The 69,298-nt window shown below is 47.0% G+C and overlaps 2 protein-coding genes across 6 annotated transcripts; both read left to right on the top strand.

The window, feature by feature from the left end:
• The first annotated feature begins 9,841 nt into the window (after positions 1–9,841).
• On the top strand, positions 9,842–57,092 carry TRPM8 (transient receptor potential cation channel subfamily M member 8). Of its 5 annotated transcripts, XM_053947903.1 has the most exons (25): positions 9,842–10,067; positions 26,183–26,287; positions 27,413–27,486; positions 28,911–29,067; positions 32,009–32,186; positions 32,514–32,686; positions 33,312–33,486; positions 34,424–34,491; positions 37,716–37,913; positions 38,707–38,809; positions 39,339–39,457; positions 40,114–40,404; positions 40,731–40,826; positions 41,409–41,538; positions 42,551–42,696; positions 43,181–43,293; positions 43,879–44,095; positions 46,548–46,639; positions 47,371–47,509; positions 48,258–48,429; positions 48,607–48,784; positions 51,150–51,340; positions 53,052–53,151; positions 54,326–54,359; positions 55,646–56,846. In XM_053947903.1, exons 1-25 carry the CDS (start codon positions 9,960–9,962, stop codon positions 55,694–55,696), a joined length of 3,408 nt encoding a protein of 1,135 aa, XP_053803878.1. In that variant the 5' UTR covers positions 9,842–9,959; the 3' UTR covers positions 55,697–56,846. The 5 variants fall into 5 exon arrangements, with proteins under 5 accessions (XP_053803878.1, XP_053803874.1, XP_053803875.1 ...); XM_053947899.1 differs by lacking the exons at positions 9,842–10,067; positions 26,183–26,287; positions 27,413–27,486; ... (5 more) ...; positions 37,716–37,913; positions 38,707–38,809 and adding an exon at positions 57,063–57,092 and having other exon boundaries at positions 39,375–39,457; positions 55,646–55,732; XM_053947900.1 differs by lacking the exons at positions 9,842–10,067; positions 26,183–26,287; positions 27,413–27,486; ... (5 more) ...; positions 37,716–37,913; positions 38,707–38,809 and having other exon boundaries at positions 39,375–39,457; positions 43,879–44,086.
• Positions 57,093–60,685: 3,593 nt separating this feature from the next.
• LOC128790962 (maestro heat-like repeat-containing protein family member 6) lies at positions 60,686–66,279 on the top strand. Its single transcript, XM_053948189.1, has 15 exons — positions 60,686–61,298; positions 61,586–61,650; positions 61,760–61,909; positions 62,093–62,241; positions 62,479–62,626; positions 62,872–63,059; positions 63,137–63,274; positions 63,537–63,651; positions 63,800–63,940; positions 64,136–64,312; positions 64,446–64,601; positions 64,761–64,862; positions 65,224–65,326; positions 65,600–65,656; positions 65,947–66,279. The coding sequence occupies exons 1-15, from the start codon at positions 61,121–61,123 to the stop codon at positions 66,144–66,146; spliced, it is 2,067 nt and encodes a 688-aa protein (XP_053804164.1). The 5' UTR covers positions 60,686–61,120; the 3' UTR covers positions 66,147–66,279.
• The last annotated feature ends 3,019 nt before the right edge of the window (positions 66,280–69,298 follow it).

Genomic DNA, 69,298 nt, shown 5'->3' with positions numbered 1-69,298 from the left:
ACCTGCTGCACATCCCTTCAGCTGTGCTAATAAACATCTCCCTGAGCCTGACCTCGGGTGCAAGCTACATTCTTCTGTGAGAATGTTTGCTGTAAACAATGTACTTGTTATCAGGGAAGTTAAAAGAGGCTTGTTGGATACCGAAGGGAACGAGCACTTGCCAAAAAATAAACACCCAGCCGTGCCTGCTTCCCATTCCGAGGCTGAGGGAAAATCTCTGCAGCACCAAACATCAGCAACATTGACAGGAACGTGGGAATTACTTGAGATGTAGGGGCTGTGTGTGGTTCTTCCTCTAGCTTTTTTCAGGCTTGGTTGGTATGCTGTCCACAGCAATCCAGAATTCCAAATCCTCAGTTAAATGCAGCTGCACTCTATGAGAACTTCCTTTTTCTGGCAGTTAAAAAAAAAAGGAAGGGTAGAGGAAAAGAGAAGAGATGGTCAAAAAAAGCAGCAAAGATAGAAAGGATTCTGATAAAAGGGAATGGCTTATTAAAGGCATTCAGGAGGAAGGAGAGTAAGAAGAGATTGTCTCATGGGAGATTTTGTATGGAGTAGCTGGGGGAGAGAACTGCCCCAGGGCTGGGAGGTTGAATCTGTTAGGTTTTTTCTTTAATTTGGGGAAACATGAATTGCTACAGTGCCTGGATCAGTGTTAGACACTGGACAGTAGCAGAGAGACCTGTGTGGGCAGAAAATGACAGGATATCTGTCTGTAGCCCACTCTATAAGAAATGACACATCTCAGTCTCAAAGATGAATGCTGGACCACAGTCATGGTCTCATACCACAGGAGGATAGACTGCCCCTTTCAGTGCAAAGGAATAACCTGGTGTCTGTTGGTTTTTACTTTTTAGATTTTTTAGTGGATAGTTTCATCATTTCAGGTTTTGCTCAAGGCAGGAACTCAAGATTCTTCCACCAGCGGCATGTGTGGGGTTCTGCCTCTTGCTTACTAATGTCTGCTTAAATTTTTTTCACTTGCATGAAAAAGCAGCCTAGCAAATTAGAAGCACTTTGTAGGCATTATGCTGCTGTTAATTATGTAGGAGCCCAGACACTATTCACAACAGTAATAGGAAAACTACCAAAGCAAATGCAGCAGTCTGAAATGCCAAATTAAGGTCTCAGCTCTTGAATGCAGCTAAATTTGCAAGTGGAGGCTGTACACAGTAAGTGTGGGGGTCCGTGCTTCCCTGAGTGGTTCCCAAGCTTTATCCAGTGCATGCATCCCAGGGTTAGAGCTGGGTTTGCAGGTGGGTTCATAGGTGAGCTGGGAGCCAGGGGAATCCCCAGGGTCTGCGTTGAGTTGAGGTTTGGTGGAACACTTCTGTTCTCCCCCTGCTGCACCAGGCCTGCACAGAAGTGGGTGACACTGCTGTCAGCATGACTCTGGTGGTGTCAATTATCCATCTCATGGCTTCAACCTGTTCCAGGCTCCTGGGATAGCTCAGGGGCAGCCTGTTCCTGCAGCTTACTGCAGGAGGGGAGTGCCAACAGTCTGCTCCTGAATTCTGGCTCTCAGACCCCAGAGTTAAGGAGAAAGCAATTACTGCACAACACCTCTGCAGCAGCCTCTTGGAGCACATCCTCTCCAGGTCATGCACTGTTGTTCTGTAACACCTGCATTGGTACCTTCTGTGTGTTCCTTAAAGCCCAGCAGGTGTTGCAGCTTTTAATTCTAGGTGAGGTCTCAGTGAGTGCTTGCTGTTTTCTGTCAAGGATTATTTAAGGGAGCCACTTTTACAATTCTCCCTGCACACAGTCATGGCACTGGTCAGTTTTATTTTCTTTGCTGTTGTAGGCTCTGTTTTCATTTCATGGCTGAGGTCCACAGCAGAGAGAATTGCCTGGACACAGTCCTGGGATAAATTCATCTTCATTACAGAAGATGGGAATTCTTAACATGAGAGCTCTGTAGTGATATTTACATTAGATTTAGATTTATATTAGGAAGAAATTATTGACTGTGAGGGTGGGTAGGCTCTGGCACAGGTTGCCCAGAGAAGCTGTGACTGCCCCATCCCTGGAAGAGTTCAAGAATGTTTGTTCTAGCTGGATTGACACAAAACTCTGGTACCTTGTTGTCTGCGATTGAGGAATTGCTTTCCTTGTTTGCCACCTGGTAGTTTTCCTGCTGGCAGCCTGGATTAGAGGTGGGAAATTCAGCCAGCAGTGCCAGGATCTTGTTTGAGTACAGGTACTTTAGGTAACCATGCCAGTGCCAAAGTCAATTGCAAATTCAGCAGGTCCTGACTGAGTTTTGTCATTCTTGTACTGGACAGCCCCCAGACAGGATCAGTCATCCAGCATCTGACTAGGCAGACATTCCAAGAGCAAACTCCTTTCTGTATTAAGTCTGCTTTGACCTTTTTATTTTTATCCTGTAGCTTCTGAGCTTGAAAAACATACATTCTAATAATATTATCCTTAGATATCCTGTTATAATGTGATACCTTTATAGATAACTATATATTCATCTTCACAGAAGTAATACAAGTAAGATGCACTGGGATGAGGGGGGGGAAACACCCCTCTAATTTCAATTCTGATCAGACTTACTGGATCTTTTCTAGTAAAGATTCTTCAGGAATTAGGAAAATATTCCCACTCTTCTTCTAGGACTGAATGTGCCACAGGACAAAAATAACTGTCATTAATATTGTATGCATATTTTGCCAGAGGATGGCAGTGTGGAAGGGTTTGAATTGCTCTGGGAATGCCTTTGTATCAGCTGGGGAAGGAAAATGCCATCTGCTTTCACAGGCGAGTCAGCTCATGCACCCAGACAGCTCCACCTTCAGCCAAATCAGAAAAATATAGCTGGGGGCTGGTGGGTTAGATGGATTTAGGCTTAAAGATTGACAAACCAGTGACCTGCCCTGACAGTGCTATCTTTAAAGGGAGAATAATCCATTGAAGAAATCAGTTATTTGTTAAAATATAAAGTTTGGGGGGAACAGAGAGTTAAATATATGTAAACCAGAACTGGGACCATAGCACTTGAGTAACACTATTCCAATGAAGTTCAGCTAGCAATCTGTGGGCCTCTTGGGCTAATTCATAAAGAAGTAATAATGCAAAGTATGTGGGTTTTTCCCTATTTGTGTGTTCCATCAGCTTGTGTTGGTACAACCTTTAGAATATTTGTCAAAATATTCACTGCCTGCTTCTCCTTTCAGCTTGCAGAGGTGGCATATATCTAGGCAAGAGACTGAAATATGTACTTGATCTCCTTATTACCAAACCAGTGGGTTTATTCTGTCTGCAAGGCATTGATCTAGTGCTTACAAACAATCCCCTGTGCAGTTCAGACAAATCCAGTTTCCAAGGAGCTGTCCTGCAGCCTGATGTTGGCGCTCCAGATGTTGGCCTGTCCCCTGTCACCTGCTCTTACATGGTCACGGGGGGAATTTGGATCCACAGGGTGTTCCCAGAGTTGGGATTGTGTCCAGCTGCCCCAGTTCCATTGGCTTTGGGACAGCTAATACCGAGTGACCTTGAGACCACGAGCCAGGGTGTTTGCAGGGGCAGTGGTTGGTGACACCTGCACAGGAATGTTTGGGTGCTGGGCAGTGAAAGGGTTTGCATCTCAGCAGGAAGCTGCTGCCCTCACCTGCATGGTGCCTGTAGAAGCTGGCAGGGGTGTGTGTGGGGGAAATGTGGCCAAATCCTGCATCCAGCTGAATCCCAGTGAGAGGAACGCTGTGGCTCTCCAAAGAGCCAGGAGTATCAGGAAAAGGAGGCAGGGGGAAACGAAAAGCTGCTAGAGGGATTGTACAATAAAATTAAAACTTGAGAGGCTCAGAAGTGCTTAACAGGGGCTTCCTAGTGCTGATAGCCAAATGAAACCTCTTTCCTGTCCTTTGGAAGCCTAACTTCCTTGAAGGCTGTCTCCAGTGGTGGTGTGCCTGTGAACTGTCTGTGAAACCTCTGAGCGCTCGAGGCACTTCAGGCTGGTAAATAGAGCTGCCAGTGTCCCTTGCAATCCATCCACTGGGACAGCAACAAAATGCCTCCAACACCACCAGAACCACAGCCAGGGCTGGGCTTTGCCATTTGAAACCTTTCCCTCATGGGGAAACCTTTCCCTGCATGGGGATGCAGCAACAGAGCTGGATGCTGGTAGAAGGGTCTATGGAAAGCCCCAGCCCAAGGGAGGGGATGGACCAGGATCCATCCAGGGCTCCAGACAGGAGCAGCAGGAACTGGGGCTGTAGGCAAGGTTGCAGATGGGCCCAAGGGGTCACCTGCCTTCCAGATCAGGTCAGGACTGGGTGCCAGGCATGGAGCTGAACAGGACCCTCTGGACAGTGATACCTTGGGTTTTAAGTTTTTCTGTTCTCTTTTCTTGTGCAGCTTTTAGCTTTATATTAAGTGTCACTAGGATATTTTCACAGAGTGGTGAAGACAAAACAATCGTATTCTAGCTGGAGACTCAAGGACAATCTCTTCAAACTTCAGGCCCGAAGCATAAACAACATGAGAAGAGGAGGGTGGGCAAGTGAGCAAGGGGGATGAAATTTCATCCTTTGAAGCTATTAATTGGACAGCTAACCCCTGTATGCAAATGGACTAAAACTTACAAAAATGAGAGATCTCATGACCAAGCCCTCTTTTGCTTCCATCTTGGAGCCATCCAGGCAGAGCCACGACTGTGGCTCCGGTACTGCCAGGGTGTGGCCTTGGAAGGCACGTCAATAGTCAATAAATATCCACTTTATTCCTCTTGGCTCCATCTGGCCTCTGTTCCAGCTCCTTAAGCATCAGCAGGACTGCAGGTAGAGGCTGCTCAGGGCAGTTAGGGACTACTGGTGCCATCAGGGTGCTGATTCTTGTGGCTCTGCACTCAGCCTCCTGCTTCCAGCTCCATCTTCACGGACTTCTCCACGTGCTGATACTATTGGAACGTTTGCTGTTCCTCACACTTGTGAGAATGGGGAATGTTTCACAGGTAAACATTGAACAGGCAATGAATCTGTGTTTCTGCCTTTCCACAGTCAAGCAGTGTTCCCAGCACCACTTGGAAAAGCAAGGACAAATTCAAGAGCAGATTTTCTGTGGCTTACATAGGTCAGCACCCCAATTTAATGAAGCAGGAGATGGATCTGAGCTTGGCTGTGTTCTGACAGTCCTGAGGGCAAAACTCCTGAGCTGAAGATGCTGTCGAATTGTTTATTTGCAATGGCTGAAGAGAAGTGCTGCAGAAATAAATCCAGGTTTACCAAGGGAATTGTACTGTGTAACTTGGCATCTGTCAGCTGAGTCCTGGGCCAAAGTAACTTCCTTGGCTTCCTTCTCATCTAATCCTTAGCTGGTCACTTCTTGTAATTGGATTAAGCAGCTAGAATACACAAAGTAGAGCTGGGACCAAATTCCAGCTTGACAATGGATGACAGGAGCCTCTTCTCACACACTGGCCATTCCCTGTGCATCTTCTGCCATGTTTGTTGTGCTGGGGACTTGTGACACTTTCCATGTGATGCACTGCACAGCTCCATGCCTGGAGAGGAGACACCTCAAAAGCAGCAATAAGGTTTCTCGGAACTCAGCTGGGCTTTGTACTCATGAATAAAACATCTCCTTGTTTGGTTTACTTAGGGGTTTTGTGTGCTGAGGCATGAGTGGTGACAGGAAATCAGGAAACTGTTCTGTGAAAGAAAAATGGGGTTTATTTATGTGGCTGTCAAATGTTTGGTGTCCACACTGGGCTGAAATGATCCACCCCTTGTAGCAGAAAATCTCGGTTGCACACGGGGCTATGCCAGCTATGGGATGAAATCCTGTTGCCTTATAAAAGTCAAGCTTCAGGAGTTGAATTTTGTGCTGTCTCTGGAGTTCTTTTCTGTCTTTTCTTGCCTCTGTTTTCCTCCTGGAAAACACACAAAAGCCCCTGGGATATTATAGCCAGGCAGGGGTGAGAAGCTTCTTGCACAGCTGGGGATATTGCCACTCCCCACTAAGGAAAGCACCTTCACTGTAGGCAGAATTGAGTTTAATTGTGTGGCAGCTCTCCATGATGCAGTTTCTCAGTGGTGGATGAAGGAGTGTCTACCTCAACTTTACTGAAGCCTTTGATGCTGTCTCCCACACCATCCTTACAGAGGGGCTGATAAAGGGCAGCTCATGGAAGTGGCCAGTGAAAACTGAAAGCTGGCCAAATGACCAGAGGGTGCTGAACAGTGGCACAAAGTCCAGCTGCAGAGTAGGTGCTGCTAAGGTACCCTGTAGATTGATTATACTGATTGTCATTAATTACCTGGCTGGTGGGACACAGCATATCCTCCTTTTTCAATGATAGTTTACAGTTCTTGCTCTGATGTTTATTTTAATGCTGAAATAAACACCGACAAAAACTGTTCCCATGGGGTATAGCTTCACTATAATGCTTCCCTTCAAGAATTTTATTATATTTAGAAGTTAGAGAACTAAAGCACAGAAACAACCTGAATATGGGATTAACATCTAACATTATACCATCAAAATTGCTGTTAAATTAATACATCGATCCAGCAAGAGTCCTTTGTTGTATTTACAAATTTGAGAAGGCTTTCACTGAGTTGAATAATACATTAAGAGTTTACAGCAGCTCAAATGAAAATAAATCCAAATTACAGTTAGCTTACAGTGCTCCCATCTGGATTCTTCCATTACTTGTGGGACATCTAGTGGCAGAAAGGAGATTGGATCTTGGCAGACAAAATTATATTTAAAAATGTGATTCTTGCTTTTAAAGAGGACACTGAAACCTTTTTCTTCACTATAGTTGGAGGCTGAAAGAATTCTGTGGGTTTTTAGTATTGATACTTAAAAACAGGTTTGGCTTTCAGTCACAAAAGTAGTTTGTGTGGGAGCAGCAGGGACAAACTGCAACTTGCTTTCCTTAGTGCTGCTCTGTTGAGAAATATTCAACAAATATTTGCTCTATTCAACAAAAGTTTTCCCTGATCAAGACTGATCCCTGTTCCAGCTCACCTTTCTCTGTTTCAGCTTCCCTGAGTCTCATTTATGACACCCAACTGCTCCTTCCAGAAGCTGTTAATACATTTTATTTCCCCTTGATGCTTTCTCTGTCTGGTATATCCTACTGTTGTGCCTAAGCTGCTCAGGCCAGGTGTGGGGTTCTCCAGCAGACAGAACAGAACTCAGCCTGGCTATCTGAATTTGGAAATGCAGGTGAGTAGTGAGGTGGGGGGCAGGAGAAAAGAAGTGTTGTGCTCAAACCTTGCTACACCTGCAGGATATTCAATGTATTATGCTAGAAATATTTTGGAGGAAGAAGCTCAGGCTTTTAATGGGCATGGCCTGGAATGGGACAGCTCCCTTTTCCCTTCTGTGTTCCTCCTTCCAGGCCAGGGAGAGGTGCAGCACAGTCCAAATAATGGATGCAAGAGGAGCTTTCTAAAAGGCAGCAGCCCTGGGCTCAGGGTGGCAGTGAGCTTGCACAACAAGCATTTTCCTGGGTGTTGTTCTGCTGTCCCAGTCCACTGGCTCTGTAAGAATAATTGTGCAAACAGTGGAATGTTCTTCCTTTTTCTCTTTTATTTTTTCTCTGAACTTTCCACTCTTCTTGGCAAAGCCCATGCAAACATTCCTTCTTGATGGAGCTGGAAGAACTAATGTGAATTTCTGTAACAGCTTTGGGTATTTCACAGCAGAATCAGATCAGGTAGAATATGTACCTGCCTTTAAATCTCTGCTTTAATGGTGTGGGGTTTATCACCTTTCCAGTACTTGGCCCGTTTGAGGGCTTTTTTTGTTTTTTCTCATTATGATCTGTAGTCTTAAGGGCACAGAATCCACTCAGAAAGCAAATTGATACTCCTCTGACCCTCAGTTTTGGGAGTTTGTGTAGCGGGGCTCTAATGGAAAGATTAGCTGAAATTTCTGAGCTCTCTCATTACATTTCTGCACTTGAGAGTCTGAAGAAGGTCATGGCTCAGCTCTTGCAATCAGCCAGGTAACACTTGGGCTCTGAGATACTGGGTGACATCTTCAGAGAGGGTGGGACACCTGGGAACCCAGTGATGCTCTCTTGTGACACAACCCCACAGGGACCCACACTCGCTCCCTGTCCCCCTCAGCAGAATGGGGAACTAAATAAAGACCCCAAAGATTCCTTTTCTTTTTCTTGCCTGAGCATGGTGCTACATGGTGTGGGCTATCCCTTTGGTCAGCTCTGCTGGCTCTGAGGTGATCCAGGTGGAGGTGGTCAAGGTCCACTACTAGCCCTGGTTGCTAAAGTATGCAGTAACAAGGTGGGAGGGTCTGGAGCTGTGCCCATGTGAGAAGCCATCTCCACTGATATTCAAGGCTATTTGCCACCCAAAAAGAAGCTGGAGCAGCAATTAGGTCTATTCTTGCTTCTGGCTCTCTTCCTTGGGAAAAGCAATTGCAGGATATGAGCAGAGGTTGTCTGAGGTGGAACAGAGGGAACAGCACTTGGAAAAGAAATGTGCCTGGAGGCAGCAGGCTTACATGGAGCTTCCTTCCCATGGGGCAGGAAGGTTCAGGAGTGAAGTCCAGTGGCTTTAAAGGCACCCAGCTAGGCCTCCAACACTACAAGACATTTTGGAGAGACTCAGAATGCTGTGGAATCTTTAGGAATGCTGGGGTTGGGGAGGTGGTACCCTCCACTGCGGGCCAGGAGAGAGACTTCCCTGCAAACTCTCTATTCCCATTTTCCCTGCCTCCCTCATTGATCAGGTAGCACTTGCAGATCACACTTTGATAACATCTAATTTTTCTCATTTAAAATCTCTCTGAATGTTTTGGATTAATCCCAGTTTTAAACCAAAGAACAATGTAGGCAGCCCCACCATGGATCTCTAACTTAACTCTTCCACATCCAAAGTTATGGCCCCTGACCTGACCCAGGTTCAGCCACGTTGTCACAGGTTTTACATAGCTGAGCATTCTTGGGCTCCAATCTTTACTGTTGTGCCCCTCTGAGCAATCCTTCTGTTGCCCAATGTCCTGATAGTCAGGAGCACCTGTAAATCTGCAAGTTGAGCTTTGAAATAATCCAAACCATGGTTGTAGAGCCTTGTTTGAAAATGAGCTTCTTAAATTTGTGTGTGTTTAGGGGAGAGTATATGAGTGGCATAAACAGAGAGAGAAATATTGAAATTACAGAAGTTTATTCCATACCTGGAATCCAGGGCGAATCAGGTAAGTTGTTGTTACACAACTCTAGCAACTGGTGGAGACAAAAGGAAAGGCTGAGAGAATTGGGATTGTTCAGCCTGGAGAAGAGAAGGCTCCAGGGTAATATTACTGACCCTTCGAGGTCCTGAAGGGAACCTACAGGAAAGATGGAGAGAGACTATTTACAAGGGGTTGTTGGAGTGACAGGACGTGGGAATGGCTTCCCACTGCCACAGGGCAGGGTTAGATGGAATATGGGGAAGAAATTCTTCCCTGTGAGGGTGGGGAGGCTCTGGCACAGCTGTGGCTGCCCCTGGATCCCTGGAAATGTCCAAGGCCAGGTTGATGGGATTTGGAGCAATCTGGTCTGGTGTAAGATGTCCTTGACCATGGCAGAAGGGATTGGGATGAGATGAGCTTTAAGAACCCTCCCAACCCAAACGGTTCTGGGATTTTGTGATCTACTCCGAGGCTGATGCATGCACCAGCCTGCTGAGCTCAAGGAATCTCTGGGATAGAGAATAGCAGGATTTACTGCAATAGTATTTGTTTATTTATTTATTTTGGCTGTGACACCGGTGCTGTTGGGAGTCTGGTCAGTCTTACAGGTCTCATCATGGGACAAGTCCGTGAGCAGCCTTTGGGCTTGGGGAGGGTCATGTCTGGTCCTCTGGCCCTGGAAATCCAAACTGCTATGAAGGGAACTGCCTGCCTCTCCTTTTCTGTTGGGATGTTTCTTTTCACAGAATCACTCAGGTTGGAAAAACCTCTGAGATGGAGTCCATTTCCTGCATTCCTGCCAATTGAGCCTCATGCATGGGTACACTTGCTCCTGGTTTTCCTCTTTTATTCCTGAAGTTGTGACAACTGGACACATTAGAACAGGAATTTCCAGGTCTGGCAGTGGGGAAGGCATTAAGGTGAGTAAGGGGATGTTGAGCTGACTGCCGGGAAGGGAGCAGAGTGGGGAGTACTGCGTGGATTTGGGTAACAAAAAAGGTCATCAGAGTTCCTGCTGTGCCGAAAATTTGCTTTAGAGATGGACTTGATTTGCAGATACAGCGTTAAACTCACCTACTGTGTGATGGAAAATTACTGCCCTCACATTCTCTCTTTGTCCTGTTGTAATCCTAAATACTCAGAGAGATGTTTATCCATGCTGTTAATGTGTAGTAATGGGATTGCTATTTTAAAAATCGATACAAATTTCACACTAAAAAAGAAAGGCTTAAAGATTAGTCTGTCAAGAGCTGTCTTAATAGATCTGTCTGACATTTTAGACGCTTTCCCCAAAAGTACTCTTTCAGTTTCAAATTACTTCTTAAATGTTGCTGTCTGCAGATTCCAGGCCAGCTAATACAAGTTGTCAGAGCAAAAACCTTTCTCTGCAGCATCAGAGAAGCTGGAAATCATAAATGTTTTCATTCTTTTTTTTTTTTTTTTTTTCATTTGATCAAGAATGTGTTCCCTCCTAAATTAGGGAGCAGCGGTTTTAAAGACATTCTTTACTTTTGTGGTTTCAGCCATCTGGTAGGCTGGAGACGCTGGAGAGGTGGGGATGATGGGGAAGTCCAGAATGGATCTTTCTAATACTGCCACTTGCAGTGTGTGAAAAGCTGAATGGTGCTGACTCGATTGAGACTCCTTTTTGAGATGCAAAAAATTGCTAGCAGATGGTATATGCATTTATAGTCTAGGTAATTGAAGCTGGCTTTAATATCTTTTTCATACTTTAACAGTATTCCATACCCTTCTCATTTCCTTCCACAGCCCTGGGTGGAATGTCTCTGGTCCTCCTCTGTCAGTGTACTCATAGCCTTCCTCGTTCTGATTCTTAAAGGCCTGTTAATTAGCAATAATTGCAGTTATTCATCAAAGTGAGGTCCATGTCTTTGTGGGGTGTGTGTCCTGGGGAGAGCCTGAGACCATAAAACGTTCCTAGTGCCAATAACTTGCAGACTTGCAGATCTTTGGAGAGTTACTGCTGCTCTCTCCAAGACTTAGCACTGCCCTGAGAAGTGCAAGACTGCTTCAGGGGCATGTTTGACTTCTCTTCATCTCAACATCTACTGCACCTTCCACTCTCCAACGGGGAGGAACAAGGAGCTGGCACAATTACCCCACTCCCTGTGGAGCCCACAGCATCAGTGACAAGCAGGGAGATAAATGGAGCACATCTAGAGGTGACAGACATTCACTGCTGCAGCTGGGTGGTTCTTCACTCGTTTGGAGGTTCTTTCTGAGACTGGGCAGGATTTCCTGCAGTATATCAGGATGTTTTGTCCTTAATTCAGCATTTTGAGGAGAGTGGCTATAAAGCTCTGCTTGCCGTAGGATCGGTCTGCAACGGCTGCCAGATCTAGGCTTTCCCAAATAACCTATCATCCCAATTATTTTCTTTAAAGTCTTCACAGCTCTTGCCATAAATTAAAGATTCCACAACCTCTTTGAGGTCCTCAAACTCTAATCAACATAGAACTGGGTGTGCAAATTTTGTGTAGTGATGGGGAGAAAATCACAAATCGGGGGTGTTTGGTGGCAAATGCAGTGAAGCAGTGAAGAGGAGGTTTGGCTTCAGATGTCTTCAGGGAAGCAAGGGTGAAACCTTGGAAAATTTGGCCATCTTTGAAAGATTTGCAATTGTAAAGAAAGGCCCATTGTGTTGCCATTACTCTGATTCAGAAATAGTTATCTAAAATTAGTCTAGAACTGGTAAATGTCTCTCCTCTCCCAGGTAACAAGTGGCAGAACTAGAGAAAATGCCCTCAGGTTGCCCCAGGGAAGGTTCAGGTTGGATATTAGGAAGGATTTCTTCCTGAAAACGTTGTCAGGCATTGGAACAGGTTGCCCAGGGAAGTGGTGGAGTCACCATCCCTGGAAGTGTTCAAAACAATGCAGTCTTGATGCATAAAAACACCATTTAGTGCTGGGTTAGTGGTTGGACTTGATGTTCTTAGAGGGCTTTTTTAACCTTAATAAACACCCGTTTAAAATCTCTCTCTGCCTTAAAAAGCCCAGACAGCTTCAGCCTTGCCTTATCTACATTTTAAAGCATTTTTGAGTTCACAAACTGGCTGTAGGCTTTGACATCCTGGAAGATAACTTTAAATCTTATTTATCTATAGGCAAAATCTGCCCTCAGGCAGACCAAGGCCAAGCCTAAAAGCCTTAATCCTTTGTATTGCAAACAGGGAGGTGAAACCTGGCGAAATTTTGCTCCTGCTTTGTAGGATTTATTTATAGCCTGTTCCTCTCCACCACTTTTCCAAGGCTCCTCATTCCCATTAGTCTCCCCCAGTAGCTGGTTTTTAGGGACACACACCATTGCTGCCTCATGCTGGTATTGCTGGAAGTGGTGCCTGTGGTGTCTGAGCAGCCCATCCATCTGCAGGACTGGCAGGGTTTGTTCCTTGTCAGTGTCTCCATGGTGGATTTGTCAGGTCTGTGACTCTATTTCTTTGTGGTTTCTCCCTTTTCTCCTCGGAATTCTCAACTGACAGAGTCCCCAGTCAGATAACCTTGCTGGAGTAAATATTCTCCCACTCTTACCTGCCCTCATCAATTGATGTGCCTACTGTGAGGATGAAGATATTTGCATTTTTTCAGCCCCCGTCTTGGTCACATTTTCCAGCTGATACCTTTTTCCACTGCTTTTTCCAGGCTGTTCTTCCAGCTGGGACTAAGGCTGGTGTCAGCACAGAACCCAGTGAGCTGTTCCAGCCTCACTGCAAGCCAGGACAGCTACAGCACAGAATAAAGTACACTCAAACATTGTTGCTGTCCTTAGGAGGAAACTTCTGCTCCTGGGATTTTGAGTGGTCTTTAACCTTGCGAACAAAATGTTTTGGGCAAAGAATGAGTGAATGTTTTGCATTGCTCTTGTGCTAAGAATATTGGAAAAAAGGCAAGCAGATGATCAAAACATGAGAGACTTTCACTGGAAAAAGTCCAAGCCTTACAGAAATGGGTATTCTGGAAGCAGGACTAAAGGGTTCTAGAGACATTTATGAGTCAATGGTACCTGTTCAGGCAGGGAGAATGAGACAGGTGTTTGTGGTCCCCTTTGTGCAGCTGGCTGTGACTCCAGGGAGACTCTGGTTTGGGTCAAAATGATGCTCTGTGTCCTGCACTGCTGCATGTGAAATCTGGGGGGGTCTCTCAGAAGCAGAAGCTCTCCAGAAGTTGAACTCCAGACAAGTCATGCACTTCCCCTTTGTGCCTGACCTTGGGCTTGTGCTGTTCTTACTCTCAAAGTCAATCAAAGCCTCCCCAGACACCAAGCTCCTTGTGCATTTGGGAAAGCAATGAAATGTGTAAGTGAGTGATCAAATTCATGGTTTACTCTAAATCATTTGTCTTTCATTTTAATGCTGTGTGATGGACATAAAATCAAGTTGATAAACTACCCCTTATAAAGAATGCACTGCTCGGTGATTTTAAGCACATAGGCTTGACAGCAGCAGCTGATTAATAATTAATTAAAATAATGGTCAGGGAAAGAAATATAACTTTGCCAATCTATAATTACTTGGAAGCTTCTTCATACATTTTCCATGAGAGTCTTTTCCTTGTAAGGCTCTGAAAAAGTATATTTAGTGTTTGTTTGCTTTCAACTATGGTTTTCGGCGGATATTGACTGAAACAGCATCTTAATCAGTCTGACCTCAGCCTCCAGGGGATTTTTTCCATTGACTCCATCTCTTCCTCCTCGCCTCTCCCTGTGTGCTGAAATTCTTGTCAGAGCTGCTAACTCTGTTACCTTTAGTGCTTACTTTTTAAAGACTCTTTAGCTCAAAACTTTACCTGCACATTTCCATTTTGGGGTGGAGGAGGGAGGGACAGCCAGTTCTTGCTGACTGTGACCCGAGCTAAATTTCTTGGAAGCAGTTTCCTCCCATCCTCCTACTTTTCTCAAACTGATTTTCCAGCAGCAGCTGTGCTGAGAACAAATTATTAAGTAATGCAAAGCATTTTAGAAACTTCAAGGAGTGGGGTCTTCTGTGTGAAGACCACCCAAAATGGATAATTCAGCTGGGTTTTCCTGGGTTTTCCTACCTCAAACCTGGAGTGTGGCTGTTTTACTTTTTGCCTGTGAATTTGGCAAGGGTTCTTGTGTTGTTTTCATCTCTGAATTCTCTGACACTTAGTTTTTAATTGCTTCCTATTTCAGCAACTGAATCCAGCTTTTTCATTTCAAAACTCAAAGGTGTCCTTGGCCTCCCATTCCCATGTTGTTTTTAGAAAGCAACTTGTTCAGAGTGCTCTGGGGTGAATGTCACAGCTCACTTGATTTCCAACCACACTTTCCAGCTGAACATTTCTCCTGGCACTGTCTTAATATTATCTCCATGGGATTGATGATTCACTATTTCTGTCCCTACTTCTTCTGTGGCAGCAGGAAAACAGTAACCAACAGGACTTGTACAGGTTATCTCTCAGCCTGTTCAGGGATTGGAAACAGGCAGCATATTCCTGAAAGCTGAAGGGTTTTTCCATAGCTTAGCTAGAGGCTTGTTAATGCCTGACTGCATGTTTTTGGTCCCCTCCCAGGTAAATCCTGTCCTAGGTGAATAAAATGTCCTGGAATCTTCCTGGTTGGAAAGTACCTTAAATATCATCTAGTTCCAACTCCAATGCCCAAGGAGAGCTTGAGATGGAAGTGTGCTGTGGTATCTTCATTGTATTTGCAACTTCCTGATGTGGGAATGTGGAGAGAAAATGGATCCAGGCGTGTCCGAGGTGTGCAGGAATGGGGCACAGGACACAAGCTGGAGCAAAGGAATAAGTAGGAGAGCAACCTGGGATAGTGGAATGTTGGAACCCTGGTTACTGAGAATTTTAGACTTCCTGTGTTGAAAGGCACAGACCCTCAAGAGAACACTGCATTTGACCTGAGGCCATGGAGAAGGCTTCCAAAATTGAGTAATAGAACTGGGATTGTGGGTGTGTAGCTTGAATAGAAGTGTGTAATAGCACAGGGGTGGGAAACTTAGAGTTCAACATTTTAGAATATAGTAATATAGATAAAGCTAAGATGGAGGTTTTAGGGCAGAGGCTGATCCTTCTTCTTCACCTTCTTCTCCACCTTCTTCTCCATGGGTTTGGGTGGTATTTTGTAATTGAACAGAAAAGTCCGCACTGCGGGACATGGGTGGTTGCTTATTGGGTTAAAAGTGAAAATAATTTAGGTGTCATTTCTTAATTGGATAGTTTTTCCTTAAAAGACCTTGTATAGATAGATATAGGGCCATTTTATAGCTTGTTAGTGAAATGCTGCAGAACTCACAACTTGTAAGACTGTAATATAGGTAAGAATTAATAAACATCTGAGTCCAAACACAAAATACCATCTCGAGCGCTTTCAATCCCAACCCTGACCCAGGCAGAAAAAGAAGAAAGAAATGCAATAGTGGAAGGTGTCCCTGCTCAGGGCAGGGGCTTGGAACGAGATCGACTTTAAGGTCCCTTCCAACCTAGACCATTCTGGGATTTTCTCGTAGCAGAAACAAAAAATCCACCTGAGGATTTTCAAGCACTAGAAAAGACTCTGGAGAGACTGTGGGATTTATGTTCCTTGAGCTCTTGAGTCACGTGTAGTTTAGTTCTGACTTATTTGGACCTCCAGGGGTACCTTCCTACTTACTCTGAAAACTCTGATTTCCATGGATTAAAGGCATTTTACCCAAGGTATCTTTGGATATCTGATTAAGTGTAGCTTTTTGGGGTGGGATAATCTGCTGCCTGCTGCTGACACACACCATTATCCACACAGTGGTGTGAGCCTGGAATGGAATGGATGTGCAAGGTTTGCATGTTACACCCGGCTCCCAGAGAATGGAGACTGAAACAGTCCCAAGCATATGTTAATTTTCACTGAATATTAGATGAATTTGACAGCATGTTTTAGTCTCTGGCTCTGTGGAAACAGATGTACTTCTTCACTGGAGGAGTTTCTGTGGATTAAATGAACATTTGAGAGATTTTTCTTTGGTCTTACCACTTGTCTTTGTGCTGTATGGCTTTGATTTCTGTATAGGATCTTAGTGCATGCAAAATAGGCAAAGGAAATTATGCATAAATTCTTCAAACAGAAAGATGATATAGTTTGGCTGAATTTTGAACTTTACAACAGTGAATGACAGCAGCTATTACTAAGGACAATACTCTGAATCTTGCACAATATTACCATGAGCCTTGAAAAATTAATGAGCTTGGTATTTTCCTTAAATATTCTAGCCATATTCAAATATATTTGATTACTGAAATGTGTCCTTCCTTTCCAAGAAAGTGGTTTTCATGAAGTTTTGATGTAAAAGTGAAAAGAATTTAATTTATTTATTGCTTTTAATTTGAAGTTTTTTTTAGTTTTGAAAGTTTTTGTTGCTGAGACTTCCCTGTGATTGTCATCAATTGGAATATTCTGGATTAATGCACATTTTTATTTAGATCCTAGCTAAATTCTAAGAAATCCACGGAGCTGTAGCTAAGATGTGAGCCTACTGCATTGAAACTGGTGGAAGTGAGTCTCCAGTTGACTGCTGTGTTAATTAGAGCCTTCTTATTGCTTTTTCTTTGGGTTGATTTTTTTAGCTCATCTCAAGCATGCATCTCCTCTCCTCACCTCTCCTCATTTTTAAAGCTTGATGAACACTTTCTCAGAACATTTCCATCAAATAAAGTGCATAAAAGCCTGAGGTGCACAATTTCTAGTCACTCAACACTGATAAGCTGAAAATTACATAATTCTTTCTGGTGGATTTTTTAAAATTTATTTTTATTTTTAGGGCTTTTACAGAAAGAATCCGCCAGTGTTCTGTTCCTACCTATTAATATTTCACACCAAAATGCATTTCAGAGCTTTCTGGGCTGACATGCACATCGGAATGATTTCATTGTTCTTCAAATGCAATGCACTCTCACACTGAAAGGAAATACAAGTGTCTGCATTTAGGAATGTAAATTGTGAAAAAGGGTTTTAAATGCTTGTGGACAGCAGGATGGGTGATGAGGGAGGGCAGGACCACAGCTCTCTGCTTTGTTGTATCCCCATTTTCAAGGTTCCACAGCATTAGGTCTTTATCTCTGCAGGGTCACACTTAAATTTTCCAGGAGACTTTTGTCTTTCAGCGAGACTAGTTTGACACTCAGACTAGTCAGAAGTGCTTCTAATAGATTTAAATTCCATTAAAAATCCCTTTTTGAACAGTTCCAACACCACTAATTGCCAAAATATTGCCATTTTGCACCAGCTTGTGTTCTCTTTTCTCTTTGGTGTGTCCTTTAGTGTGTCATTGCAGGCCTCTTGGAATGTTCTATTACGCCCTTAGGTAAATGGCTAAAAACTGCTTTCAGTAATTAATATTAAATTAAAACTCCCTGTGACTTGAGCAGCTTGATGGAAATATGCCATTCCACAATATTTGCCATTCAAATGAGTAAGAGTCACTGGAGCTGGGATCTTCTATGAAACTTGGTTTGTGTCCAGCAGTGCACGTGCTCTCCTGAAAGCAGAAGAAAGGAGGAACCAGAAAGTGTTGCCTGCACACAGAACTTGAGCAGCTGTCACCACAGAAAAGTGCTCTTTAGGTTTTTCCAAGATTTTTAAAGACCCAAACCCCAAAGAAGTTGTGCTGTCTGTGCTTTTGTTGCCAAATTAATATGTAACAGGACTTATCCCACCTCTGCTTTGGGTAGGACTCCAGTCTAGTTTGAGTAGTTTCACTGACCTTGCTTGCACTGAGGAAAACCTTCTGTGGCTCCTCACTTCACTGTGCCTTCATACAACCCAAAATTAGGACAACAAATTGCCTGTATTATTATGCCACATAATTCTCTGTATTCCTCCTCAGGTTTGTTGTGCTCATGCTCGTTATATTCGAGATGGCTCAAATGTTATCCTGTAGTTCCCGTTTAGGTTATGAATCCAAACTCTCAACATGAAGAGAGTGAGGAGCCACACACCAGCTGTTATCCCTGTTCAAGGTGGGCTTCTGCAGCTTGGATAAAAAGGGGAGAAGTGGATTTTTGTACAAGCAATAAAAGGGTGCAGAAGGCAGGTCATGCACAGCAAATGAAATTCTGTGTGCAGCTGCCAGTTTCCTGCTCAGAAACGGGAGAAGTGTTAACAGCTTGCAGCCAAAGCAAGAGAAATCCAGAGGGATTCTGGGGATAGAAATGTTCTTTGTGAATCTCCCTGTAATGCTTTGTTTGAGCTGCTGTAATTAGTAAGTACCCTGGCTGTTCTACGACAGTGTTTGACATTTTGTTCTCTCTGGCAGTCCATGGGGAGAGCTGAGATGAGGGAATGTTCATGATTAGCACTCAACAGAGTAAGTATTAGGTTTTTTGCCTTTTTGATCCATCATGCTTTTAACTATTGGATTCTGTGGAGCCTAGGCTTTGAAACCCCACATACAAATCTCCATTGCCTTGCAGCAGTGGGATAATAATTATAGAATCCCAGAATGGTTTGGGTTGGAAGAGACCTTAAAGCTCATCTTCCACCTTGCCATGGGCAGGGACACCTTCCACTAGACCAGGTTGTTACAACGTGTGCTCAAAGCTTAGCCAAAAAAAACTTGCTCCTAAAAAGGGATTTCACGGCCAGTAATGGTGATCTCAGTGCTGTCAGCCAGTGATGGTCTCCTTGGCATTAAAAATGTTGCTTGGTGTGGTGAACTGAGACTGACTTAATTTTAAAAAGGCACACCCCCCCCCATCCCCAAAATAAAATACACTCTACAGGAGAGTTAATATATATTACACAGGGATATAGTGATATGACAAGGGGAAGTGGTTCTAAAATGAGAGAAGAGAGATTTAGATGAGATGACTGCAAGAAATTCTTCCCTGTGAGGGTGCTGAGGCCCTGGCACAGGGTGCACAAGAGCTGTGGCTGCCCATGGATCCCTGGCAGTGTCCCAGGCCAGGCTGGACACTGGGGCTTGGAGCAGCCTGGGACAGTGGAAGGTGTCCCTGCCCATGGCAGGGCGTGGGATGGGATGGGCTCTTAGGGTCCTTTCGACCCAAACCATTCTGGGATTCTGTGATGTCACTTGATTTCACAGGTACCTTGTCAATTCTGCCTTCACCCATAAAAAGCCCCTCTCAAGATTTCACAGGTTCTGGGAGAGAAATGATTTCCTGCCAGCCACTGAATTCAATCCCATTGTACCTATTTTTGTGCACAGTGGGGGCTGCAGGGCTCAAATCCCTGTAGCTCTTCAGGCACCATTTTCCTTAAAGCTGCTCTCTGGCTTTATACTTCATTTTAAACAATCACAAGGCTTATGCAGATGCAGAAGAAGCTTTTTTCTTCACAGTCTCTTCACTGCTTTCAATACAATGGAAAATACTTTTATATATATGTGAATTTCCACTTCTTAGTAATACAAGGGCTTGCTGCATTTTGATTCTTGCATAGATAACAAGGATTCTGATCCTGAGGATGACAGCTTTTACTTTTTTTCACCAGAAAGACACAGAGCTCTTAGTCCTGGATCCACAACATTTTGGTTGTTCACAAATAGCTCTGTCTAAACCCAGAGTTACATAACTTCTGTGAATTGGGAGAGATGGGACTGTGCTGTGCAGTTTGGCAAGTTCTCACTGAAATCTCTGCTGGAGTCAGCCCTGTTTTTGCTGGAATACAGTAAATATTAACATAGTCCTGTAGATTTGTAATACCTGTATGTGTAGTCTTGAAACAAGAATGCAGGAATGCTGGGAAGTGTGATTTATTGCCCATGGAGGTGTCTTGTCTTTGGAAAATATTGATTATCTTTACTGTAAAAACTTTCAGACAGCATTTTTGACTTATGTTTGGTATACCAAATTTCTTACTTGAGAACCATAAAGTGGCCCCAAAATTCTGTCTCTTTTCCAGGTTTGCTCTACCTAAGAGGACCAGGCAGAAGGTTTTGTTCCTCAACTGTGCACCAACATTTTTAAAGGAATAATTGAGCTCTCCATTTTATGTACTGGGTAGTTATTTTTCTTGAGAGTTGCCAGCCAGGCAGGTTTCACAGGGCAGTGATTAAGGGGCTATCTGCAGGTATAAACCACAGTAAAGTCTCATGTTCAATACTTCAGGAATGTTGCTGCATGACCACAGTGCTGCTGTTCATGAAAACTCTCCTTTAAGGAAACAGGGTGCCAGAAAATGCACAGGACCTATTTAGTTCCTTCTCAGGTTTAGCTGCAAATCCTTGAAATCCGTTTTCTTTGTGTTCCTTAGGAGCAATGGATCACTGGATGTGTTCTGTCTTTCTCAACAGACATGTTTTAGGGAGCTGTTAGATGCTGCCATGTGGGGTGAAGCCCCTAAGTGATCATTCATGAAAATGCAGACATGTATATGCCAAGGTAACGTGAGATTTAAGACAAATAAACATACCTTCCATCACAGAAGGAAAGATGACTCTGAGACTTAAAATCCTGAAATTATTTAGGTTTGAAGGGACCTCAAAGCTCAAATCTTCCACCTTCTTCCATGGGCAGGGACCCTTCCACTAGACCAGGTTGCTCCAAGCCCCTTCCAACCTGGCTTAAACTGGTCCAAATTGGGTGACTGAAAGGCAGTAGAAGGTTCTGCAGCAGCAAATGGAGTAGCACTACTTTCTGCAAGGAAGGTGGCCTGGGAGCAGTCCATCTCTCCATGGAGTCACTGGATATCACAAGAATAGAAATTGATTTTACCTGAGTGAAAAGCTTTAAGTCAAAGGCAGGAGAAAACCAGATTACTCCATGCTGAGTGTCAAACAAAAAATTAAGGGACTGAGTCAGATTTTTGTTGAGTAAAAACACTTTTAAAATCCTCTGTTGCACTCAACAGAGCTTCAACAACCTTGTAATAAATTAGATTAATAGGTGTTGATTTTACAGCTGCTTCATTATCTTCTGCTACATTAAAATCTACTTATTTATTCCCACGAGCGTTTTCTTTTACTCCTGGCTTTTTACTGGTGCTGTTGGTGCCGCAAACGAGCTGCGGTGTTTTCTGTTCCTGCAGTCCATGGGCAGCAGGTGGGACAACAAACAAATAACAAAAAAATAAATTACAAATAACCTGCAGCTGCTCTTCCCCCGCACCCTGCTGCAATTAAGCCTTCATTAGGAACTGGTGAATAACTCTGCTGCTCCTGGCCATGATCCCTCCCTCCCTTAAAAGGAAGGCATGACACAGATAAAGGTGGGGCTTTGCCCGCCCGACTATTTCAGAGCCTTCCTCTTGAAGTCATGACTGCAGAAGGAGTCCTGGGGCATATTCTAGAGACTTTGGTAAGTCTCTGCTACTGAATAAATCTTGGTTTTTTCTGTCCTTGAGTGAGTATACTTTGAATTTGCTGAAGTTGTGGGAGCGGGTGCAGCTGAAGTTCGGTGAAGTTCTCTGCTGCCGGAGAGGTTTCACTTAAAGCCAATTTCGGGAATTGTTAATGCAAATAGTGGTTTCATGTGTTTAGGAGCTTCTTGAGAATGGAGCTGGTCTTGCTTTTTCAATTGAAGACAAGTTTCTAAAAGCCTCTTGCTTTGTCTTTTTAGAAAGATTTTTTTTCCTCTTTTTTAAGTCACCTCAGGCTTAAGATTACCTTGGATATGCTCCTTGAATTGCCGTGGAAGTTATCGTCTTAAGCTTTAGAGGATTATTTTGGAGTTTATCCAATGGTTATTATTCTCAATATATGTTGTTTTAAGAAAGTTATGCTTCAATGCGTTGAATATCTTATGTATTTAATTTAACGGGTTGGAAATGTGTTAGCAAAAGAACAGTTTGCCTGTTTCGTGGAGTGCAGCTGTGTTGCATATTTTAAAATATGTATAATTGCTGTGTTATCTCTGACACTCACGGAGTTCATGAGCGTCGCTCACTGGTATCAGCTAAACACTGCGCTATCGATGAGGCTTTTCAGCATTTAAAATTAAATACCAGGTTTTCAGAGGGGCTTTTTCCACTCTTGCTAACTTTTTTCAGTTTGTTTGTTCGTTCTTATAAATAATTTACGAAAGCAGCAAGGCAAATTTGAAATCCCATAGTGTTTGGAATTAATAATTGAATGCCTTTGTTTCGTTTTAATCTCCTCTCTGTGCAGTTATGTCCATAATCACTTTTCTGGTGTTAAATTTTATTAAACAAACCGACAATGAAAGTAAAACTGTCACTAAATAAGTTGCGTAGATCCAGCCCTAAATGTAATTTCCCTCCGTGGGGCTTTTATCTTGAATTACAGCTTTAAAACCATCTTTACGCTGAACATTAATCACATGAAATATTAAGAATTGCTTTCTGGGTTATTAGGAAGTATGTCTCCCAGTGCAGAGTTGCCTGTGTCCTTAAATCTCAGATTTCCGTCCTTACCAGCTACCAAGTTGACGTTTCATGGAGTTTCTTGCTGCCCGTGACTGTCAAGGTGTTTTTTCATGTCTATGATGCGTGCCAGCTCTGAGCCTCTCTTGTGTTTTGTGTACAGCTCCCCTCTTTTCCTTACGATCCCATTTGACACGCCTGCTCCGTCAGAGCAGAATCACTGGCAAGGCTGCCTGCATCTGGGTGGAGTTTGGGCCCAACTGCATGGCTAAATAAAAATAAATTTCTATGAGCATTTAAATATTGCTGAATGATCCCAGTCAAGTACCCAAGTCAGAGCCGGGAGAGTAGACCTAGGCAGGCAGAGAAGGCAGGACTGCATGTCAATTAGAGCTGAATATCGATAAATTGCATGTATTAAAGAAGACAGACACCCATCCCACATGCCAGTGCAGCCATCCTCTGTACCTTAAATTTATAATGAAGTTCTCCGTAATAAAAGCCAAACTCATTTAACTGGGTTTAGCTTATGGAGCACACTAAATAGTATTAACTAGGAAAACATATCAAGGGGAGTGAAATTAGGGTTACAAAAAGCTCTTGTGAAAATGGAAAATATTAAACCACTGCGTGTTTTTCTGCTGCCTAGATGTGCTGTACTTGAGGGCATATTCTCCGTCACCTTGACAGCATGCTTCCTTTCTGTATACTGAAGTTTATTTACCTGAATTATTAATGCTGCATTTTGGAATAAGCATTCCCACATTATCGATTAGTGTTGCTGACTAGCTTTGGGTCCCTTATTCTCTGTCAGTCGGGTTTCCTCTCGGTCACTTCGGGATCACTGATGAGGAGGTCACACAACACAGGGTTGGTAGTTGTTGTTCCTCTGGGCTGAGAATCCCAAATCGCCGTGCTGGGGCTCTGTGGAAGGTGACTTCACCACTGCTGTGGGCAGCCCCTTCGTTCTGGTGCCTGAGAGCCCTTTCAGTGATTAAATTTATCCCGATATCCACCCTGAGCCTGCCCTGGCCCAGCCCGAGGCCGTTCCCTCTCCTCCTGTCCCTGTTCCCTGGAGCAGAGCCCGACCCCCCCCCCGGCTGTCCCCTCCTGTCAGGAGCTGTGCAGAGCCACAAGGTCCCCCTGAGCCTCCTTTTCTCCAGGCTGAGCCCCTTCCCAGCTCCCTCAGCCTCTCCTGGGGCTCCAGCCCCTTCCCAGCTCCGTTCCCTGCCCTGGACACGCTCCAGCCCCTGGGTGTCCCTCTGGCCGGAGGGGCCTCAGCAGGGCCAGCCCCGGGGACAGTCCCTGCCTGGGGCTGTGTCACACCGCGGCTGGCACAGCCCGGGGCCATCGGCCTCCTGCCCACCCGGGCTCGTGTTCAGCCCTGTCACCAACACTGCCGGGCCTTTTCCAGCTTCCCGGCTGCTCTTCCCTGAGCCTGCGGTGTCCCGCGGGGCTGTTGTGGCCCAAGGGCAGGACCTGGCCCTTGGCCTTGCTGACCCTCGGCCCATGGATCCCTCTGCAGAGCCGTCCTGCCCTCCAGCAGATCCGCATCCCACCAGCTCCGTGTCTGCAGCTTCCATCCCCTCATCCTTGATAAAGATAAAAATATTAAACTGGACTGGGCCCAGTACTGAGCCCTGGGGAACCCCACTGGTCACTGGCCACCAGCTGCATTTAATTCTGTTCCCTCCTTTCCCTGCCCAGCCTTCCAGCCATTCACTTTCCAGCCCTTTTTTCCCTTTTCTTGGGTTGAAATCATTCCTATTCTGTGCAGGAGCTGGGAAGGAGGAAGAGGGCTTTCTTCAGTGCTCTTCCATCACTTATCAGTGATAGAGTGGCACAGATCCCCGGGCATGCTGCAGAATTTGGGGGAAGTAGCTGAGGGCTTCTGCCATGCACAGTAAACACTGAGTCAATCATGCTTCCCCCTCAACACGAAATGTTTTTCAAAGGATTTTTAAAATAACTATAACACATAAATATATGTGTCTTTATGGAAAGTTGTCGTTCCTTACTGCTCTGGGGGCTTGCTCACATCACATTCCATCATTCTGTTTACTGAAGCTGCAGCTTCCCACTGCCTGTGCCATTCCTACTGTGTTGAGTGCCCCAAGGAAATTTTCACACTTGCTGGTTCTTGGCTCTCAGGAGTTCTGTATTTACAGGGTGATGCTTCAGTGTTGCTGTGCCTGGGAGGGGTGCTTTGTGTGCCATGCAGTGGCATGGTACCCCAGAGGCAAACCCAGAGCATGCAGGCAGAGAAAAGGCAGGAGAGAAAACAGTGGTGGAAGCACAAGTAGGCTCTGAGCTCCCCATGTTCTCTGGCTGACAGCTTTTCTTTCAGGAAAAGGCCTTTTCCAGTATTATTCATAAAGTAGCGTGAAGGTAATTGAAATATTTGTGTTAGAATAAGTATGGTTTTGTTCTGTGCTTTGCTGCGAGTGCTGTGATGCTCCTTCAAAGACGGTGACTTCAACACAGGGATCTGCTGCGGAGGGCAATGGAAATGTGTTTGCTTCTGTGAAAAATGCATATTTTATGATTGGCTTTTTGCAATAGTTACAATGAATATTATATGTGTAATGTTGGAAAGTTATGCTGTATTCTCTCAAGTAGTGTGTTGAATGTATTTTTAGGTTATAACACAATGTTAAAATAGAAACTATGCTATGTAAGATACTTTTTAACTATCTCAAGAAAGAGATGAGATAATCAAGGAATTCTTCGCACAAGGATAACAATTACAGAAACCCCTAAATTTTCCAGAGGTGAGGAATTTATGGCTTTCCTTATCAACAGAAACGAACTTCTTCAAGCCTGACTTAGGACTCAAAGGCGCCTGGGAATTAACAGCAACTTTTTGACAAGTACCAGACGAATTTCTTATTTTAAATAAAATATATGCATAATCATGAAGTGTTTTGTATATGCAACAGGCTATTGCTTTTAAAGTTATTCCTTTGTTCACAAGGCATGCTTGTCGTGGCTTAAGTGCCCGAGAGCATCTGGGCGTCTGTAATTCTTTGCTTTTTATTGTCTTGTAATTGTCCTAACTCTAAATTTTTATTACTCTAATTGTATTACTATTTTTATAACCATTTTATTATTATTATTAAACTTTAAAACTTTTAAAAACCAAGTGATTGGCGTTTTTCACACTTCTACAGGTCACTTCCTAATTTTTGGATCCAATGTCCTTTAAATCCACATGCTCTTCTGTTTGCACGTGTTGACTGTTCTTGTTCCAGGAGTGGCATCAGTGGTGGGTGGTGCTGCTCCTCTAAGCTCCTGGGGTCCTGCTGGGCCAGCTGCTTTAACACTGCACTTTTTCCTCCGTGCCTGAAGTGTTTCTTCTTAATATCCCCTTTATTTTGCAAATACATTGGATTAAGGACTGTTCATATATATAAGCCTGAGCTTGTTTATCAGAGACAAAAGAGTTCAAATATGGGAATTAACTGAATGGGATGGCACTTCATGTATGTTCCTTTCTCAAAAGATGTTGATTTGGAGTTCTTTTGGAGAGGGGAAAGATAAAAGAACGTCTCTTTGTGGTATGAAATAATAGAAAATATTTTTTCTGATTTTTTGTTTCACACTTCAGGAATAATCTCCTTCCTAATTCTTTATGCTGGATTCAAATAACCTCTTCCTTGCCTTGCTGGGGTGCAAAGTGCCCTTGCTGTTCTCTAGTGCTCCTCCATCTCCCCCTCTACCATGCTTTTCCAGGTTTCCATGGGCAGCATGAGACACCGAAGAAATGGCAATTTTGAGAGTTCCAGACTCCTCTATTCCAGCATGTCTCGCAGTATAGACGTGGCTTGCAGCGATGCTGTGAGTACCTGGTACATGCTGGTGTCTTGGGAGGGGGCTACGGTGGTGGTGGTGAATTCGGTCAGGTCAGGAGCAGAACGATGATGGATTTGTCACTTTCCCCTTTATGGAGAAATTTTCCTAACCAGTGACCTTCAAGCAGCAGCTGACACGGTGAAACCCTAAGGGTGTATTGCCTTCCTTTTGAGCCCTGTAGCTCTTTATTGTTCTTTATTCATCACTTCTGGTTTTAAACCTTTTTCCACCTTGCAGCAAGAGACAAATTTGTCTGTGTAAAGAACCACCCCAAGCTCTTCTCGCAGCTTGATGGCCAAGGCAGCCAGCATATGGTTATGTTAAACATCTTTCATGTCTGAAAGATCTGCTGATTGCAGCAATTGTGTGGCAGATTCCCTGCTCCTGATGGGTTTGCAGAAGGCCTTAAAGGCCGATTCTTAGGACTTCAGCAAATGCTTCCTCCTCCTTCTTTTTGTTCATGCACGGTTTTGACTTTTACTGGTTGAAAGCGTTCCCGTCCATTTTACTTGTTTTGGATATAATGCTTGTGATGTTTTTTCTGCTCGGAATAACTTCTATCTGCTGTTTAACCACAAGCGTTGTGTCAAACGGGTAAATTGATCTATGGCTGCCCGTCTTCTCTTTGTGTCCCAGGTGAAATCTTGCCCTGCAAATCTAAACTGTACTTAAAAGCAAACAAAAAGCCCCCAACACTTCATCAGCAAGTGAGAATTTGTCTTTGCTTTCTTAGCTAGCAGGGGCAGATTAGGGATGAATTTGCATTCCCCGAGTGTCAAAGCTTCTCCAGGGAGTTTCAAGGTTAATAGCGGAGTTTATGGTTAAAGAAGCTGGAGAGACTTCGCATTCCACTGAGCTCCCATACCGGAGGACTTGAAGTTGTTCTGGACTCCTGCTGGGGTCTTTGTGTGTTGAATTAAAACAGCCTCTACCTTAAAGAACGTTACGGTCTTCCCTATTTTATCTTTTTTTTTTTTTTTTTACCATTGGGAAGAATGTTTGCCACAGTGTTTTATGCAGTATCTTTGTGTTCACACTGACTGTACTGTTACTGAGGTCTCTTCTGTTTCATGAGTCAGCAGAAATAAACTTCTAAATATTATTTTCCAGGATTTGGCCAACTTCATCCAAGAAAACTTTAAGAAGAGAGAATGTGTCTTTTTTACAAAAGACACCAAGTCAATGTAAGGAGATTCTTTCTCTTGTTTTTCAAGAATGGGGGGCTGGTACGTGAGGGTATTTCTGTCTGCAAAGGCAGGGAGAAAAGTTTTGGGTTTTTTTGTTCAGAGTCTGGATCTAGCAGTGCAATCTCATGTCAGTCCCCTTGTTTGAGTTATTCCACAAGTAATTTGATGTAGAAATAGGGATCTCATCTTTCAGCAGCTCTGTCACAGGGTTTAATATCAAATTCTCTATTTGAAGCATAACTGGGGCAATAGGATGCTTGAAGGATGCAGCACTGATATGGGTGTATGACAAAGTATGCATCAGAGGTTTGCATAATGTGAATTTTCCTTTTAAACCCAAGTCATAAATTTCATGCACAAACCTTACACAGGCACTAGGTTTTGCTCAGGTTGATGCTCTCTTAAAACAGAATATTAAACTGGCTCCATTTTCAGGCACAGGTACCAGTGCAGTCTTAGTTTGAGGACCATAACGTGGTTTTGGGGTGGTTTTTTTTTTTTTTGTCTCGGGAGAAAAATGATCAAACTAATACAGCTGCAGAAATCCTAATACTGAGCTCTGAGGGCTCTCTGACACTACTCTGCTCTGAAGCTGGGAGGGAAATTAGTCTCATTTCAGAAAGTCTCGCTCAGGGTCCTCCTCTGCCACTAAAAATGGGATGTCTGGCAAGGCACTAGTGGATGGAGGAGCTGGTTCTCAACAGCTTCTCTTCCTGCAAGCCCTCTGGGAGGGGATTGCAGAATTGGCTGGGTTATTTTTGTCTAGGCATTTTTAAGGTAAGCTGGTTTCATTTGCAAGGTACAGTAGAGTAAAAGAAACTTTTCTAAAGGAGACAAGCAATTACCCCTTTTCTGTGTCCTCTGAGGAAGCAGGAGTGTGGGCTGTGGGAGAGGACCTTTAAAGTCAAGCCAGCCCAGCACCACCATTAAACCACATCCTCAAGTGCCACATCCATGTGATTTTGGAATACTTCTAGGGATGGTGGCTCCACCACGACCCTGGGCAGCCTGACCAATGCCTGACAGCCCTTTCCATTCAATTTTTTTTTTTTTCCTGATATCCAATCTGAACCTCCCCTGGCTCAACTTGAGGACTTTTCCTCTTGTCCTATCACTTGTTAGCTGGGAGAGGAGATGCAGTGAACTTATCCTGTGTGGTTAAGAGCACAAAAAGGGGAAGAAAACCCCTCAGCACAGCCTGGTTCCTGAGCTGTGTTCCACTTCCCAGTGCTGGGCAGAAGCAGGTTTTTGGGGAGGAAGCAGGATCAGGTGCTGCTCTGCTTTGTCAGGTGGTAAATCCCAGTAGAGTCCCTCACACAACTGGTTCTGTAGCTCCACCTGCTGCTTTCCTTGCTGGCAGAGCTCACTTTTCTGTGCTCAGCATTCCTCGGGGGTCTCGTGTCTATTCCCTCTTCTTTCAGGGGTAACTTATGTAAATGTGGATACCCTGAAAATCAGCACATAGAAGGCACCCAGGTTAACACCACCGAAAAATGGAACTACAAGAAGCACACCAAGGAGCTTCCTACTGATGCCTTCGGGGACATTCAGTTTGAAAACTTGGGAAAAAGAGGAAAGGTAAGTGGAAATATGAAGGATATTCATGAGGCCCCTGTTGAGTACCAGTGGGAGCTCCTCAGAAGCAAGGAAGGTGAAATGGATTTGATTCTAATGGCAGGAGATAGTCTACAAGGGACAGAAACTTGTTTTTCAAGCCCTGAAAATAGGTAACAAAGGATAATTCCTTTTGTGTTACTTGTTGGTTAGGCTGGTCATGGGAGTGAAAAGATATATGTTCTTTCCAGACGTGGCAGGAGAATGGGTGCATTCAGGGATTATTTTATATCCACATAGACCAGCTTGCTCATGCCTATAAGCAATTGAATATTTTCCAGGACGGAGAGTTCTGGAGGGGCATGTAAGATATCTGTGGAACTTCAAAAGTTTTATTCCATTTGTTGTTTTGATTTTTTTTTTCCTTGTGTCTTTGCTCTGAGTGGGGACAGTGGAGGTGTGGGAAGAGGAAAATAGCTGCTGTTGCTGTTTCTGGTGATTTGTACTGATGCTTGTGAGGAGTCACATGTGGCTGAGCTCATCTGCCTCCTCTAAATGACTGATATTTAACGCCAGTGCAGGTTGCTTGGGACAATCAAAATAAATGAGGAAAATCAGAGCCTACTGTGTAAATGAATTTGGTTTGTTTTATGCAAAGTAGCAGAAATAAGAGTCACTTGAGTGGGAAATGAGACTGAAAGTTTCAAATCACGCTTAGACAGATCCATGTGCTTCACATATTTTTTGGTATGCACATTTTAGCTTTGTACTACTTTGTTGTAAGCTGCTGTATGACTGTACTGGAACAAAAAGTGCTTTGCTCAGTTGCAATATTTCAGACTTCTCAAAGGTTAAATGTTCTTTCCTTAGGTTGTGCCTTCCCCACTTCCAGCTTTGGGAATCAGTTCATGTGCCCTCAGTTGTTTCATGTGCACTCTCAAGGCCACTGTGCATATTTCAGAGCATACTTTGTTCAAACACTGCATATAGGTCTCCTAGTCCATCCCATTGGAATGCTGGCTGGAATCAAGATACATCTTAATTCCCTACACAGCAAGTTCTTATTCCCTACACAGCAAGGCACCTGCTGCTCCTGAAGATTGCCAAGTATTTTCTGTTGATGCACGGCAGAGAGGACTTCAAACTCAGGGTGACCTGAGAATTGCTGTCAATTATCAATGAGGGATAGAAAGTTTTATAACCCTGCATTATGCTTTTTAGGACACATGAGTCCTAAAAAGTTCTGAGAGAAATGAGATGTGAACAGACCCATAAAGAGGTTTGAGGACAGTCTGGGAGAGCTGGGGGTGCTTAAGCCTGGAAAAGAGAAGGCTTAATGATTAGATTATATCTAATCAAATAGATCCAGGGGAGACCTCAGAGACCCTTCCAGTGCCTAAAGGGCTTCCAGAGAAGCTGTAGAGGAACTTGGGACAAGGGATGGAGGGACAGTACAAGGGGAAGTGGCTTCCCACTGCCAGAGGGCAGATGGGATATTGGGAAGAAATTCCTCACTTTGAGGGTGATGAGGCCCTGGTACAGGTTGTCTAGAGAGGCTGTGGCTGCCCCTGGATTCCTGGAAGTGTCCCAGGCCAGATTGGATGGGGCTTGGAGCAACCTGGGATAGTGCAAATTGCTCATGGCAGAGATGGGACTGAATGATCTTTAACTCCCTTCCAGCCCAAACCACTCTGGGATTCTATAAAATCTCACCCTCTGTAAGTCCTGCTTTTGAGCTCTTCGTTTCTGCTATGCTGCTCAGACCCTGTAACATCCACGAGCATCTCAGTCACTGCATTTAATGTTCTGGGAGCCCAAACCCCAGAAAGACTTCCTGAATCACAGCCCTGGTCTGGGAGCAAGCATCCAGCAGTACCACGAGATGGCATCCTTGTACTTCAGAGGAGGGAGATGCTGAGCTGAGGAGTTCACCTGCTGCAGTGGAGCTGTCAGCTTTGCTGTGGGCATGGCTGACCAGGTTGTTTTCCTGGCAGCTCCCCCCTCTCCTATAGGGGATCCTCTCCAGAAAAACACCCAAAGCTTCATGTGACTGAAGCTTCTTAGGGCAGAAGCTGTGGGAGTCCCTTAGCTCTCTGTGTAGCTGCTGGAGCCTGTGATGCCCTAAATGCTTTAACTCCTTCTGGGAACCTGTCTTGGAGCACATGAATATTTTTATTCAAGTTCAGTGTCTCTTAGGTGGGGACATTTCCTTCTCAAAGTAATACTTTCATTTTGCTCTCCTGCAAGTACTGGGCAATCAGTATGAAATCCTCTATGATTCAGGTCCAAGCTAGTCTTTCATCTCCTGATTTGGCTTGTGCAGCCATGAATGTCTTCCAAAAGTGATGAAACTGTGAAGGGGCTTTTGAATAGTAAAGCAAGACAAGGTCAGAGAAGCTTTTACATAAATGGAGACATGTTTAGTCCACCTGAAGCCAGATAATCTTTCTTACTTTTTGGCATCTTTGTAGTGTTCAAGCCTTACTACAAACTTGGCATATTTGTTTTGTCTCATACTTGAAGCACTGGAGTGGGTATGTGTTGTGATAGGGACACCACTCACATGGAGCCTCGAATTTATTTGAATAGTGAATCAAAATACAACTGTCATTATTATTAGTTCACTTGCAATAATGCTGCCTCTGATTCATAATCTAAGCTTTAAATAGCACTGTTGGAGTTAGTTGCTACAGTGGTGGTGTGTTCATCCTTGCAGAGTTCCTCTGAAGCCCAAGGTCACTGTTTTTGCCTTCTCTAGAGGAAGCTGGGTTGGGTGCCTGGTTGTAGGGGAAGGATAAAAGTGCTTCGGAGGAAGAAACAAGGATTTCATCATCACCTTGCCTTTCATCTCCTGGCTGTTGGAGCTAGGCTGTGCAGCAGAGAAGAAAATACAATTGCTGGGTTGTTCCCAGCCACCTCGGTTTATCTCCTGCTCTATTTGTTCTCCTATTTTCTCTCCCCCAAGTACATCCGCCTGTCGTGTGACACAGACTCAGAGACGCTCTATGATCTCATGACGCAGCACTGGCACCTGAAAACCCCAAACCTCGTCATCTCCGTCACCGGCGGCGCCAAGAACTTCGCACTCAAGCCCCGCATGCGCAAGATATTCAGCAGGCTGATCTACATCGCCCAATCCAAGGGTAAACACCTCCTTCTGTGCCTCTGGTAACCTCATTGCTGCACAACAGGGGTGCAGAGGCAGCAGCTCAAAGGGTCTGTGGGGGAGCAGAGTGTTCGTTTTGCTGCTGCACATGGGACTCGTGTGGCATAAATGGTTTGGAAGTAACAGGAGTGGGATTTAGTCAGGGGTGCCTGTGATAACATAAGGTGAGTTGTGTAGCATCTCTTTTGTGCTTAATTGAAGAGCCAACCCCCAAGGTATCAAAAGGGGTTTGGGTTATGTCTGTAATGCTGTGGGAGGGTGGGTGTTTGGCTGTGTTCCCCCAGGTGACTGGGTGTTATTCCAGGAGCCTGGATTTTCACCGGGGGAACGCACTACGGGCTGATGAAGTACATTGGGGAGGTGGTCAGAGACAACACCATCAGCCGCAGCTCTGAGGAGAACGTGGTGGCCATTGGCATCGCGGCCTGGGGCATGATCTCCAACCGGGAAACCCTCATCCGCACGGCCGACAGCGACGTAAGGAACACGGGCTCGTGGAGTCATTGATGAGCTTAAAGTTAAGGCTGGACAAACTGAGGCTTCTGAGATCACATCGAGTCCAGCTGTCAGCCCAGTGCGACCGCCACACTCACAGTTAAACCACGTCCTCAAGTGCTGCGCGGATGGGTTGGTGGGGAAAGAAAGAGGAGGCTCGGCCTCAAAACGTCGGGCGCTCTTCCCAGAACAGGAGGAAAGTGAAATGTTCTCATGCCCGAGTCAGTCCCAGGTCACATCAGGCCTGGTGAGGAGGATTGCAGCTGTGCCAGATTTTGGCATGTCTGTGTGGGAGTTCAGCTGCTCTAACTCCATGTCTGGCATTGCTTTAGGGAATAACTACTTGCACGGTTATTCTAGCTCTGAATTCCCCATGCACTCTCCCACAGTAGGGGTTCCCATGAGCTAAGGCACACAGTACCTGCTGCTGCTGCTCAGGATTTTCATTGACACTGCCATCCTACCTGTCAGATGCACTGGGCTAGCCCCCTTTGTCTCTTGTCCACCAAACATGATAGAACACGTCTAAAAAATTGTCCCACCACATAAATAAGGTGGGGGTGTCCTTGTCCTTGAATTCTGTGTCAAATGCTGTGCATGCCCCTAGGGGAGCTACTTGGCCCACTACATCATGGATGACCTGAAGAGAGACCCCCTGTACTGCCTGGATAACAACCACACCCATCTCCTGCTGGTTGATAACGGCACCCACGGGCACCCCACCACAGAGGCCAAAGTGCGGACGCAGCTGGAGAAGTACATTTCAGAGCGGGTTATCCCAGGTATCCTCCTCCTCCTGGCTCTGCATGCTTTGGGGCTGATCCACAGTGATTTTTCTTGAAATGAGAAAGTAGTGGCAGCATCCTGTGGCTGCTGAGCTGTGTGTGAACTGCAATGCATCTGGAGCACTTTCAGGAGCAACCTGCCCTTTCTGGAGCAACACCTTCCCTCATCTTCCTTTCTCTATGTACTTTGTGCCACAGCAAATGCTTCATTTCAGCCACACAGCCCTTCCCTCCCTTCCTCTTAGAAGCTGACCCCTCTATATCCCTCCTACCTGTCACTGAATTCCAGGTAGATGGAGCACAATTACACAGGCTTTTCCCAAAATATTTATTTATGAGGGTGATTGAGCTGCCTGCAACCCACTGCTAAGTCATTGCCCCCTTCTTTACCAAAACAAAAAAAAAAAACCAAAAAAACCTCAAAGGCCTTAGGAGGAAATTCTTAAAAAGCTTTTGGGCATGTTGTTGTTTGGATTTGGTTGTTTTGGTTTTTTTTTTTTTTTGTTTGGACTGTCTCTCAAGCACTAGCTCCTAGAGTTACAGAATTCTTACCTTTCTTTTATAATTGGAAATGTGAACTCAGGTTCTGTGTCTTGAGCTTGTGATAAGAACCTTTCATTAAGACTCAAAATAAATAGTCAAAGGAGCAGATAAATACAATAAAATTCCATTTTAAGGACTTCAGAGATAGCAAAAATTAGGATTTCTAGAAGGGAAAAGCTGTTGGAGAAGGGTGTCTGAAGTTAGCTATATGGAAGGTTAGGCAAAACTGAGTTTTTGTTAAAAACATCTGTTAGTAACTGGCAAAATCATCAGCAAACTAGTATTTACAAGAATGGCTTGGAAATTCTTTCATTGTACTCAGGAAAAATAAGTTGTTCAAACTGCATTAATTGATCTTTTTCCTTCTTTTTTCTTTTGGCATATTTCACAGAATCTAATTATGGTGGGAAGATCCCAATTGTGTGTTTTGCCCAAGGTGGTGGGAAGGAGACTTTGAAAGTAAGTTAATTTCTTTTATTTATTTCCAGGAATCACAGTAGGGGCATTGCTCTAATATTGAAGACTAATTGCTCCAAAAGAAACGTGATGAAGTAGACACTGCTGTTATTTACAGAAGCTTGCCTTGCACTTACTACAGAAGGACCTTGTTTGCAATTTAAGCTTTTGAACTTTGTTTCTATTAAAATTTCTGTGCAAAGTTTCTGCCAGGAAAAGTATTGGCTGGGATAGTTCAGTTGTCTCGCTTCTTCCACACCACAGAATGTGAAGGGACATTAAAGACCACCCAGTTCCACCCCCTGCCAGGGGCAGGGACACCTTCCACTATCCCAGATTGCTCCAAACCCTGTCCAGCCCAGCCTTGGACACTTCCAGGGATCCAGGGGCAGCCACAGCTTCTGTGGGCACCCTGTGCCAGGGCCTGCCCACCCTCACAGTCAATCATTTCCTCCTAATGTAAATATAAATTTCTTCCCTTGTAGTTTAAAACCATTAAAACTCCTTGTCCCATCACTATCTGCCCATGCAGATAGTGTTTCTCTCCCTGTTTCTTATAAGCCCCTTTTAGTACTGAAAGGCCACATTTGAAAACCAGTTTGGATCTAGACCTGGTTTAAATTTTGGCAGCTGAGCAGGGCAGGAGGGGTCTGCTGACTCTGACCCTTCTAAGCCTATGTGGGGAAGGACCAGGCATCATCTTCAAACAGATGAGAGGGTGAAGAACAAAGAAGTTTCTTGAAACAGGATGTCTGAGGGAGAGGGGGAAACGGAGATGGCTTCTAAATCTCTCTCAGGGTTAAAAACCAGGGTTCTTACTTGCTCATTCACCGTGCCAGAGTAAGGATGAGTGGCCTGAGGGAGCAAAGGGACCTGACCCAGGTTTTCAAAGTGAGGGGATGTGGAGTCAGGCTGTGTGGGAAGGGAACTGTAACAGTGAGGACAAGCTCTGACCAACTTCAGGAAGAGCTGGTTTAGCCTGTACAAAGAGCTGGGAAAGGGGCTGGATTGTGCAAGAGAGTAATATGCAGCAAAAATAAAATTGAAGCAGCATTGTATTTATGATTTTTTGTTTTTTGTAGATGTTATCTTGATGCTTCTGCTCTCACTAGAGCTGTGCTGTTACTGTTGAGGTTGATCAAACTACTTGGCTTGTCAGGAGGATAAACAATGTGATTTCAGAGCATGATCTCTGCTTCCACTTCATTGCTGGTGTTAATCAATTGGTCTGAATCAGTGTGTGAAATTCCAGATTGTTATCCCAGCCTCCATGTATGTTTCGTGGGAGTTTGGTTCCATTCACGTGATCAATTTTATCTTTGCCCAATTGTAGATGACTGCAGAGGCAGTGTTAACCAGAGGTCCTGAGATGATATGAGGCATCCAGTCAGGTTTTAGAGGAAAGCTGTGCTCAAAGGGTTGTGTTGAATATGTCCATTTCCTTTTAGCTCCAAATTGCTGATGTTTGAGAAAGGATTTGGCCATCACTGAAGGAGCTGACTGACTGCCAGGTGCTGTAGCTGTGCAGACTTAAAATTTCACATTTTTTGGAGAGAGCTCAGACCCACTGTTAAGCAGTGATACATAACACAGACTTAGTAGCTGCCTCACCAGAATGAGTTAAAGCCTTGTTAAATCAAGTGCATAATTCCTGGCAAGAGTTTCCTCTGGAAGTACCTGGATGATGGTTCAGTTCAGGGTTCATGCCACTCTCTTGGCTGCTTCATAGACTCATGATAACATTGAAGTTGGAAAAAACCTCTAAGATCCCGTGGTCAATCTATCACCATTACCATGTTCACCACCAAACCGCGTCCTCTAGTGCTACATCCACACGTTTTTTGGACACTGCAGGGATGGTGACTTCCTTAAGCAGCCTGTCCCAGTCCTTGCCAACCCTTTCAGTGAAGAATTTTTTGTGATATCCAACCTAAACCTCTCCTGGTGCAACTTGAGGCTGGTTTATGTCATGCTGAGTTTTTATTTCTCAGTGTTGGAAGTGCACTGAGATATTCTGAGGTGAAGCCTTTTTTAAAGGAGTAAACTGAGTCTCTGACCAGCCCAAATGACTCAGCAGAGTCCATGCTGTGGATGTCTGTCCTTGCCATGCCTTGGTCCTAGCAGTGCTGGCCAGGAAAGGCTCCCTCTTTTCTCAGCTTCTCTGACTGGTGCATGACAACAAGAATCAGCATTAGTGAGGGAGAAGTAAAACTGTTCCAAGCTTCTGTTTTAAGTTTCCCTGTGATGTAAAACATGCACTTTAGCTGAACCCTTTTTTAGAAAACCACTTTCATCTAGCTGATAAGAAAAGCCTCCTTGCCTTTGTCAGAGACCTGCTCTCCAGCTGACAGGAGGAATGTGTGCATGGTTTTGATGACTGAGTTGATTTTTTTTTTTTCCCTCAAGAAACTCTCTTAACTAATAGATGTTCTGTCTTTCCTGTGTTTGATGATAACTTGCATCAACTCCCTTTGTACATTTGCTGGCAGCCAGCTTATGCTGTGACTCTGCTCTCAGTGTAGTGGTGCAAATGAAACCAGCGTCTCCTATGGTCTTTGCACCAGGAGGGTTAATGGTCCATCCAGCATAAATCAGCAGATTTTTGTCTTGCTATTAATCCACGTGCAATATTGCTGTGTGAGAAATCATGTAAGTGGCTACTTGGAGACTGCCAGTAACATTAGAGTTTGATGTTCTTGTGATGCTACGGAAATGATCTCTCTGTAAAACACTGCTGCTTCTGCCCCCAGCAAATAAATCCAGAGCCCTGGGTCTCAGCTGAGCAATGCTGTGCCATAAACCAGCAGTGACTGTAGCTGGGCAGCACTGTTGTGTGACCTGAATGCCATTTCCACTTGGCAGTTGTCCTGATCTGCTGATCCACTCTAAAACTGAGCAGCCTGGCCTAGTGGAAGGTGTCCCTGCCCATGGCAGGGAGTGGAACAAGATGTGCTTTGAGGTCCCTCCCAACACAAGTTGTTCTGTGATTCTATGGAAATTTGGCAGATGGTGATTTCTGACCCTCAGTCTCTCTGGGGTTCTTCACAGCCCTCTCTCATTAGATGGATGATGCTTTAAAGAGTTGTCACTGGTAATGCATCAGTGGATAATAGTAAAAATACTGCTGTGGACTGTGGGTTTCTGTTGTTCTCTAGGTTTCCTTACTCGATAGCAGACTCTAGTGACAACCATGCTTCAAGTGCTCTCCTCTCTCTGTGTCTCCTTAGTCCATCAACGTGGCCATCAAGAGCAAGATTCCCTGTGTGGTGGTGGAAGGCTCTGGGCGCATTGCTGACGTCATTGCCAGCCTGGTGGAGGCTGAAGGCACTCTTGCTTCCTCCTGTGTCAAGGAGAGCTTGCTCAGGTTCCTGCCTCGCACCATTTCCAGGCTCTCAGAAGAGGAGACTGAGAGCTGGATCAAGTGGGTGAGTGTGGGGTGCTGAGGGAGCAGCTGGTGGCTTCCAAGTCAGGGGTGTTGCTGTCTGGTGATACCTGTGGGGTGTGCAGGGCTCCTTGCCTTGTTACATCTGTGCAGATTTAAAAAAGGAAAATTCTGACTCCACAGGGGTTGGAACAAAAGCCTTGGGGGGGGGGGGCTGCAATCAAGTCAGCAGATGTCTGCTCACAGGAAAGTCAAGAAGGTTCCAGAAGGATCTCTTCCCTGTGCAGTGTGGAGCTGCTGAAGGCAGTGTTCCCTGTCTGGCCACACTCCTCACAGCTTCTGCTGGGCTGCTTTGGAGTGTACCTCCTCCTGCATCAGAAATGGCCAAGATTATTTGTCTTCTATGTGCTAAAATGAAATTGAATTTACAAAGCTTTATTATGAGAAAAATTACCTGGTTTTGACAAAGCACAAAGAGATAGAGACTGTTCTCTAACAAACTGCTTGACATAAGCTGAAACTTGTGCTGTCACAATCTTTTCTACTTTAAGAATCACTTCTAATTACTGAGATTATAATCTTCTTGTTAAAGATGATCTGAATAGGGGAATCTCAGTTATTTGCTGTATGTTCAGAGGATAATTAATGTTGTCCTTTGGTGGCTTTAAAATCAAGCTCATTATCTACTTCTGTTTGGGTTTGTTTAAATTTGTTAAAACCCAGGACTGATGAGAAGCAGCTTTGCTATGATGTGGTGTCAAATTTCTTTTTAATAGGAGATCTGCTACTAAACAGCCTTGATAGCTTTGAAACACAACTTTTCTATTTTTTTTTAGATCAAAGAAGTCCTTGAGAGCCCTCATTTACTGACAGTGATCAAAATAGAAGAAGCTGGAGATGAAATTGTGAGCAATGCCATTTCCTTTGCCCTATACAAAGGCAAGTAATTGTTTTTCTGAGTTTGTTTGGGGATTTAAAAATAAATGGAAAAAGGATGGCTATTTATTCTCTAGAACAGGTTTCCTTAGAGCAGTGCCATCTCTCTAGAGCTAAGCTACTGCCACAGTGTGGACCCTGCCTTCTTCTGAAGGGGTGTGGGCAGGCCACAGCAGCAGTATGGGATCTCTCAGTGTGGAAAAGATCCAAACCAGGTAATTGGGAAGGCAATTTGGAGAGCCCTAGGAATGCTGGTAGGAATCCTGCAGAATCTCTCCTCTGTAGAGGCTGCAGGACTCTGAGGAGCCTGAAGGAAGCATTGTGCTCACCTTGGTTATGAGGTGCTCCTGGCAGCTCCTTTGTGGCCTGTCTTGGACCATAAATACATCCCTGAGCCTCCAGCATCCTCCAGCTGGGAAGATGTGCGTGGATGTGGGGAAAGCCACGTGGAAGGAGTCTTGTCCTGGTAGTGTGAGAAGCAGAGATGATAAATATGCCTGCTCTTGACCCAGAGGTTGTTCCTGCTCTGCAGCGTTCAGCACCAACGAGCATGACAGGGATAACTGGAACGGGCAGCTGAAGCTGCTGCTGGAGTGGAACCAGCTGGACCTGGCCAGCGATGAGATCTTCACCAACGACCGAAACTGGGAGGTACAGCCACTTCTGAGTGAGTGCAGGGGGGACACATCCCAGCAGGAGCCACTGTCTCAGCACCTCAGCCTCTTAGTGTCTATTGCTCCTGCACTGACACTTTCTGTTCAGCCTGGAGGAAGAGGTCAGGCCTCCTTGGGAGCTGCTGCTTCCTCACAGGGTCAGCTCCCATCTCTGCTGGGACAGGGACAGGACCCCAGGGAGCAGCTGGAGCTGTGTCACAGGAGGGTCAGGCTGGATATTCTTCCCCCAGAGGGTGCTGGGCACTGCCCAGGCTCCCCAGGGAATGGGCACAGCCCCAAGGCTGCCAGAGCCCAAGGAGCATTTGAACAATGCTCTCAGGGATGCACAGGCTGGGATTGTTGGGGTGTCTGTGCAGGGCCAGGGGTGTCAGACTTGATCCTTGCGGGTCCTTTCCAACTCAGGATATTCCATAAAACCATTGTCCATCATTCCATGATGACTCATTGTATGATCAGTGGTTGCAAAGGTGATCTGCCCATGCCAGAAATGTTCTGGGCCATCCAGCCAGGGCAACTGTGTACAGAAAAAAACCTGATTCTGATGAAAACGTGACAGTGACCATGTGTCAGGCCTTAGATAAGGTGTACATGTCTCATGTGATCCCTAACATTTGCTTTTCCACTTCTTCCTAGTCTGCTGACCTGCAGGATGTGATGTTCACAGCCCTGGTGAAAGACAGGCCCAAATTTGTCAGGCTCTTCCTGGAGAACGGCTTGAATCTGCGGAAGTTCCTCACCACTGAGGTCCTGAGGGAGCTGTACACCAACAACTTCAGCAGCCTGGTGTTCAAGAACCTGCAGATTGCCAAGAACTCCTACAATGATGCCCTCCTCACCTTCGTGTGGAAGATGGTGGAGGATTTCCGGAGAGGTTTCAAAAGATACTACAAAAACAGCAAGGATGAGATGGAGATACAGCTCTCAGTGAGTGATGGGCAGTTTGATCCTGCTGTGAGTGAGGTTATCTGGGCTGCAGAGGTTAAAGCAGGAAGTGCCTTTTGCACAAATATTCTTTAGTACCAGCTTCAGAAAAAACAGGGAGGCTGATTCTTCCTTGTCAAATACAAGACTTTAATAGAAATAGCAAACGTAACTTAACTCACAGTAGTGTGTGACAACTGGCAGAGAGCTGAGAGAAGGGATTGGTGAGGTGGCTGTGAAACAAAGAAAATACAAAAACAGAGTCCAGGATTTGTTCCAGCTGAAAACATTTGGTGATCTTAGGTCTGAGTTCTTGATCTCTCTTTCAGGAGGAGTGTCCTATCACAAGGCACCCATTGCAAGCTCTGTTTATTTGGTCAGTTCTTCAGAACAAGAAGGAGTTGTCCAAAGTAATTTGGGAGCAAGTAAGTGGAGTTCTCCTTTATTTCTCTTTGCAGGCTGTGCAGTGGGGTTCTGTGCCTTTGGTTTATTGGCCTTTGAAAGCTCCACATCCAGCTTCAAACACAACACCACAAGAGATAATTGCTAGATAACTCTCAGTAGGTTTTATATTGCCCATTTTGTGTCTGGATGTGGACTTTATCCTTTCATTTCCTAAGGCTGTGTGTGAGGCAGCAGGCTATATCCATTGTATGTTGTCATCTGTGCCTAAGCTGGGATGCCGAGTTCCCACCCCTTCCACAGCATGGATGGATTCTGATTCCAGATGTTTGATGGAAATCCAATTTCTGACTTGGATTAGACATTAATTTAATGATTGTAGAATCAAATAGATCATTCTGGACTGGGAACTGTGAAGTTGCAAAATGGAGGATAACTTTTAAAGGATTCCACCTGGTATAGTGGAAGCTGTCCTTGCCTTTGGCAGGGAGTTGGGATGAGATGATCTTTAAGGTCCTTTCCAACTCATATCATTGTGATTTCAGGATTCTATGATCATGTTCCCTTCTCAGAGGGATTTGCATGACTTCACTCTCTCTCCACAGACCAGAGGCTGCACTTTGGCAGCCCTGGGGGCCAGTAAGCTCCTGAAAAGCATGGCCAAGGTGAAGAATGATATAAATGCTGCTGGTGAGTCCGAGGAGCTCGCTAATGAGTATGAGACAAGAGCAGTAGGTAAGTGGCTGCTCTGTGACTCCTTTAGAAATTTAGTGGGAAGGGTCAGAGACCAGGGAATCAAAAACTAGATATCCAGCATTAAATACATTTTTCTTTTATGTCAACATGTGATTTTACTGCTTGGAAATTCCTTCCATACCATTTGTTCCCAGTAGAAATTTTGTGTCCTGTGGGAAAAGCTTGGCTTCAAAAGGTGGTGGGTGTTGTGAAGTGGGTTTTTTTTTTTTTGGGTGGAGAATTTCTTTCATGGGGAAGAAAAGCTACTTAGCTCTACTGGCAAGGCTGAAGAATGGTGCCCACAAACAGGAAGGAGAATATGGAAAAGGGTAAACTTTCCTAATGAGTACTGGTAGTATTCAGGTTGGGAAAAACCACCCTTCAGGGAGTACTTTTGGGGAATGAGAGCAAGTTGCAGGTAAAAAGTAGATTGATGATTCTGTGACTTTATAAGGACCAGCTCAAGGCCATGCTGGAAATACCTTATTTGTTTCCAGAGAGTATCTCTTATTCTACAAAGCAAAAGCTGCTTAAATAGACTTTTTTAAAGGTATCTACATCCCTGAGGCTAGATGATTGAGCAAGACACTAAGGAGTGAACAGTGCGTTTCCCAGTGAAAAAGCATCAGATTCTTTCTCAACCCTGCTGTTAATTTTGGACTGACTGTAATTCATTAGATCAATGCCAAGAATTTAAGAGGATGAAGCAAGTAGATTTACTGAGTCATTTAAGGAGAAATTCACATTTTTACTCAAATTTTTAGTTCAGAACTAAGTGCTCTGTGTGATTTAGTGTTACAGTTTTCCATCCAGACACAAATTCTGTATCAAAAGTTGAAGATGTGCAAGTGGGGTTGTAAAGGGATGCACAGTCGTTCTGCAGTGCTGAAAATGTGAAAAGGGTTCTTGTCTACATGCTTTGATATTACAAATACTACACTAAAGATACTTGCACCCAAGTTGGTGGGAAATTGAAGTTGGAGCTCAATGTGGAGCTGCTTCTTTCTACCAGAGCTGTTCACCGAGTGCTACAGCAACGATGAAGAACTGGCTGAGCAGCTGCTGACTTACTCCTGTGAAGCCTGGGGAGGGAGCAACTGTCTGGAATTAGCAGTGGAAGCCAGAGACCAGCAGTTTATTGCCCAGCCAGGTGTGCAGGTAATGGCAGTGAAGGAAAGGTGTACAGGTCACTGTAGCTCTTGTGCTCTGACAGGGGGAGTTGGCTCCTCTACCCACAAATGTAAATCAGGAGGAAGAAATCTTGACTGGGGGCTATAAATCATAATGAACTGGATAATAAAGACTGCCTGAAGTGGTTTCTGCTTTGCACAGTGTGGATGTAATGCCCAGCATGGATGAGCATTGCATATAATGCAGTGGTTTATAAGTATTTTATCAATGGGGTCAAGGCCTGCTAAGCCTCATTTTTAACTCCTCATCACACAGATGGAGCATGGCTGCCCCAAGGAGCTGTCACTGATGCAGAAACCTTTCTGTTTTGTTGCAAAAGAAATCCCTAGTATTTTGATTGAAATCTCAAAGTTTGGGGTTTATTTTTACTAAATCAAATGTTCTAAAATAGCATTCCTAGGTTATTTTGTTGCTGTTGGAACAAATAAAGGTGTTTCCTTCTTCCCTGCAGAATTTCCTTTCCAAGCAGTGGTATGGAGAGATTTCAAGAGACACTAAGAACTGGAAGATTATACTGTGCCTGTTCTTTTTCCCTTTAATAGGCTGTGGTTTCATCTCATTCAGGTATTGACTTCTCATTAGTGGGAACATTTTTCAGAGGCAAAGCAAGTTAATTAATTGTAGAATATTATGGCAAGTTGGCTGGAGATCATCCAGTCTAACCCTGTGCTCAGACAGGGTCAGCTGGAGCAGGTTGCCCAGGACTGTGTCCAGTTTTGGATATCTCCAATGGTGGAGACTCCACAGCTACTCGGGAGAAGCCGTTCTAGTGTTCAGTCAGTCTTAGATAAAGGTATTCAAAAGCCAGATGAGCTTTTGACAGTTTGGGTTTCACTCTGATCTTGGATTTAAGACCACAGAATCACAGGATGGTTTGGGTTGGAAGGGACCTTAAAGCTAATCTTATTCCAGCCTCTGCCATGAGCAGGGATACCTTCCACTATCCCAGGTGTCTCCAAGCCCCATCCAAGCTGGAAGTTTACCAGTGTACTGGAGTACCTGAGGGCAGTGGATGCAGGATGTCTTTACCTCTGAAGTAACATCCTGAGCTAGATTTTGCACCCTTTGCTCTTTCGCCTTTAAGAACACAGATGTTTCTAGGCATTAAAAGCTATGCTTAGAGACCTTTTCCCTCTTTTAATTCCTCAGGAAAAAGCCTGTGGAGAAGAGTAAGAAACTCTTCTTATATTATGTGTCTTTCTTCACCTCCCCTTTTGTGGTCTTCTCCTGGAACGTCATCTTCTACATTGCTTTCCTGTTGCTCTTCGCCTACGTGTTGCTTATGGATTTCCAGAAGGAACCCACGGCCCTGGAGATCATCCTTTACGTGCTGGTCTTCATTCTGCTTTGTGATGAAGTGAGACAAGTAGGCAGCGCTTGCAACCCCAGAAAGTTTAGTGTTAGAGCCACAGCCTTGTGCTTTTCCCCCCTCCCAGGCAGTGCAGGTGCTCAGGGGAGCCACTTCCTAGCAGAGCTGCTCAGGCAGCTCAGGGCCCAGGGAAGGATTTTTTCCTCTGGTGTTGAATTCCTGCACTGCAGTGCAGTGTCTGTGCACCAAGAGGATAAGCTGCTGCCAGTGCAGGTGGTTCCCAGGAATGCTTGGCTTGCCAAGGTAGTTGGTAATAAAGGTTTAGATTTAGCACATTTATCTTGGTGCAAAGCTTTAGATTAAGTCATTCCTGCCTCTCTTCTCTACATTCCACCCCCTTTATTTTATAGTTTACCAGTAAGCTACATACCTTTATGCATTTTTATTTAGCTTTTACTCATCTGTACAGTTTCTGCTGGTTCAGTGTAGACTCAGGGACCAGCTGTGATGTGGGAACAGCATGTGGGACTGCCTTTATAGCCAGCCACTTAGCTGGTATCTTCTCCTCGCTTCACATGCAATCTGGTGGGTTTTGGGCAAGCTGGTCTCTGCCAGTCTATGGTCAGAGCAGTGGGAGGATGCTGGGGGAGTCAAAAAGCAGTGGGTGTGTGGGTTTGGTGCTGCTTTCTGACTCTGCTGTAAAGCCTGAGTTGCGTCACGAGTGTTTGTGGGTGATCTGCTGGATCATCCCACCCTGCAATAACGTTTTTTTACTTGAGCTCAGATGACATTTCTGATGCTGCTGTTACTGTGGTCTTTTCCCTTTTTAATAGTCAAGGTAGAGCCCTGTTTATGGCAACTTTACTTGCTAAGAAAATGGGGGAAAAGTAAAAGACTCTTTTGCCATGAAAACACTAATGGAGTGTTTGTTTCTGCTGATTTAGGTTCTGGTGTCTCTGGACCTGTCCTTGCACATCCTGTGTGTACCCAGCAAAAGTCCTGGGGAAAAACTTAGGGATAGAAAGCTTATTTTCCTAACAATGTCCCTTTTTCTTACTGCCCTGAGCAGGTAGAACTGCTGCAATTCCCTTTAGTAACTGGTAGCCAGACTGTACCAATCTGGCAGTGGAGGCAGCTAAATTGGAAGATTGAAAGCTATCTGCAGCCAGTGTTCTGGCTGCAAAGCCATTTTCCTGAGGAGGAGAAATTGAGCAGAAAGCAGAGCAGTGTCCCAGTCCTCTAAACCTCTTGGGGAAATTCCTCCCTGGCTTCCTCTGAGACAGACCATGTGTGCATCGGTCTAACTCTGCATCAAAATTGTGTCTGTGTCCTTTGTATTTAAAGAAAAAAAAGAGAGGGGTATCTCAGATTTTGTTTTCACATCCAAGGCAAAGTAAGAGCAGCTTGCCTGGGGTCCCACTGTAGCTGCTGCAGTTGGATAACCAGTTCTGGGGAGAAATCAGCCCTTGGTCTGGAACAGTCTCCGAAGTGTAAGCCACTGACTCAGCCCCACTTTCACTTCTGGTGGTCCCAGGGATTTGTAAGTAGCTGGAGCTGCTCCTAGTCCCGTTTAGAGCCATGGGGAAATCGGAGAGGCCTTTTCCCTGCTGTCTCCTTAGCCACATGGAGGTAGCCTCCAGCCAGGTGAGTGGGTGGACTGGTGGGGTGTGAAGGAAAGCCCTGTTTTCTCCAGTGGAGAAGGAATCTGGACAGAACCTCCGTGCACTTTACCTCTCAGCAGTAGGAACTGCTTGGAATTTGGAGAGCTGCACCTCAGTCCCAGATGTTTTGTTTGATTTAAGGAGCTGCTGGGCAGAGACAGCACCTAGGAGAAAGCTCCCTTGGATTTCTGTTTGTTTCCCATAGAAGTAATAAGGACAGAATTGCCTTCCTTGGATATGCCAGTTAGAGATTCACTAACCAGTACTCTCCAAAACGTTGATTTCAATGAAAATTGAAATTCAAAAGACTTATAATTGGGGATGCAGTTTATTTCTCCAGGCCTGGCAGAGGTTTGTCCTGATGAAGCTTCTTGTCCTTATGAGTCACCTCTGAATTGATTCCAGAAGTTAGTTCTTGTACAGACTTGGGATCCAGGCTGCTGTGCTAGTCAGTCTGGGAATGAGCAGGGATTCTCACTAGACTTGCAATTCAGAAATAGAGAGCTCTGTAATTAAAAGAATAAATTAAATGTGCATGTTGCATCCAAAGCATGTGCATGTAGCTGGGGACAGATCAGTGAATAAGCTCTGTGAAGGGAGAGAAGCCAGGATGCATCAGCTACCCTTAAACTGTTACCCCCTCCCCCTGCAGTGCTTCCTGGGTCACACCAAGACCCAAAAAAACAGGTTGCCAGTAATTTGTGGCATTGCTGGATACATGAAACCCCTCTTTCTGGGGAAATTGAAAGCCATCTGAACTCTGATGTTACCTACTGTATGACAAAAAGTTCATTGGACAAAGAAACTGTGCTGTGTGGGGGTTACTTTCTGTTCTTTTTCCTTCCCAGTGGTACATGAACGGCAGCAAGTATTTCTCAGACCTGTGGAATGTTATGGATACCCTTGCAATCTTCTACTTCATAGCAGGAATTGTGTTCAGGTGAGTAATGCCTTCTCTTGTGTCCATGTTACAGCTTTGCTTCCCTTCCTTAGTGGGTTTTGCCTGCAATCTGTAATGAAATTTTGGGGAGCAATCTGTTCATGGAATTCCCATTGTGAAGGCCCCAAATACTGACAAGTGTTGACTTAAAAAAAAAAAAAAAATCTTTAGGATTTTCTGTGGCTTCTGTTACTGGCTATTTAATATGACCACCTGGGCCTTGTGTTACATTTAAGAGGACTGTGCAGCAGCCTAATATATATATATATATATAAATAATGTCATTATCTCCCAGAAGCTGTTCTACACGACGGGATGAGTTAAAAACCATGGCAAAGAAATGATGGAAACATTTTCCAAAGTAATTGTTCAGTCAGCTGTAACTTAGTCCTTGTTGCCTCAGGGCAGTGCAGCAGTTGTTGCACTGTGGTGGTTTCAGAGGGTTGTGGGAGTAGCTCCAGGTACAAATTTCCTTGCTGTTAATAGCTTTAAGGGTAAGAGAAAAAACGAGCAGGGATGATGCGCGTCAGGAAGAAAGGGTGTAAACAGAGTGTGCATTAACCATCTCTGTCACCTGTCATTAGATGGGGGAGGCCATGGGGCCCTGGATAGCTGTGCTCTGCTTTCCAATTACCTCCCACTCTCCATTTCAATGTTTCAGTGTGTTTTTACCTGATTTCTGCATAATTCACCCAAGGCTTCTCTTTGTTTTCTTCTGCTGTCTCCATCAGGCTTCACTCTGATGAAAGCTCTTGGTATTCCGGGAGAGTAATTTTCTGTTTGGACTACATAGTTTTTACCCTGAGGCTCATCCATATTTTCACAGTTAGCAGGAATCTAGGACCCAAAATTATTATGCTGCAGAGGATGGTAAGATTCTGGCAGCTATTCAAAAGTCTGAATAAATGATGTGACACCTCTTTTTTTCCCTTCCCTCTTAAAAGTGAAATCACCATGTTCTAATGATGGCAGCAAAAATCTGCTAAACAGGATGAATTAAGATTTAAATGGGACCTAATTAAGAGTAGGGCATTTTTCTCTGTCAAGAGAAAGAATAAGGACCAGGCTGAAGAACAGAAGAGGAAATTTGCTTCCTGGTAGCTTTTGTCTTCCATACATCAAACATTCCAGTGGTATTTCTGTTGCTCCCATGAGTATTCCCCAGACAAGACAGTGATGATAGAGGGTACAGGAGGAGGATTTTGGTCCTCCACTGCATCTATCACGCAAGTTCCCGAGGAAGAGGGTGGTGAGGATCCTCTCATACAGTGCTAGAAATTCATGAAACCATTGGCCAGAGAGTCTGGGCTGTAAATGCTGGTTGGAAGCCACCCAGAGTGGCATTTCCAGAAGCTTTCATCTCACAGGGGTAAGGTGAGCCACAGTCCTTTTTACCTGGTTCTGGCTTTTGTGGAGCCTGTCTGATGCCAGGGGGATGTCCTGTATTCCAAAACATGTCTCGCTTTTGTGGTTGCATGAGTATTTTTGAAGTTCTCTGAATGGGAGCGGTCAGTTATTACCATGTGTGTTGGTGAAATTAGGAGCAAAAAGCCATCCCTGTGTGGCTTGCAGCAGACCTGCAGGGGGGCACTGATTGATGCCTGTTGTCCCTTTTCAGATGATAGATGTCTTCTTCTTCCTCTTCCTCTTTGCTGTGTGGATGGTGGCCTTCGGTGTAGCCAGGCAAGGCATCCTGAGGAAGAACGAGCACCGCTGGGAGTGGATCTTCCGCTCGGTCATCTACGAGCCCTACCTGGCCATGTTTGGCCAGTACCCTGATGATATTGATGGTATTTATCTTCTGGGGGTCTCTCCTGGGTGGGTCGAAGGCTCTGTCCTTCTAAAGGTTGTCCAGCCCTGTGCTGGCCCCTTGCCTCCAAATCGAACGGGGAGCAGGAATGGAGGGTTGAGGGCAGGACCAGCAGAACGAGGAGCTCACTGTTTGCTCTCCCCTCTCTCTCTCTGAGGTACCACCTACAACTTCGACCACTGCACTTTTTCTGGGAATGAGTCCAAGCCCTTGTGCGTGGAGCTGGATGCCAACAACCAGCCCCGCTTCCCGGAGTGGATCACCATTCCCCTTGTGTGCATTTACATGCTCTCCACCAACATCCTCCTGGTCAACCTGCTCGTGGCCATGTTCGGGTGCGTAACGAAGGAGCCGTGGCTTCCTGGTCGTCCCTGCACTGACATATCCCTGGGGAAGGGACTGGAGTGCTGGAAAACAGCAGGAAGCCAACCCTTGCCTCTGCATCTGCCACAGCAGCCTGGGGGAAGCTGGTGCAGTGTCCTGGGGAGGGATTGCTGCCTGTCCTTTGCCTCCATCTCTAAGCATCCTCTGCACTGTGGCTGTGGTGTGAACCCCCGTGAGTCACGCAGGGGGTGATACTGGTCAGCAGGGCCTTACCAAGTGTGAGCTGCTGCCCAAGTGACCTTGCTAGAGTGAGTAAATGAATTATTGTCACTCTTCAGGACACTATGGTTTTATTAACCTGAGCTGCTGTGTGGTGAGGATGAGTCTGGTACTTGCTTTGATGGACCTGCCATTTATTGTTCTGACTTAGACCACAGGTAATGGGCCACATCCCCTTGGGACATGCAAAAGGACTTTGTCTTGAGAAGTGCCATCACCTCTAGACCAGCAAGGGCAGGGAACATCTTCCTCAGCTTCTCCCAGAAATCTTTGTTGCATCCTCTGCAAGCTGTGACACGGAGTTGATTTAGTCATGGGAAGTTCCTCATATCAGACTTTGGGGGTTTGCTGCATTTGTGTCTCACTTGGGAATGCAACTGGATTGGTGCTGTGGCTCTGTTCCCATTCCCAGCCCTGCTCCTTTTCTGCATTACACTCACAACATAACAAGAGTACTCAAAACCTCTGATCACCCTTTATTGAGGACCACAAGGTTTATTTGTGTGATTTGATGGTACCTTGTCAGGAAGTTGCTTTGGCAACAGGAGTATTGACAGGACTCCTGGTGCTGCTCAAGAGCATCTCTCAGCTGAATGACACTGCCAATGTTTCCTGGCCTGAGGTGAGATATTTGAGAGTGATAAGTTGAGAATGCCTCAGGTTTAGGTTCTGCTCTGACCCTTTCTCCCCAGGCTGACCTAGAATCTAAAGAAAGTCAGAAATATTATTTTTGGCAAGGCAGCCAGGATAGGTAAAGCATATCTATGCCTGGGGAGAGACAAGCATGCTCATACTCCCTAGAAAGGGTACAAGTACCTCTCAAGAATGAAGGAAAGTATATAGCAGTAAGCCAGCTCTACCCTAAAAACCTTTAATATTTGCTAGAACACTCACTTTAACAGCACCTGATGGCAAATGCTCTAGTTTATGCTGTTATGCCAGTAAAAAACCCTCTAGTTTTTGCCAGTTGTATCTATCTTTTAAAGAAAAAGAATCTCCACCAGGTGAAGGTTTGCATATATCTCACATAAAGGTGCATTAGGCTCTCAGCAGAGGCATTTTGGGAGCATCCATCTGCCACTTAATGTCACACTGAAAGGTCAGGCAGCCTTGGGAGCTGCTTGCACCTGTGGTTGTTGCTTTGCTGGGTCCATACAGTGCCTTGAGCTGTGGGTTTGATCTGTGCCTGCAGTGTCCTTAATACCTCTACTATAAATCTCAGGAGCTTTTAAATTTGTTGTAAGTTTTAGGTTTGGGTTTTTTCCTAAGAAAGGAGTTATGTGCTCAATTAATAAGACACAGTATCTTGTGAAGAAGCATCCTGTTGTCATGTGTCTAGGCTAGAAGAAGACTTGTTAGAGCTGAGGTAGTTAAAGTACATGGAGTATTTTCTTCCTATTCAGATTTTTTTCCTGCTTATTTGTAACTTCAAGGGTTTTTTTTTTTCCCTACTGTTTTAGTTCCACCCATTTGCAAACTACTCTCTAAGGAGGAGAACAAACTAAATAACCTCCTAGTCAATAAAAATTACTACCTTGATGCCCCTAACATCAGAAGGACATGGAGCTGCTGGAATGAGTCCAGAACAGATTCTCAGAGGGAATGGAGCCAGGCTGGGAGGGCTGAGGCTGCTCACCTGGAGAGAAAAAGGCTCCGGGGAGAGCTCAGAGCCCCTTGCAGGGCCTAAAGGGGCTCCATGAGAGCTGGAGAGGGACTGGGGACAAGGGATGGAGGGACAGGACAAAGGGAATGGCTTCCAATTGATGGATTGGACATTGGGAAGGAATTGTTCCCTGTGAGGGTGCTGAGGCCCTGGCACAGGGTGCCCAGAAAAGTCGTGGCTGCCCCTGGATCCCTGGAAGTGTCCAAGGCCAGGTTGGATGGAGCTTGGAACAAGCTGGGATGATAGAAGGTGTCCCTGTCCATGGCAGGGGGTGGAACGGGGTGAGCTGTAAGGTCACTCCCAAGCCAAACCACTCTGGGATTCTGTGACTATAAAACCGTGCCCTGGTGCAGTAGAGGAATGCTCTCTTCTTGGCTCTGATGCAGCTCTTTGGTGAACAACTCATCCTGGGTGTGTTCTCTCTTTCCCATCAGTTACACTGTTGGATCAGTGCAAGAGAACAATGACCAGGTGTGGAAGTTCCAGCGTTTTTTCCTGGTGCAGGAATACTGCAGTCGCCTGACCATCCCCTTCCCCTTTGTCATCTTTGCCTACATATTCATGGTGCTGAGGAAATGCTTCAAGTGCTGCTGTAACAAAGAAAGCAAAGAGCCAATCATTTGTTGTGAGTTGGATTTTTCCTTGTTGCCCAAAAGTCATCTCTGCAGCAGGTGCATTGCAGTTCCTCCATGGCATCCTGTGCTTATTCCGGGCATTTTGTGCTGTGCTGGGAAATTTCCAAGGGCCATGTAGACCTCTGTCATGCAAATCCACTGTGCTGCTGGAAATCTCTTCAGTAAGATTCAAGTTTTCAAGTGAGATTTATCCAGACCTCTCTTGTCCAAGCCATTTTTATGTAGAATTGCCTTGTATGTGTAAATCATTAAGACTTCAGGTTAATTAGAGCTGCTCATGCTGTTTCCCAGCTTTGCAAGGTTGTGGGTTTGGCTTTTTTGTAATTCATTCTTCTTGCTAGGGAGTGACTGAAAGAGAACAAACAGTTTCCATGTAGCCAAATGAGCAAACCACCTCAAAAATGTGGCAAGTCAGTTCTCAAGCTATTTCTCCTTTAATTTCTCTGTCAGAGGACACAGATATGAATTGTTTTAACAAGCTTTTCCCCCCCACCTCTCCAGCAAGTAGAGTGTTTTCTCAGCTGAGAGAGCATAAGTTGAGTTAATTGACAGGCTTTTTCCCATCCATCAGTAACCAGCCTGTTGCCCTGCAGCAGAAGCTGGATTTGTTACCAGTTTAGGAGGAAGAGCCTGCTTTGGGGTATAAAATTGTTTAGCATTAATTAATTTTGGCTGTCTAAATTGCTGTGTGGATTCCTTGCTGGGGAAACTGTTGGATGGCAGAAATTCCTGCTCAAATGATGCACAGTTGATGTTGCAGCTCTGAAAGAATGGGAGAGTTCATTAGAGCCAGAAAACGATTGTGGTTTTGCTGATGATAGGAACTGAGAACTGCATGGAGGAAGCACATTGATGTATTGACTGTTGTAAAATCCTGCCTTCCCCTTTAACTCCTACGGAAATGGTTGGGATTTGGGTGCTTAAATGCTTGCTGGAATGTGGGGGGAACAGCTGAGGGGTGTCTGAGGTCAGAGGAGAACTGGGTGGAAGAAAGGGACTTCAGCCATTCACCAGCCCTGGGCTTCTTTTGTCTCAGTTGATTTTATTTCTTTTTTTAAACCCCTGTGGTTTATGCTATCCTTTTGGAACATGACAAAATCCTCAAGTATTACTCTGGAGGACTATGATGCCTCCAAGCGGGCTCCTCAGTATCAACTCTTGAATTTACAGCACCACCACAAAATGCTTCTTAGAGAAGACAATTCTTCATCATTCTGGAGTGTTTCAGTTCAATGAAAAATCATACATCATGGTTCCTGGAAGTGTTACTCTTAATGATCCAGTATGGGATAATGTAGAAACAAATGGAAAGCTCAAACCCAGATGGGAACTTGCTAGAATATCCTGTACCTGTTGAAGCAGAGGCACCTATGTTAACCAAGAGTCAAAAAAAGTCCAGGAAGACTTTTGGAGCTTGTAAGGTTGTGGGGTGGTTTTGTGCTTGTTTGTTTGGTGGTTTTTGGGTTTTATGTTTGCTCCTATTTTGTGTTTTTAAGTGACTCTGGTTGCCAGGAGCATTCAGCGAAAGGCGTTAGTGTCACATCTGTGAGAGCAGAGTCACGGGTGGGCAATGGGGCTGCGAGTGCTCAGGATGTGGGGAAGGGAATCATTAACCTCTCAATGCACACACTGAGCCAGCCTTTTTGCACTTTGGCTTTGGAAAGACAAATCATGTATTTTTTCTTCAAATACATTTCCCAGGCTCAAGAAATGAGGACAATGAAATCCTGGCATGGGAAGCTGTCATGAAGGAGAATTACCTCGTCAAAATCAATACAAAAGCAAATGATTCGTCAGAAGAGTAAGCCTGCCTATCTTTGTCTTCATTCTCTTAATTTTCTCTTGAACATTTCTAGTGAAGGCAAGTTTTCAGCAGCTCTAAGTGTTTACAAACTAATGAGTAAGTAAATAAACTCAGCATTAATGTGCTTTTTATTTCCAAAGTGAATTGGTGCTTTTTTGTCTGCTGAAGAGAAGAAAATGTCTTCCATGGTGTTCTGAGATCTCATCATGGGAAGCAGTGCCACAGCTGACTCTTGCTGTAGCATTAGTTTAGGTTGGATATTAGGAAAAAGTTCTTTACGGAAAGGGTTGTCCAGCCCTGGAACAGACTGCCCAAGGCAGTGGTGGCACCCCCATCTCAGGGTGGGGATTTAAAAGCTGTGTGGATGTGGCACTTGAGGACATGAATTAGTGGTGGAATTGGTTCCAACCCAAATAATTCTATGATTTTACATTTAGCAGAGAATGTTTACCATTAGACCTGGAATCTCAGACATTCCCACAGCAGTAATCCAGATGGAGATGTGTAGTTAGCAGCATGAGTAGGGAAGACCTCTGAGGAGGAGAAGATGGTCTTTAGAATCATGGTATTTGAAACTTTGGAGACTTAGACTTGGATGTTTCTTTGATTGCCAGCTCATGGAAACATTATCTTTGGGATCTGTTTCACTGTTTTCAGACTAATAGTATAATAGAAAAAAAAAAAAAAAAACAGAAAGAAAGCAAGAAAACAGAACACTGCTAGAGAACAAAATCTGCTCTGTATGATTGCTTAACTTTGCTAACTTGTGTCAGCTTGAGTATTTCCCTTAATCAGAGAGAGCTGATAGGAATGGACAAGAAAAACCAGACCCTTCCATATCTGTGGGCATGAACATTGCTGTCCACAAATAAGTGTTTAGGTTAAGACTACCCAGAGACAAGCAGCGTTGGATAAGAAGTCAAAGAAATACCAAAAACATCTCCTTGGTACTGGAAGCAAAAGTGTCTTGAGAAGGAAAATGGAATAGCATTCTACTAATAGTAATTTGCATGTTAGTTCATTTACTTGTACTAAAAACGATGCCAGTCACGTGCAGCCCTGCCTCCCTGGGAGGATGGAGCACTGGGGGGAGTTGGGGTGTGGTAATTAGCCAAGTTTTCCTGGGTATCCAGACTGATCCCATTGCTCCGTGTTCTCCTTCTGCTTCTAGGATGGTGCATCGATTTAGACAACTGGATGCAAAGGTACTTCTGACCCAGATTGCTCTGGGGAATGTGATTCTCTGTGGTAAAGCAGGGGGTGTGCCATGGCAAGGAAAATGAGCCTCCCAGAGCCGTGTGCAGTCTTTGTCACTGTCACCAGGACCCCATTTTAAGTGGCCTTTTTTGCCGTGCTCTTTTGATTCCATACATAGGAGTGTGTAGGGTGTGTAGTGATTAGGAGAAGAGGGAATGGTTTTGAACTTAGAGCAGGATTAGATGGGATAATGGGATGAAATTCTTGGCTGTGAGAGTGGGGAGGCCCTGGCACAGGGTGCCCAGAGAAGCTGTGACTGCCCCTGGATCCCTGGAAGTGTCCAAAGCCAGGCTGGATGGGGTTGGAGCAGCCTGTGTACCTGCCCACAGCAGGGGTGGAACACAATGAGCTGTAAGGTCCCTTCCAAGCCACAAGAGCTTCATATTGCGCAGGAAAATGAAACAAAGACACTTGCTTAGCACTGGAGGAGTGTTTCTCAGTATTCCTTGTGGGATGGAATAAAATAGAAGTAATTTCCATCTTAAACTGCAACATTCAGCTGTCTTAACAGGTCCATGAAACACCAGTGGGAAGAAGGGGTGTCACATACTTTTCATGTCCCCATCCCAAAGGTGTCTGTCAAGTTTAGCTTCTGGTGCTGTTGGCATGGGGTAATTAAGCAATATAAAGCTACCAATCTACCAGAGAGCACATGATGAGAATTGCCATACAAATAATCTTTTTATGACTGTGATGTTGAAATGGGTATGTGTGTCCACAATGGGTATTTTCTGAGGCTTGACTATCTTTTTGGCCTCTGAAGCGGGGAGTGGCTTTGGTATGAAGCACAGACTTTTTGAGAAACTCACAGGTGAAAAGACCCACATATACTTCAGAGTATTTTTGTTTTTTGGTTGCTGTCAAATAATTTAGATTGCAAAATAATAGGTTGCTTCCCAGACTGAAAGGGAAGTGGTGAATGAGTCTGTGGCTAGTGATGCTTCTCTTGAAACTGAAAGGAGATCTGCTAACCTTAATTCTCTCCTGAAAAGAAATACCCATCTCTTGCTCCTCTGTTCTGCTAACTGCTGGTTAACTCACTGAAATACAGAGGCATCGGGGCTCGCTGTATTAATTGCCCTGATGAACACTGTCATTGGGAGTGTCCTCTCGGGCACTCTTGCATTTGGTGTAATACTTGAAGAGGCAATTACTTGTTACCTTCATTACTCATTAGCATTGCTTTCCTTCAGCTAGATGGACTTTACAAAAATAACCTCTTTTTTTTTTTAAGCTCTCTGATTTGAAAGGCCTTCTGAAAGAGATTTCCAGTAAAATTAAATGAGTGCAGCTGAAATTCAAGAGCAGCTACTGGAGCAGGGTAAGCCCTCTTTAAATCCATTCTCTGCCTTGAAAAAGTTACCAGCATTTGTGGTGTTAAATTGGTGTGTCTTTGAAAGAAGAGCTAGTATTAATTGCTGATGGTTGTATTCATATTGTCTGATACTGGGGAAGAAAGGAGACCCGAATTGTCTTCCTCATTTGTGTTTTTCTTTCTGAAAAATACAGGTTTCCATCTGGGCTTTCTATCAGGTTTCGGCACTGTTTAAAACACTTTGTTTTGCTCGCTTGCCTCTGAATAACTGTGACTAACCCAAGGTTATTTTAGTTGTCTTTGTGTTGGAGGGCCTCTAGAAAATGAGGAGCTGCTGTGCTGGATCCTTTACCCTTGGTACCTTCTAACTCTGAAGAGCAGGCAACCCAAATAGAAAAGACACAAGTGAGGGCAGGAGTAAGGTTTATTTTTCCACTATCAAAGTGGGGCATTAGGCTGGACCGCTGTAGCCTTCTTGTACAATAAGCTGCAGTGTGAGGAGTTGACCCAAAGTCTCAGGTGCAGCTGAGTGTCTGGTCATCAGCCTTGTGTCCTTTTGCCTCCAGTTTCAAGAAAGAATTGGCTTGGATCCCACAGAGGGATGTGAAAGTCAGACAGAATACTGATGGATGCAGAGAACGCTGCCATCTTTAGAGACAGCAGGTTAAGAAGTGTAACTGTTGAATGGGATAATCTGGAACAACTTGATCAGCCTGGATATTACGGCCTGGCTCCTTCTTCCACAGAGTGGTTTTGTCCAAGAGAACTTAAACCTGTGCCAAACATTCCCCAGTCAGCTCACTGTTTTCCTGGGAGAACTGAATATTCACTTGACCTAAGTTCCATGTAGTCATGAATGACTTGCAACCACCTAATAAAATCTACAGAGATCACCAGTTCCTGGGCTGGTTCTAGGATGTGCTGGACTCCCAAGTTGCCTAAAAACAAGGCTGTAGAATAGTGGAACTCTGGAGGCCATTTAGTCCAGTGCTGCTCAAACAGTGCCAGCACAGATCAAAGGGAGCTGCAGTGTGGCTGGCAAACAGGTTGTAATTAGATACAGTGGGGCAGCCTGGGACAAGGGACAGCAGTTCATGATGGAGCTTGTGGAAAGGCACCTCTCATGATAGATGATAGTGCCATCAGAAGAATCCTAGAATCCCAGAATGGTTTGGGTTGGAAGGGACTTTAAAGCTCATCCAGTTCTACCCTCTGCTATGTCCACCCTCCCCTGGACAAGGCATCCAGTCATGTGAGCTGATGTTGAGAGGATGAAAGCAAAGCCTTGAGGTGGGCTGGGAGCTCTACTCTCCAACTCTTTCTGTTGCTCACACAGGTACCAGTTCATGAAGAAAAATTGCTCAGAGCTGGCAGTAACCCCCAAGCAGATGGTAACGGAGGCATCAGAGTATCAATGTCTCGGCAGGAGTCAGCAGGATTTTCTTGCTATTTTTATTTTTGTTGATCAAACAGCCCTTTCTGCTTGTTGCAAGGTTGTGGTGAAACGGGAGATGATTGCTTATCTCCTGACATGATTCCTGCATTCCCCAAACTCTTCTCATCTGCCCTTATGTCCACTGGCAGCAATTAGTCCTTGTAAGCTGCTGTTGCAAAACACTCCTATTTCCAAGAGTTCTGCTGCTGTTGCCAAAATCCCTTTGCTTTTACACTTCACTCAAAGGGACCCGTGCATGGGTTTCCTTCAAGCACTAATTGCGCATCTGAATGAATCCATCTCCCTTCCTGTTCTGTCCTGCAGTAGCTGGATCTTGCTTGTTCCTTGCACGGGCTGTCTGTCAGACCTGCTGGGGTCTGGAATGCTGGCATGCCAGAAAGCAATGGATTTCAGCATCATCCCCCCAAGGAAAGCCTTTGGTCCAGCCCTTCATCCCTATTTCAGACTGTACAGGAACATTGTGGACTTGTTCCCCCTCTACCTGGAGCCTTTCAGCAGTGCAGAAGTTCAGCTATTACAGCCCTGCATGGGAGAGACATTAATTCATCTAGGAAATGTTTCTATAGGCTTTGTGGGCAATCCTTGCTTGGTTTCATTGATGAAAATTTGTATTCTGGGAATGTTTGAATTCATTTGACTTTTCCAATGTGTGTTTGCTGATGTTTGCAGCTGGAAATGGAGAAGAGATTGTTGGAACCTTTAAATAGAGCAGTGCTTGATACGGTGAGGTGGCGCTTTGTGCTTTCTGTTTAAAATAGCAGCTGAATTCTGTCACATTTTGTTTGGTATAACTGAGAGCACAGCCAACTGAAAGCACTACAAATAGCATTTATTTACATGGCAAAGCATTGTATCAACCTTCCTTTCCAGTGTCCAGGAATCATGGAATCATAGACTCACCAGAGGAAAGGACCTGCCAGGATGATGGAGTCCAAGCCCTGGCCCTGCACAGACACCCCAACAATCCCAGCCTGTGCATCCCTGAGAGCATTGTTCAAATGTTCCTTGGGCTCTGTCAGCCTGGGGCTGTGCCCATTCCCTGGGGGAGTCTGCTCAGTGCCCCAGCACCATCTGGGAGAAGAACCTTTTCCTAAAATCCCACCTGACCCTGCCCTGACACAGCTCCAGCCGCTCCCTCAGGTGCTGTCCCTGTCACAGAGAGCAGAGATTGGAGATGTCCTCTGGGAGGAAGCTGCCAGCCATGCTGAGACCTGCTCCCTCTCTCTCCTCCTCTTCTCCAAGCTGACCAAGCCAATTGACTTTAGCCGTTCCTCATACAGCTTCCCCTCCTGTCCCCTCATCATCTTCACTCCCCTCTTTGAATACTCTCTGCAGGCTTTGTATCCTTATGATATGTTCAGAGAGGTTGCTGCTCTTTTCTCCCTGCATCTCATGACCCAGCTGTACTGTATGCTGTGCATGACACCATCCTGGGGGCTCCAGCACTAACAATAGCAGTGGTATTTGTTTACATGTGGAAACATTTCCTGCTGAAAAGTAAAGGGCTTTCACTGATTCACACGGCAGTTAGCTTGCACCATAAATTCTTGAGATAAGATTCCTTTCTGGAAGTTATTTTTCCCATAGAATTTGTCTGCCTTGGATGTGAAAATTGTGCTATTTGTTCACTCCCTTCCTATATAAAACCTGTGGAATCCTTTAAACCCTTCAGGGAAATCCCAAGGACCTTGCCTTGTAAGAATATAGCCTAGAGTCTCCACCTAGGCTTAAAGAGAAGACTTCTGCCATGGAGCCTTGCAACACCATGATCCACCTCAGTTCCTTTCCCCATATGTCCCAAATTCTTGTGGTTTTTCCTTTCCCTGTTTCCTCATTGGTTGTGGTATCTCTGGTGGCCAGCCCTGTCTTCCCCGTAGGCCAATGCCATCAGACCACTGGCCTCTGACCCCTATTTAACCTTGTGCAGAGCACAGGGCCAGGTCTTTGTCCCTGATCCCTTTGGCATGGTGGATGTAATAAACCTTCGCTGGAATACATCATAAACAGACCCTTCCTGTCTTTCCTCCGCTGAGCTATGTGTGTGAGTGGATTTGAAATGGCTGTTCTTGTGGCCTCACTCAGAGCAGCTTCTGAAGGAGACGCTTCAAAGAAGGCTGCAGCATTTCTACCACCCTGCCACGTGGCAACAAAAACCTGCTGTGTGGTTCCCGAAGCTCAAGTGATCTGTTGTTGTGTGAATGTAGCAGTGAAACCATGTTCTGTAAGGCCTGAATTCTGGAGTCAGTCCGTGTCCAGTGCTGCACCCAGGGGCACCAGCCTGTGCCGCACACGCTGCTGCAGCCAGAGGCCGCGCGGGCTCTTCTCCAGGCTCCCGTGGGTCCCAGCCGGGTGCCGATGGAGCCCCGGCCCGGCGGGGCTGCGGAGCGGCACCGCGGCTCCCCGGGCAGCAGCCGGCCCTCTGCCCCCTCCAGAGCCCGGCGCCAGCGGCTGCTGGCCGGGCCTCAGGGCTGTGCGGGCAGGGGAGGCCGGGGCTGGGCTGGCGGCCAGCCCGGGCCCTCGTGGCTGCCCAGGCCACAGCGCCGTGACCGAGGGCCCCCTGACACCGTGGGGAGGGCGGCCGTGTCTCCTCGAGCAGGGCTGTGGAGGTGCTGCTGTCCCGGCGGCTCTGGATCCCACAGAAACAGCACCGGAACGCGCACGAGAACAGCAAGTCTGCGAGCACTTCCCCTGGCTGCTCCTTTAGTGTGTTCACAACACACTGAGAGACACAGAACACCACCTCCTTCTCCTCTAAGAGTTATCCCTTTCCTCTGCATTTCCCAATGCACCAGTTATTAGCTGCTGGCTTGAGCTAGACACACAAACAGTGCTGCATTAAACTTTGAACTTGGCTGTTTTTCTGTTCCAGAATGCTTTAAAAATGCGCAGAAAAGTCCAGGGAGACATGACTGTGTCTCTGTCCTGTGAAAATCAATAGCTGTTGGTGCTTTTGTGTTGCTGCTTTTTTCTATGGAAAGAGCAACTGGGGAAGGATGGGCCAGGGTATAGAACTGGGGAGGGATGGCAGTGCTTAGGGTACAGACTGTCCAATGGGAAAAAGGCTTCAGGGATGAGCAGGTGACATAATCCAAAGCAATGAGGGAGAAGGGAAGGAGTGGTTTGTGGAGGGAAGCAATGGGGTTATCGAGAACAAGGAACTTTCTAGAACTTGGGGAGATGACAAGCATGAACTGACAGATGACAGATATGTGTTCATCTGCATGGGGAAGCAGGGAACTCTGGGCAAGTGTTCTACACAAATGAAGCCTCCCAGGGCATCCCTGAGCTGCTGTCCCCAGGGGTACATCCCAAAATCCTGTTGGGCTGTCTCAGACACTTGGGGTCGGGGATTCCTTCCAACCTGGGCCACTTTGGGTGGGCTGGGGGCGGCCCCAGGGCAGGTGACAGTGTTTCCAAGGGCCCTTTGTGACATGGTGCTGCACAGTCACCGTGGCATTGCATGGGAAACGGGTGTCCAAGGGCCCTTTGTGACACGTGGTGACACAGCAGCTGGTGGTGCCAAGAGCACGCCACAGTGCTCAGAGCAGGCGACGGGACAGGACGGGACAGAGCAGTGCCGTGAGGAGTCCCCTCACAGCTCACTTGTTCGTGTCCGACCCGCAGCTTTTCTGAGGCGTTGTTCCTGCAGCTGACCTCGAGGCCACAGCACAGCACTTGGTGACCCGTGGCCTTCCCGAGGCTTCTGTTCTGCAGGTGCCCTTGAGGGCAGAGTGTGGGACTTGGTGCCCTGGAGCTTTTCTGAGGCATCTCCCAGCCCTGCCCCCAGTGCCCTCGAGGCCAGACCACAATCCCTGACAGGAGTCTCCTGTCCTTGTGGCAGGAGCCCTTGAGACCAGAGGGCAGGGATTGCTGTCCTGTAGCCTTCCTGAGGCTTCTCTCTGGAAGGTACCTTCCAGACAAGACTGCAGGACTTGTTGATGTGGAGATTTTCTGAGGGATCTCTCCTGCAAGTTCCCAAAAATCCAGTCACTGACATGGAGAAGAGACCCCCAAGAGTGCCCAAGCTGGCCTGGGTGGAGGAGGAGGAAGAAGGCCCTGGAGCTGCACCAGCACAGGAGACTGAAAAGGTGGTGCCGTTCCATCCACCGCAGGAGGGTGAGTGGCAGAGCTGGGCCCCAGGGCTGGTGCCTGTGGCCACCTTTGCCCCATCCCATCCCATCCCATCCCATCCCATCCCATCCCATCCCATCCCATCCCATCCCACCCCATCCCATCCCATCCCATCCCCTGGGGACGTGCCCATGGAGACGAAGGAAGAAGGGCCTTGCTCCATCCCCCTGGGGCATCCCGGGGCTGTCCCTGCCTGGGGAGAGCAGGGCTGGGCTGTGTTCTCCGGCCTCTCCCGCAGCCCCTCAGCTCTGGCTGTGCTCACTTCTTGCCAGGTGCAGCCCTGGACCACAAACAAGAGCAGGAATCCACCCGTGGCCGCTTCCGCAGAGCAGCGCAGGTACCTGCAGCCATCCCCACCTGGGCTGGGCCTGCTGTCACTGCTCAGCCCAGCACCGTGTGTGGAGCACTCCATGCAACATCCCTGGCTTCTTGCCCTTCTCCTACAGCTCATTTGCAAATTCATCAGGAGCATTCGGCAGGAAGAAACCAGCGCCATGGGCACTGGGCTCAGAGAATACTCAGAGGTCCTCAAACATGAGTCCAGTGCTGCCCTGCTGGATTTGCATGTGGAGAGGGGTGTTTTCAGACCAGAGCAAGTAAGCAGCCTGTGGCCAGGCTTCAATTCCCTCATGAGTCACATGGCTTCCCAAGCCACTAGTGTTGGTCTCTGTGAGCCTTTGAGGCCATCGCAGTGTGGTGGGAAGGGAAGCACTTCTCTGGGGATACTGGGAATGTTGCTCCTTCTGGCAGCTTTCCAAATTGCCCTGTTCCTTCTCCAGGTGCCTGCCATGGTGAGATTCATCCACCAGTGGCTCACGGCCAATGATTCTGCTGAGCACAGGCTGGACAAAACCCTGCTGCATCTCACCAAAGCGCAGCCAAATGACGCAGTAATGACACTCCTGCGTGTGGCCCCATCCTGTGACAGGTATGGGGCCCACCTGCCCAGAGGGCTCAGGGCTCCCCCCAGCCCATTGCCCTGTACAGCCTGTCCCAGGTGTCTGACCAACAGAGAGTTCCAGGGCCCTCTGGCTGCTCCCTTTCCCAGCCCTGGCATGTCAGCCCCCCAGGCCTGCTGCCATGCTCCCTTGCTGCCCCTCAGGGGCCATGCCCAGGCCAGGGTGCTGTGCCTGAGACCCCCTGAGACAGAGCTCTAACCCCACAGAGCTGCCATGGCCATGTGGAAGACCATCATGTGCTCACCCAGGACTGCGAAGGTGGTGCAGCTGATTCTCCTGGATGTGCTGGGGAGCTGGCCAGAGTACAGCACGTGCACCTCCGATGGGGACAAAACGGGTGTCTTTGCCCTGGCTGTGAGTTTCTGCCAGTGGCCTTTGCTGGCCCCAAGGCTGCCTCTCCAGCAGCTCTCCTTCCTCCTTCCCCCACTGCATCTCCCTGCCTCAGGCGCTGCCCTGAAACCTGGCCTAGGGGCAGCTGCAGGGCCACCAGTCCCGCTGCTCCCCCTGTGTCTCTCTGGGCCTCTCCCTGCCACGCTCGGGCCCTGTCACACGGACACCTCGGCACTGAGCGCTGTCTCGGGGGGCTTTGTTCTTTGCAGGCAACTGTGGTGATGTGGAAGATCCTCCAGGAGCCCTGTGTCCCACACAACGTGAAGCTGCATTTCCCCCACCTATTTGTGCATCTGCTCTTCCAAGTCTTCTTCAGCACTGAACAGATGCCAAAGAAGGTCCTTACCTTCTGGAAGAGATGCCGGGAGCAACACGGCCTTGCCACCAGCCCCAACAGGTGACTCCTGTCCCTGCCATATTGCCAGGGCAAGAGCCAGCACTGCAAGTGTGACCTGGGCTTTGCTCTGCACACAGGTTTGCAGTGTGGACCCTGAAGTCCCTGCTGTACCAAAAGCAGTACAAGGATGTGGTGATGGCAATGGAACGCAAGTGTGGCTGGGACACGCTGCTCTGTGCCGACACCCACCACTATGCCGTGGGTCTGCTGGCCAGGTGAGACCCCCTTCTCCCCGCTGCCTCTGCGCCTGGGGTGCCCCACACAGTCCCCGTGGTCGTGGGCCAGAGGGCCTCGTCACCGAGGGACTGCCAAGCAGACTGGAAAAGGCTGGGAGAGGAGGGTGCCCACAAAGAGCCACCTCCCAAATGGCCCAGGTCCCCTTGCAGGATGCTGGGGAAAGACCAGAACTCTCTGAGTCAATCCTGGGAGAAGTTTGTTCCACTGGCTCACAGTCTTATGGACTTTAACTTCTGACAGGGAGATGTCCTGCATCTCCATACGCTCGTGTTTCCGGATCTTTCGCTATCTGCTCCGGCTGCTCAGCACACAGGAGCTATGCTGGGATCTGCCTCCCCTGGCCTTCCTGGTGGAGGTGAGCCTGTTGGCCAGCGCTGCCTCGCTGAGCTGCCTCCCAGCTCTCTGCCCTCTCGTAGCCGCAGCTGCTTGGGACGGTGCCCACGCCCTGTGCGGTTCTGGGCTCCTGCCGGCCGGGTCCCCTGTCACTGCCCTGTGCCTTTCAGGTCCTCGAGCACCTGGACTTGAGTGAACGCCATGCTGACAGAGTCCTGCAAATCTTCTCAAGGCACCTGCAGAGTGAGTGCAGGGAGAGGCGTCACCTGGCACTCAAGGGCCTTCTCAAGCTCACTGACAATCCCTCGATGGTGAGAAGGGGGCAGTGGCTGAAGCCGTGCAGGCAGCGTGGGGCTGGGGAACGCAGTTGCTTGGGCTTGGCTGTGCTTGGGGTGCTGGGGCAGCTCCTCCCAGCTCTCCTGCCTCCCGCTTCAGCTGCCCGAGTGCTTTGGCCTCTAGATCCTGTGGCAGAAGGGTGGCCTTTCACAAACTTGTGTTCTACACAGACGGAAAAAATGTGGAGCCTGACTGAAAGTCTTGTGGAGCTCCTGCGGGATGCAGATGGAGAGATTGTTAAGATAACACTCATGGTACTCAGCTTTATAATCTTGGACAAGGACACGCCAATACCCAGCTCCTTTGCCCTGCAGCTGGCTCAGGCAGTCGTGCTACTCTTTGACCTCGTAAGGCTCTGTGCCCCCAGCCACGGCCCCTGGGTACTGCCCGGACACTTGGTGCCCTGTGGATTTGCAGGCATGCACCCAGCTGAGCCCCTCGCAGCCCATGCTGAGGTCTTCTTTTCGTCTCTTAATACAGGACAATAGCCAGGTACAGCTGCTCTCCATGCTGCTCTTCCGAACACTGCTGACTCTTTCATTGGAAAAGGAGAGAAAGACTCTGAAGTCACAAGTGTGCCACAGCCTACTGCCACTCTTCTTCCACTGCCACGATGAGAATCAGCGTGTGGCAGAGGTGAGGACTCGTGGGCTGTTGCTGTCCCCTTGGGAGGGGGCTGGGCTGCCTCCTGCCCTGGCGCCTGGCGGGCTGCAGCCTCCTCCAGGCCTTGGCACAGGGACGCGGGTCCTGGGCCCTGGGCTGTGGGGCCATCTCCGTGTCTCTGCTGCTCTCCAGGCTTCTCGGGAAATGCTGATTTGTGTGGCCGAGTTCCTGAACAGGAGAGATCTTGAGAAACTGGTCAAGAAGGAGAAACTCTGGATTTTCGCCAACTGCCTGGTAAGGACGACCTGGAAGCCCCAGGCTCAGCCTGGAGCATCCCCCTGGGCGCGGTGCTCAGTGTGTGGGCTGGCAGCTGTGCCCCTGCCCGCTGCTGCAGCCAGAGGCCGCGCGGGCTCTTCTCCAGGCTCCCCTGGGTCCCAGCCGGGTGCCGATGGAGCCCCGGCCCGGCGGGGCTGCGGGGAGGCACCGCGGCTCCCCGGGCAGCAGCCGGCCCTCTGCCCCCTCCAGAGCCCGGCGCCAGCGGCTGCTGGCCGGGCCTCAGGGCTGTGCGGGCAGGGGAGGCCGGGGCTGGGCGCAGGGAGCGCCCGGGCCAGGGACTGAGCCCGCGCCAACCCTTCCCTGCTGCCGCTCTCTCCAGCTGGCAGAGGACAGGAGCCGAGCGGCCGAGCACCTGCGCCGGGCCCTGCCCTATCTGCAGAGCCCACAGGAGCCCCTGCGAGAGGCGGCCGTCAGGTTCATGGGTGAGCCAGGAGCCCGGGCTCCCTCCCCGCCCCGCTGCAGCTCGGCCCCAGCCCCGCCTGCTGCCCCGGCAGCGCCATCCGGGCCCGGCGCCGTGGAGCCCCGCCTGGCCTGGGCGCTGCTGCCGCCCTCCGGCAGCCGTGCCCTTGGGCGGCAGCGTGCGGCAAGGGCCCGGGCTGAGCCCTGCCGGGCCACGAGGCCGTGGGGCCACAGGGCTGGCAGCGCCGCTGGCAGGGAGCTGTGCCGCTGGGCCGTGACAGGCTCTGTGTTCACAGGGATGGCCGGGCGGAGCTTGAGGGGGCAGCAGGGAGAGCTCCAGCTGATCTGCAATGGTGAGTGAGGGCAGCGGGCTGACAGCGGGGGCTGGCGGGGGCAGCTGCCATCCCTGCCCCGGCTGCAGAAGGCTCTGCTCCCTGTGCGGACCAGGGCTGGCCTGGGCAGAGCACACAGAGATTTCAGGGACACATGGGAGATTCGTGGCCCGCAGCTTCGGCCTGATCCTGTTGGTCCCTACTCCCTCCTGGCCATGGCAAGAACTGGCTGGGATGGCCCTGGCAGGGGGCTCTCCTCGGCTCCCCGCTGAGTCGGGATCTGACTATGGCTCTGATCCTCTCTCTTTCAGCCCTTGAAGGAATGGTGAATGACATCAGCGTCAGCGTTGGAAGCCTGGCAATTCAATCATTGTGCATACTGAAGGCAGTAGAGCAGGCTCCCATGCCAAAGTTCCAGAGGCTGCGAGATCAGCTGCGCAGGGCATGGAAGACACGGCCTCGTCTGTCGCGGCTCGGCTGGCTGGGCTGCTGGGGCTCTGTGGAGGGCTGATGCAGCAGGCTGTCTTTGCTGGGGCCTCCTGAGCCAGCAGAGATTTTATTCAAAATAGCTTTTTTCTTCATTTTGTTTTCCTTTAGTATGTAGATATTAAATGTAAATAAATATCTTGTTTTCTTTTCCTTTAGTATGTAAATATAGTATGTGTTATAATAGACAGACTCCCAGGATCTTTCTTTTGCTACCCTGGATCTGCAGGGCATTTGGGAGGAGGGGGAAAAGGGTGCTTGTGCTCAGCAAGCTTCCCAGTCGTGCAGTGTTGCAGGGAAAATGGCCAGAAGCCCCCTGGCCTTTGGGGGTTCTGCTGAAGCCTTTGTGCTGCCCACAGAGCGGGTGGGCAGGGCCGGAGCCGCGGGGATCCCTGCGAGAGCGGTGCCTGGAGATGGCCACAAGGCCTGTCCCAGGCAGGAAGCGCCATCCGTGTCCTCCTGCCCGTGTGTTGCTGGCTGGATTGCTGAGGGCTCTGAGGTGCCTCTTGATGGGGCTCCCCTGGAGCTGCTGTGGGGCTGCGGCGCTGCTGCCGGGCAGGTTGGCCGGGCTGGGGGAGACCCGGAGGGGCTGGGGCAGTGGGCAGCCCTGAGCAATTGGGTGTCAGAGGCCACAAGCAGCCCCCAGGCAGCCGCCTTGTTCCTGGCACCCGGCTGCTCTGGCGCTTCCTCAGTGGGCGGTTGGAGGGACCCCCTGGAATCAGGCGTGGAACCCTGGTGCCGGCCTTTCAGGGCTGTGAGGCCAGGAGTTGTGGGGCTGGGCGTGTGCCCTCGCTGTGCTGAGACTGGATCCCTGGCCCCTCAGCCTTAGGCACCGAGCTTGACTGCCTGCTTGCTGAGTCTTGTTGCTGTTGCCGTGGGGGATGCCAAGCTCTGTGGGTTTAGACATTATTGAGCGAGAAGAGCAGCAGCTTTGAGCCCAAGAGGGGCCACAGAAAGGCCCTCTGGGCAAAGGGCATTGCTGGCATTCCCAGGGCAGGGACACACGAGAGTGCAGCAGGCACCTTCAGGGTGCCAGGCTGGCTTTGCTTTGGGCCGCCTCCCTGTGTGCAGGGCTGGGTCTTTGCTTTGCTGTCGTTGGCCTTTTGCCCTCGTGCTCCTTTGGCTGCCTGCAGAGAGGGGCAGCCCTATCAGGAGGGTGAAAGGCCCTGTCTCTGACATCTCAAAGGGGAAATGGAGCTCTGCCGGCCCTCAGCCCACGCTGTGAGCAGAGCAGAGCCTTTTTCCCGCCCCAGTGGCTTTCTGCCTGCTGCAGGCCCCTGGCCAGCATGACCCACTCTCCTGGGGCTGAGTCACTGAGGGGGTGGGTGGCTGCTGCCCCACGGTTCGCTGACAGGCTGTGAGGGTCGCTGAGTGAAAGGTGGGTGTCCCAAGCGCTGCTGAGGGGACCTGGGTCACTGAGGGACATGAGGTTCACTGAGGGGACATGCACCAGTGGCTCCTGTCCAATCAGTCTGCTGAGCTCAGGCTGAACAGGACCACTGCTGGATCTGACCGAGTGTCTCCCGGTTTAGGGCAGATTTGGGAGAAAACCTCCAAAAGGGGTCACCCCAGAAAACCAACCCACACGGCCCTTCCCTCCAAGTGGTTCGTGAAAAAAATCTCCTTCTGGAGAGAAGTGGAAAAAACCCTGATTATTTCATGAGGCAAAGCACTCCCCAGCAGAAAAAGTGAACAATACCAGATGACAAAACTCATTTGCCGCTGTGATGGGATGACAAATTCAGAAAATCTCTCCGGTGGGTGGTTGCTCTGTTCTCAGTCCCTCTGGCCCTGGGAAAGGCTGCTGCCCCAAGTAGGCCACAAAGTGCGAGCTCTCGGTGTTTCCCCGGGTCCCAGTCCGGAGCAGGTTCGAACAGTTCCAAGAAAAAGGAAAGGAAAAAAACAGTCCAAGGAAAACTTCTCTGCCTCAGCTAGCTAAACTGACTAAAAAGCAAAGGAGGGCCCTGTTCTGCCCCATCCGTGCCCAGACAACACAACAGTTCTGTGTTCCAGCAGAATGTGGAGCAGTGAGTGCAGGCCGATAACAAAACTCCGTGCTTCTTCTTCTCCCCGCCTTCGCTCTCAGAGCCAGTCTTGAAGGCACAGAATATAACATCCAGCATAAAGAGAACACACGACTGGGGATACAAGCATCATAACGTCACCCTAGGGCATTCCACCCCTTATCCCCGTCAACTAATATCCTCAACTTACTACCAAACATCATGCATTTTATTCACGTAAAAACTTCCATCTGTCCCACCCAAAAAATTACAAGCAACACCCATCATGCCCCCGTCACGTCCCCACACCAGACCACTGCATCCAGACCCCAGACTTCGGAGCTGCAGGATTCCCCACTTTCTTTTTACTCACTCCAACTCCATCTTTCATTTGCTCAGACCTGCAACACTCACACATTTCCTTCTATATCATGTCTGTGTGGTTTAATGTACAGACAGTGGCAGTAACATCCCGCAAACAGTGATATTTGCATCTGAGTCTCACCCCACAATCAGATCTCCCTGAGGTACACATCGTGTTGTTCCATCTCTCTGCATTATCCACCACGTGCAATCTGGTCCCTGGGCAGAGACAACGCCATGAATGAGTTTGTCTGTACTCGAGGCAGAATTGATCCACGCTGTCTTCCCTAACAAACCTCTGACATGTACCACTGGGACTTTGTCTCCTACATTCAGGGACTCAGAGCGGGCAGGACCTGCTCGGTTGGTGGAACCTCGTGTGTTAACTAACCAGGTGGCCTTTGCTATATGCTGTTCCCAATTTTTGAAAGATCCCCCACCCAATGCTTTCATGGGTTTTGAACAGTGCATTGTAGCTCTCCACTTTGCCTGCAGCTGGTGCATGAGAGGGGATACGGTACATCCACTCAGTGCCATGTTCCCTGGCCAAGGTGTTGATCAGGCTGTTCTTGAAATGAGTCCCATTGTCTGACTCAATCCTCTCAGGGGTACCATGCCTCCAAAGGACCCGCTTTTCCAGGCCCAGGATGGTGTTATGGGCAGAATTCTGAAGCACAGGCTAGGTTTCCAACCATCCCGTGGTGGCTTCTACCATGGTGAGCACGTAGCGCTTGCCTTGGTGTGTCTGGGGCAGTGTGATGTAGTCAATCTGCCTGGCCTCCCCATACCTGTACTTGGACCACCACCCACC

The sequence above is a fragment of the Vidua chalybeata genome, chromosome 7 (assembly GCF_026979565.1).
Source record: "Vidua chalybeata isolate OUT-0048 chromosome 7, bVidCha1 merged haplotype, whole genome shotgun sequence".
NCBI classification, from domain to species: domain Eukaryota; kingdom Metazoa; phylum Chordata; class Aves; order Passeriformes; family Viduidae; genus Vidua; species Vidua chalybeata.
Note: the sequence above shows the minus strand (reverse complement) of the source record. Positions and strands in the feature narration are given on the sequence as shown.

Excerpts from the sequence above, each read along its gene's own strand:
- TRPM8 (XM_053947903.1), top strand. The coding sequence starts at position 9,960 with ATGCATGGGTACACTTGCTCCTGGTTTTCCTCTTTTATTCCTGAAGTT. Across the intron at positions 10,068-26,182 it reads GCAGTGGGGAAGGCATTAAG|GTTTCCATGGGCAGCATGAG; the intron begins GTGAGTAAGGGG and ends ATGCTTTTCCAG. Across the intron at positions 29,068-32,008 it reads ACTTGGGAAAAAGAGGAAAG|TACATCCGCCTGTCGTGTGA; the intron begins GTAAGTGGAAAT and ends CTCTCCCCCAAG.
- LOC128790962 (XM_053948189.1), top strand. The coding sequence starts at position 61,121 with ATGTGGAGATTTTCTGAGGGATCTCTCCTGCAAGTTCCCAAAAATCCA. Across the intron at positions 65,327-65,599 it reads GGCGGCCGTCAGGTTCATGG|GGATGGCCGGGCGGAGCTTG; the intron begins GTGAGCCAGGAG and ends CTGTGTTCACAG. Across the intron at positions 65,657-65,946 it reads GCTCCAGCTGATCTGCAATG|CCCTTGAAGGAATGGTGAAT; the intron begins GTGAGTGAGGGC and ends TCTCTCTTTCAG.